Genomic DNA, 72,089 nt, shown 5'->3' with positions numbered 1-72,089 from the left:
TGGGATACATTATTGATGAACAATGGGTGCATGTGGATCTAGCCAAGATCTAAGTCATTCGGGATTGGCCAGCCCCAACCACTCTGACAGAGCTTCGTAGCTTTCTGGGTCTTGCCAACTTCTACCATAGGTTCGTGTTGGGATTCTCTCATATCACTTGGCCCTTGAGTCAAGTCACCAAGGGAGGAGCGAAATCAAAATTCTTTTGGTTTGAATCTCAACAGAAGGTATTTGAAAGGTTGAAACATCACCTCTGCTTAGCACCAGTGCTCACTTTACCAGACTTGCAATAGCTATTTGAGATCAAGATAGATGCCTCTGACTATGCTATTGGGGAAGTCCTTACTCAACAGGGCCATCCAGTGGCATATCATAGTGAGACACTTCTAGACACAGTTTAGAAGTATCCCACTTATGAAAAAGAGATGTATTCCATTGTGCAGGCCTTCCGACAATGGAAGCATTAAATTTTGGGGAAGGAAATGGTCATCCACACAGACAACCAACCCCTGTAGTTCATACAGATGCAAGGGAATTTGAAAAATGATCACCATCAGAAGGGGTCCACATACTTGCAATAGTTCCATTTGAATATCAAGTATAAGAAGGGTAGCACCAATAATTTTGCAGACTGCCTCAGCCGACCACCGATCATGGCATTAACCACTATGCTCAACTCTTGTGGGCATGAGACTTCTGATTGGCCACTTCACTACAAAAGTGACCCAGAATTTGGCCACACATACCAAACTCTCTTGGAGGGTCAGCAAGTTCTAGATTTTCACCTTCAAGATGCCCTGCTATGCCACCTAGGACACCTTTGTGTTCCTTCAAGTGAGTGAGCCAAGATGATTTGGGAAGCACACTACTGTCAGGCTGATGGGAATTTTGGGGTCGAGAAAATAATGGCAGTATTATAGAATTATTTCTATTGGTTGAATCTTCGATAGGATTTTGGGAAGTACATCAGATCCTACATTACTCGTGTCATTGCCAAACCGACCATCAAGAAGCAAGGCCTCTATACTCCGTTTCCTACTCCTTGTCAACTTTGGGAATCCATCTCTAAAGATTACATGTCAGGCCGTCCTTCTACTAAGCATGGAAATGACTGTGTTTTTTTGGTTGTCGACAGATTCTCGAGGATGGCCATTATGGCAGCCTACAAGAAGAATATCATAGTAGAAGCCATTATTGAACTATTCTTTAAATGAGTGTGGGTACACTTTGCGATCCCACAGTCTATCATCTCAAATCAGGACAACAGGTTCCTTAATACATTTTGGTCCAGTCTCTAGTTGATGTTGGACACTAAGCTCACTAAGTCCACAACTTTCCATCCCCAAATTGATGACCAGACAAAGGTCGTCAACAGGATGACCGTACACATTCTGCACATGTAAAACTCAAAGCATCCACGCACATGGGATGAGAGCCTCCCCTATGTCTAGCAAAACTATAACTGGGCTCTCCACAGCTTGATTGGCCAAAAAACTTTTCGGGTGGGCTTGGGATTCCAGCCACTATGTCCCAGTGATGTGGCCATACCATTTGTAGCTACTCAGGCAGATTTCGCTAATGTCCAGTCGGAAGCCAATAATGAAAAAAAATTCATTGAGCACATCCAACATATCCGCCAGTAGGCCCATGAAATTTTGGAGAAATCAAATGCCAAGTACAAGCAACGACATGATCAACATCGGGTGCCACACAAGTTTCAGGCGGGCGACAAAGTCTGGTTGCATTTGCAGAAGGAACGCCTTACCGTAGCCTATCGGGAACTCATACCACTCCGATATGGTCCTTACACCATTACCAAGGTTGTGGGAGATAATGCTTTTGAGCTCAACATTCCCCCATTCCTTGGCTTGCACCCAGTGTTCAAAGTGGACCGCCTTCGACCATACTTCCCACTATTGTTGGACACATCAGACATTGCAGAACAACTCACATCTACAACATTAAATTCAGATTGCATGGAGTAAGCTACAACTTATCGGATCATGGACACACAGATCGAGAATTCTTGACAACAAAGGATCCAACTATATCGAGTTGTCAAAGCAGACCAACTCCTTCACTAGGGCAAGTGGCTCACCAGGGATCAAGTTCAACAGAAGTTTCCTCATCTCCTGGAGGAACTCAATGCAATGGGGACCATTGTTTCATAAGGGGGAAGGAATGATCCAAGTGGATATTGGTGGCCACCCACCTATTCCACTTGGACACCCACCATTGTTTCTTTCAGTTTTTCAGGTTCCTTATTTGTAGCACAATTTACTATTTTTGGTAGTTTTTCAGGTTCTAAACTTCCAGAGCCGTTTTGAGGCCCTAAATGAAATTTTTTGGGAAAACAGGGACCAGAAAGGGTCGCTGATTAGTGTTGTTCATGCAAACATTGTAGTCCTTGGATATATCTTTCTAACGAGGCATTGTGCACGTCAAACGAAGATCGAATGCCAAAGTTACGACCCCAAGAAGTTGATGTACCAATTTACCCAAACGGGGCCAATAGTTTTGCGCTTCATCTCCTAGGGTTAGGTTTTTGGATGTTTAGGGTTTTCCATTATTTCTCAATAATAAATATGCCTTTGAGCCTCATTGTAACACAGTTCAAAGGCATGTAGTTGCCACATCTCTTCTCAGAGATAAGCTACCATCACCCAAGCTAGTCTTATTTCCATTATGTTTGTAAGAATATTTCAATATTTTACATTAATGAAATGAAGTATTATTTCTGCTGCATCTATATATTTATGGTTATCTCTGTAATTTGTTGTGTTCCTATCTAAATCTTGATCAGAGAAGAAAATTTTAAGTGATTTTTTTAAAATAATAATTCACACCCCCCCAAGTATATTTCCCAACAATTGGTATCAAAGCAAGTCCTTCAGAATAAGCTTAATAGCTTGAATGAGATTTGTAAAGATGATAGGAAAGAAGAAGATAAATTGAAGGATGAATTTAGAAAATTGTGACAGTGATATATCATATGTAGTGACAATTACAAATGTCAACAACTATTTAGGTTTGGGAGCACACTGATTTCTATTAATCAAGAATGAAGAAGACGGTAACAATGAATTATCAAGTATGGCCTTTTGTTCTAACTATGGTCCATTTCCTTCTGTATGCAATAATGATAGTGATGATGACAATTAAACAACTAAACTTGCACTCATGGGTAAAATTGAAAGTAAGAATTTTAAAGAGAAAATATATTAAAAAATGATGGCCCTAGAAGTAGAAGAACAAGGCAAGTCATAAACAATCGATAGTGAAGGGGTACCTATGCTAATAAATGATGCTTATCACTAATGGAAAGAAAAGATGAAGTCTAATATAATCAACCATGATGTTTAGTATCTATTATGCAATGGCTACACCAAAATTCCTCCATCAGATGAGGAAGTGAAAAAGAAAAGTAAGGTATTAAATGACATCATTAATAGCATACCTGATTCAACATTAAATAGGGTTATGCATTATACAACTGCAAGGAAAGTGTGGTACACGCTACAAGAAATCCATGAAGAAATCCTAAAGGAAGATTCCTCATCAAGGTAACTACTAAGTAATCCTATCAAAGTGTCAAAAAATGAACATGATAACAAAAAAACCTTTGTTGATTTAGAAGAAATTTTTGATCTTAGAACAAAAATTGATCTTGCTTTGAAAAGGATTATTAATCTTAAAGATAAGTTGCAGGCATATGATAACGAGGGTCACATTAAATTAGTAAATGTTGTTGTATAATCTAAACAATATTGTGAAGGTATTGAAGCTGATATTGTCTCTCTAAAAGAAGATCTTGAAAAATAAGATAAGTGAAATGAATAAATACTTCAAGAATTTGAAGAACAAGAAAATGGGTTGAAAGAAGAGATTCTCAAATTAGAGCAAGTGGAAGAAAGAAGAAGGGTTGAATAAGGTATGAAGAAGCAGTATCTTTAAAAGGAAAAGAAATATCAAGAATGGAGGTTGAGGTAAACATTTTAAAAGGTAAATTAAAAGAAAAAGATAAACAATTGAGATTTCAATATAGTACTAAGATTTGGATAATATTCGTAGTAGTCAAATGTCTCCTGCCATCAAATATGGTCTTGGTTTTCATGAAAATATTGAAGGAGAATCTAGTTCACAAGATGATGCAAGGAACTTAAAGATTAACAATGCAAAACCTGAAATGCTCAAGAAAGAGATAAGAAGTCAACCTGATCAACAACCAATGAAAGTGAATCTTCATAAAAAATCATTTACTCCTAACTATATAAATGTTAATCGATTCTCTCCTTCGATCAATAATGTTGAATGTTTTATATGTCATAATTATGGACATGTTGTAGCCAATCGTAGAAGTAGACTATTTCATTCATATATAAATAACCACTTCATAGAAACATCGTCAACTTCCAACTACTCAGGCGTCTTTAAGAGATATTGTTTTTCTTGCAATATATTTGGTCACAAAGCTATTGATTGAAATAGAAGGAATATGAAATAGAAATATTATGATTCCTCTGCTCATATAAGATGTCATGCTTGTAACAAGTTTTGGCATGTAGAAAAAGAATGTAGGAACAAATCTATGGATCGCCTTAGATGACATGGAAAGAAATCAGATAAGAATATTGATGTCAAAAGACCTAAAAAAGATGGATCCACCAACATTTCTCATAATAAGCATAAAGGAGAATAAAAAATAAGGTGTGGTATTTCTCTCTGATCATTTGAAGAAGAAGATGAATGCAACATATACAAATGATGCTCTCATCACATGACTAGAGATAAGAGTAAGATGGAGTCTCTTAAGAAAAACCAATATGGTAAGGTTATTCTTGGAAATAATGCTCCAGAAAATGTTCTAGGAAAAGGTAGATATAGAATTAATAAACATAGAGGAACAATTAATACTTTACTAGTTCAAGGGATAAAGAAGAATATTCTAAGTATAGGTCAAAGAGAGGATAAAGGAAATATAATTGTGTTTACGTCAACCAAGTGAAAGGTTCTGGATGAAGAAACTTGAAATGTCATAGCAAGAGGATACATAAATCTAGACAAATTGTACGCGTCTAAAGAATTGACTTCTCGCATAAATGAGGAGGATTCATACTCAAAGTAAAAGAAAATGATCTCTATTACAGTACATTATTCTTAAAAGAACAATTCTCACAGTGAATGTAGAAGTGACTTGAGGTACATGACCTCATGAGGAGCAGAAGATGATTATCGAGTACTCAGGATTAGTGATGTATGATCTCAGGGGGAGCAATGCATATGTTGATGATGATTCCCATGGTATTTTTAATATTCATGATTACTAACAGTATATCTGATGTACTAACAATGAACAAGTATAGTATAGGCTCAGGGGGAGCTATGGTTATCAAAATTCAACATTTTACTTTTTGTACATAGATCCTATGAAGGAAAGTCACATATATACACAAGTCCAGATCCAGACAGTCGTGTATATTTCTCTATGATGATGAAACTATAGGACTTTGCCAGGGAGAAGTTATGATATGCTTTAGTTAATTATTATTTGGCTTTCTAGTTCTGACTTTGGTTGGTTACAATTAGTGGATGCTACTTAGAAATGGTATTGGCTTATAATGGTTTATGAGATGTTGAAATATGACATGGATTTACTCATTGATGAAATTGATTTGATGACCTTATTGATGGATGAGATAATGTGGTCAGACCTGACAGTGAACAGTTGACACATGTTTAGGGGGAGCATTTGCTCTACTTCTAATAGTGCATTGTTGGCATTATGATTGCTTGAGATTTTCTTGTTACATAATGATACTTATATTAATGATGCTACTAAAGATACTCATGTTTCTAAAGTTTTTGAATGATGACTATATGTTGTGTCATGCTATGCTACTGTCATGGGTTTCCTATGATGAAAAAATGACTTGAGCCATATAGTTGTTATGATGCTACTGATCATATTTATGGTGATAGAAGATTCTTTTGATGATGCATATTGTACATATGTTATATTTCTTCATAATGATCTTCATATTTCAAGGAGATAAATAGAGCTTGATTATACAAACCCATTATTTGATTATTATGAGTGTCACTCATTACTTTTATGTTGTTGTCATTATGCCTTCAAAGATGCATAAGTTGCATATGGTACAGTTATGGATGGTGATGTCTATAGTGCTTGGTTCTCACATGTACATGATATGATGCACATGGTATATTGTTTGAGGATTGTTGCTCTTGATGGTATCAAGGAGATGGGTTACTAACAAAGTTTGATAAATGATGGTGATCTCATGATTTTCTATTTATGACTTTTCTCATTGATGAGAAGATAGATGCATACTACAATCTCTATGTCATGGGATATCATTGATGGATCAATTACAGATAAGGATCTTATGGATGATTACTTAATTTGCATGTTGATGAAGTGGTATTGGTGTGATAGTTCTTCTTACATGAAGAAAATGGGCCAAGAGAATGATGTTACTGCAAGTTTTCATGAATACATGGTTATTAATATACTACTATTACATCTGCTAAATGATACTTAGAGACATGGCATATTTTGTCACATATTGATGTTGTTGAGGAATGATGCTACTTTTCCCTATCTTGATATGCTTGGTTCTCACATATGTTTATTGATGCATAAAACGATATGTTTTTATGCTACAAAATATCCATATGCCTTTTATAAACATGGATTGAGGCTCTTCCTACTAAGGGAAAGAGCAAGTTGACCTTGATGAGGTCAATAGGATGAGTTGAAAGTAGATCTCTACGGAAAATCTTATGTTGTTTATGTTGCATACTTGGTCATAGGTTGATGATATTAAAACATTGCCTTATCTTGCAAATTGATCATGAAAATATGCATGTTGTTGTTCATGTTGCTGCTGATAGATGCTTATGGTGCAGATCCTATATGGTGTATGATGATTGTTGATGACTATCATGGTCCTATTGAGGTCTTTGGACTTGGTTATAATGTGATATATGTCTCTTGATGTAAAGGTCATGTAAATACCTATGTTATAAATCATTGTAAAATTTCGTCATGTATGGACTATTGTGGTCAAGTCATGTAATCCCATCATTTTGGGCATGTGATGTAATGTTGAGTCAAATATGTAACCCCACTATGTTGGGTGATAAATACAATAATGAGTCATTGGTGATAGGAAAGGTCATGTCTAGTTGATTCATAGATTCATGTGCTTCTCTATATATATTCATAAAATTCAGCATGTGCTTAGGGTGAGCATGGTCAGTATTCAATGTTCGTACTCAACAGATCATATCTATAGTGCTCATGTCAACAAAGGGAGAGAATACTTCATTCAACATTTTTCAACCCTTTTTCCTTGATGTTAAAGGGGGAGAGAAGCTTGGTGTTTGGAGAATGCTTGGTGACTTGGGAGAGAAACTTGGTATATCAACAAATGTGTTTACAGATATCTACAGGTGGTGATGACCAAATAACAAAGTGGTTGCAATCAAGTCGAAAGGGGGATATTGTTGCCATTATGAAAAATGTGTTTTCCTTGATGGAAACCTACTTAATAAAGATATCAACATGATTGTAGCAGGATGAGTATTCAGTCCAGTACAAATGTGACAAAAATATTGGGCAAAGGAATATCAGTTTAGAGACAGATGAATGATAAAGGTGAATTTTGAGTAAGTATACATGGGTTCTATGAAGAAAATCCACATACATACGCAGGTATGGTGAAGAAAATTCTCTTACATTTTGCACACCATGGTATTCTAAATACCAAGGGTCTTTACCATGGTATTGGCCCATAATAATGAGTGTGACAATGAATATTTGATCCCATCAAATAATACCATCAACATGCTAAGGGTTTAACCCATGGTATTGGCTAAGGCCTAAGATATATAAGAATATGGAGATCAAAGTGTTTTTGGGTGTGCATCATATGGGTTATTGATGAATTGTTTGATCTAAAATAAGTGTGTACCCTAGAGTTTGACAATGGATCAGATCTTATAGGTTTGAAATGACTACACATTTAATAATATGCTTACGGTTTGATAGATATATGATGATGATGTCATGAGGTGTGTATTTTACAATGTATGCCAATATTTGGGTTTGATTAATGTTATGTTGTGTAGCAAAGGTATGATTCAATAGTTACAGATTTGTATGGGGGTTTTCTTCAAAAAGATCATGTACATACGTGCATCTGCTTCTGGGTAATCTTGTTTTGATTCCACAATATGGACATATATGTACGTGGGTATGCTTCTTAAAAGGCCCGTACATACATGGAAGTTTATTATAAGGACTACATACATATGTTAAGGTTTTGTTGTATATGATGTCTGATCAGTCTTGTTGTGTTTGCTGATGTTTGTTGATGAAGTCTTTCACGATGATTTGTGCTTGATAATATTGGTTGAGGTTGAACTCATTATGTTATGAAATGTTGAATATTAATGACACTGCTATGAGATTATTTGTATTTGGTTTAGAGATCTGTGACAAGGTTAATATGTGTTTCAGTGATTGATTTCAATAGTGTAGTGATTCAGTTTCAGGGTTTAGTATTTTGAGATTTGTATGCGGGTTATCTGAAGGGAAACAATGTATATACGTGGGTATGTCTCATAATAGTAGCTTATATATTCTAATTCACTAGGGTTTGTAGTGGCAGGATCTAGTTTCATTGATGAACAATAAGTGGTCTGACATTCTAATGAAGAGTATACATTGATTTGAGATGATATAGTTGCTTTGGTTGTTTGAGATTCGGTAATTAGTTTATTCAATTATTTGATGATTAAGTTGGTTCAGTGATTTGATACAGTGATTGGTTTCAGTTTGTTATTTGATATTGGGCTTAAATGATGGTAGTGGGTCAAGTCTGAAAATTTGATGAAAGGTGGCCTACAAGTTGTGATGTTTTGAGTCAGGTGGATCTAGTATGAAAATTATGAAATGTGGTCCACAAAAGTGTTGAGGGTTGGATCCTTTAGTAAGGGAGTCAAAGCTTCCTTCCAGTGGTAGCTGGTAAAACAAATCACGGCGTAGGAGATCCCTCCTGGTGGGTGCTGATAAATGAGATCAGGGGGTTGGAGCTCCCTTCCAATGGGTGTTGGATAATGCCAGAAGGTTGTAGCCTTCTATGGGTGGATGGCTACATTCGGGTATGAGTCTGTGCTAATACAAGATTGTAAGAGGTTTTTCATTATAATAAAAGATGAAGACAAAGACGACAACAATGGTGGTTTTCTCCCATATTGGGTTTCCACCTAAAAATCATGGTGTTCATGTGTGTTGATGTGTTTCTTATTTGTGATGGTTTATTCCTTTCTTACTTCCCATTGTTACTGTTTAATTAATAATGAAATAATGATACACTAGTTCAAGTTAAAAAGATAATGAGTTAACTGAAAATTTAGTTAACTGGATAGAAGTTAATTGTCTGCATAACAGTCACGTACATATGTAGTTTACTTCATTATAGTCACATACATAAATATGAATAAGAAAAGAAAAGTTTAAGTAAGTTTTTTAAAATACTGATTCACACCCCCCCCCCCCCCCCAGTATTTTTCCGGACAATATACCTTAGCTCTGTGCAAAAGCCAACCAAGTAAGGTACTTCCACGTACCACCTGATGATAGATTAGGTTGAACCAAATATTTATTTCAACCAATAATTCCCATTCCATATTCCAAGCATGAATGTGGGATCTCATGGGATAAACCAATCCATTAACAACCAAAGGAATCCAAAGGTTGAACCACCTCCACCCTCACTCTACCATGTGTTGAGCCCTAAAATTACATCTCTTCTACACACTTTTCTAGACTTTTTCCCCTCACCAGTGCCCCACAAGCTATCAAAAATCATTACATATTGATTCTAAAAGAGCATTTAAGTGGTTTTATAACTATATTTTTTTTTTGCTATTTGACTTAGATTTTGCTCATCAGTTGCGGAATGTAGCCACTTTCCGTAGCTGACTCGACTTTTCGCCACTGTTTTTGTTGATCTATAAGTTACATGTGTCATCAAGCAAAACGAGGCACCTGGGTAGTTTAGAAATGATCTGGACATGGATCAGGTCCTATTGGTTCAGCTAAATTCGTAGAGGAAAGCCTTGGTCAAACAATAGTCAAACGAGGAGTTCTACAACAAACAGGTCTTTGTTTTCAACACGTGAAGGGTCTGAGGCCATTCCTAGATCCATGGCTACATTTTGACAGTTGTAGACTGCCCCCACGACGTAAATCCAACAGCCACCTTTTGGTAGATTGAATGATCTTGGCAACCATCATGCTAAGCTCACGGATGTTGTCTTTTTACGTGTCCTCTGCTGAAGGTGTTTCATAGGAAAACTGTTATGTAATTTCCTTTATAAATAACGTGTTTGCAAACGCATGTAGCTAGTTAGTTTTTGATGTAATCTTGTTGTTAGTTCATGTATTGTGCCGTGACATTGGCCCTGCTATTGTAACGAGAGGATCCTTCCTCTGTTTTGCAATATAACAAGACTCTATTTTACATGACTGTGTGAGCATAATTGCAGACTGACAGCATGTTAACCAAGGCCGTGCAGAGGGCCCCTACTGGCTGAGGTTTTGTTTCTTTATTTCTGTAAAGTTTTTATATGTTGTTGTCTTATTTCCATTGTAGATATTTCATAGTTTATTCACCTGTGTATATTTCATAAGTTAGTTATGATGTTAATGTTTCATTCCTGTACATGATTTTTCAAGCATTGTATATTTTTGCTAACACTGATCAGTGTGTGTTTCAGGATAGGCTAGGCCCAGGCATTTTCATACAATTTTTGCAATAACTAGTGACATGAGATTAGCCTCTTTGCTGACTTTGTTTTCTTAGCTTTTCAATTCCAGTTATGCTTTGATCTCAGTCTTATTCAATTGCTTTGTTAGTTAGTTTAAATATCAAATTCTTCATGTCATTGACGTTATCTCCAGAGCCATAGCTTAACCCCAAAAAGACTACTTGGCGAGCTATCGGACTATGAGTGATGTGATTTGATGTTACTTTTATTTTTCTGCAATTAGATATCAGGTTCTTCATGTTATTGACGTTATCTCCAGAGCCATAGCTTAACCCCGAAAAGACTACTTGGCGAGCTATCAGACTATAAGTGAAGTGACTTGATTTTATTTTCATTTGCTTTGTTAGTTAGTTTAGATATCAATTCCTCATGTTATTGACGTTATCTCCAGAGCCATAGCTTAACCCCGAAAAGACTACTTGGCGAGCTATCGGACTATAAGTGAAGTGAATTGATTTTACTTTTACTAGTTTGCAGTTTTTGATTTGTTTGAGTGCAGTAGCTTAACTTATTTTTCTGTATTTAGATGAGCAACAGAGATAGTGATTTCATGATCAGTAGTTCATTATTCGTTTGATTTGAATAGCTACACATTTACATTCTTTTCCAAGTATTAATTTCATCACTAATATGTTTTGAGATCCTCTGAAGTGTTAAGCTCTGGAAATCATCATAAAGGACATAATTGCCTTAAGATATACATCCATACTTGCCTTCTAAAGTATTCTCAAAACTCAGGAATAGGATTTCCCATTCACATTAGGAGATAAACAAAGATAAAAACCCTAAAACAAAATAAAAATTGAAAACAATAAAAATTAAGAAGGAGGTTGTCTTGCACATATAGTGCGCCACACTTCATCAGTTTACGACTCCCGAATTGATAATTAATGTAGCAATTTAGGACATACTAAATTGACTAAACACCATGATCTCACCTAAAGCTGTCTCGAGATCACAAAACTAAATTGAACTTGGATTCCTCAAAATTCCTTCACTATCAGTTGAGGAATTTTCTTGTCCTCAACCACCTATTTAGGGCATCCCAGAGAAAACCATCTCCACCCCCAACCCTTGGGATTTTCCTAAGACCACCTCACCCAGATCCAAAACCTTTTGGAAATCCAAAGCTAAACCAAGAATGAATCCCATCACACCATGGCTATTTGAAAATGGAAAGGCAAGGCTAAAACCACTATCAAAACCGACAAAACCCATTCCAATGATGAAAAATAAACGAAATACACACATGCATGTACTATGCATGCCAAAACTAGCTAGAAAATCATACATGCAACCTATTACCTGCAAGTATTCCCTATGAAGCCACTTGATCCAACTCTTCCTTGCTTCATCCTTGCTTTCCTTTGCCTTCCTTTTCATTCCTTTGCTTCCTTTCTTTTCATCTCCTCTTTGTGCTCTTATCCTCTCTGAAACCAATTCCAACACTAAGCTAAAAAAAAAGGCCCAAAAACTGAAGCTTTGATTTATTTTATTATTTATGCCTCTAATTTCATCATTTTTCTTCTATTTTCCTTCAATTTTCTCCTCACATGAAACATTTGACCTTTCACCTTCCTTTTCTCCTAATGTCATTTATTTTCATAAATAAAATTCCAATATTTACCTTTTTCCCTTTTAAAGCCTTTTCCAATGACTTTTCCAATTTCCCCTTAGCCATAATAAACAAAAAATGATTCTCATTGTGATGTGTTGCCCAACATTTAGCTTGGAATACGAGTCCCATGACCTTGGTTTTATTTTTCCTATATTAAATTTATTACATGAACTTTTAACTCGGGGTTCTTATAGCGGGTGTCATGGTTTTGTCTAAAGATTTCCATCTAAATGGATTTTATTTTCCATTGAGACAACATTGACCTTTAAGATATCAAACCAAGACAAATAAGAAGGACCGAAAGCTAACCATGTGTTTTTATATGTCATAGAGTCCTTTTAAACATTTGCCACATCCATTGAAACATGACATAACACTTTCACACAACAGTTTTATTCATAGAAGCAAAAAAAGTAAAATACAACTGAAAGGACACAACATAACATAATGAATAAACAAACAAAATACAAGGAAAAAAATATTTACATAGGTAAGGACATAAATCTAGGCTTCTATTGAAAGTAATTTTTAAGATCTTGGCCATTAACAAGAAGAGAGCCCATCTTCCCATCTAAGGATTGAAGACGATAAGTGTGGTGGCCAATCTTGTCATGCACAATATAGGGTCTAATCCATGGGGATTGGAATTTAGAGTGTTTACATTTCTCCTCCGAGGCTTTATCCCACTTAAATACTAGGTCTCCCACACTGAACTTCTTGTTCCCCGCATACTTCTTTCAAACCAGCACTTGATACAACTCTGCTTGATAGAAAAATTTTCTTTTGTTTTCTGCCTTTCTTCCTCTAACTTCAAAGGGGTATCTATCCTAGTCTAAACCACAAGACATGGTTTACCTTGAGATTCTTTTGAAAGTTGAAGGTCTGAGAGGTATATTTTTGAAGGAAGGATAACTTCTTTTCCATATACGAGAAAGTAAGGCGAAGTCTTCAGAAAGAGTTTTGGCATAACACGGTCAACTCAAAAAGCATTCACCAAAGCATTATGCTAGTTCCTTTTTCTCGGAGTACACAATTTTCTTGATGATACAAATTAAATTCTTGTTAGTAACATAGAAAAACCATATCCATGTGGGTAATATTTAGATGAATGATTTAAAACAATACCATTTTTTAATGAAAATTCATAAATTTTTAGAAATGAAAAAAAAAAATTCATTATCGAAAACAAGAGGCGTAGGAACTCCAAACCTAGCGATGATATTCTACTCAATGAAGTTGATGACCTCTTTCTCATTCACTTGTTTCAATGAAACTGCTTCACCCCACTAAGTAAAATAGTCTCTACTAGTTAATATATATCGGTGCTACTTTGATGAATGTGGTAAAATTTCTCCGATAACATTTAATCCCCATTGTTGAGAAGGTTCTTCAACAACATTGGGTTGCAATGGGGTGGCTGAATTTCTATCATGACTTGTGCATATTTGACAAACTGAAACATTAAGAGCATAAGTGGGTGAATATTTGAATAATTTAGGCTAATAACAACCAACCCACATGACTTTGTGTTCATTAGTATCACCCATGTAGTGTCCACTAGTTGGCCCATCATGAAGATATTTCAAAATACTTTTTGAATATTGTGCTTCCAAACACCTGAGCAAGACACCATTGTGATCCTTCAGAAAAAGAACACAATATACAAGCTCATATGATAGAACTTTAAGTCAAATATCTCTCTTCTATTTAGCTTATAAATTCATGGGAAAGGTACCATGCTCTAGATATTATCACACATCAATGTACCAAGATGTGGTTACATTTGTGGGAGTAGCTTGTTCAATATTGTACATTTTTATTTCTTATTCCCATCCAAAAGATTCCTCTTCTGAAGAATTAATTGTTTCTACTATGAGTCGACAAAGACCATGGCCTTTTATCATATGAAGCGGCTTAAATTCAAGATCATACTCCTAAAGGCTTTTCATCCAATTCACCCTCCTCTCACCCACTTGTTGTTGTAAAAAAAAAATATAAATGTTGGGCGAGGCACAAAGATAATAACATGACTCTTCAGGAGGTAAGGCCTAAAGTGCTTTATTGCCTTGTATACTTCATAAGCTTTCTTATTAGAGGAGGGGTATTTTAATTCATATCCGTGTAATCCATCTCTCATAAATGATATTGACCACTTGTTTTCTTGATCATCCTTTTGACTAAGCGATGAGGGTCATCAGTAGGTAAATTATATGGACCTTAATGCCACTCTCCAACTTATTAAAATCAACTTTTCTCACATTTATTTACATATTTTGTTATACTTTTCTTAGTGAGAAGGGTAAATATTAGATGTTATGTCATGTGGCCTAATGTGCATTAATTTCAGGATTTGGAGCAGTTTTGGCTAGTTTAAGTGTAGTAACTTGAAGTAGACAAGAAAGAGGGATTTCAGGAGATTGGATATCCCTTATTAACTCCTAAATCACTCAAAGATTCCTCCACCGGATCTCGTCAGCTCGAAGTTACAAGCAGCCAAGCTAGTGATAGTTGAAGACAAGTTGATATCGAGTTGGGAGCCAAGCCTACCTAAATTTAAGGAAGTTATTGGTAGGTTTAGTTGTATAAATAAGAATTCCTAGGGCCTCAATAGGATTCAACTTTTTTTGTTGTAGCCAAGAGGCATTTTTGAGCTAAGACATTGTGACTGATAACTCTTATATATTTTTTCCATTTTGATAAAAATGAAAATCATTCCCTTGATCTAGCACTGCGTTGACTCAGAGAGCTAAAGCTCTTAGGTTAGGGTCCAACCCTAGTAGCAGAGATTCTTATTTATGTACATGTATGCTTAAATTACATTCATAGTTAGTTGTTGAAGTGATTTTGGTTTTGTTTAATCTACAAGTATTTGGATGATTACTTAGTTTGATTCCATTTGTGGATAGATAGATCAGTGGTACAATGGTGACAGTAAAAACTTCAAAAAAGCTTGTGGTAGTGGCTTTAGCCTCATATCCCTTATGGGATCATGGTTTGAGGGTTCCATTCACACAACCCAAAAATATATTTATTGTTTGATGACTACATAACCTAGGGTTTCTTGTTGCATAGATCATTGTTTCTAAATTTATTAGAAGTAACTACAATTTTCATTTTGGTCTCTTGAGTGTGCTATGGTTTAGAAGCACTTCCATTCATAAACTTAGCCATTAGCTAGTAATAACTATGTTTTTCCTAAATTCAACTGATCTTTTCCATATATAAATGAAGTTGTGCGTAAATGAAGGAAAGAATGTATGTTGTTGCAGGAGTTTCTGATCTGCAGTGAGACCTCATCCAAGTCTTCTCCACCTACGCTACCAAAGCCCACCAAAACCTAATCTATATTTCTGGTTTGGAGCAAAGTGGACGTTTTCCTTGACCAAGTCCAACCATGTTGAAGCCTTGGACTGAGCCTTGGGTAGTGTGCACCTCCTCTATTCCTTAGTTTCACATCAGACACCTTTCCCACACTTCATCCTACATTTCCTATCTCCCTACAAGCTTTCAGCCTGTTTCCTGTAGTAAAATATGGCATCCTATAGTAGAACTAGGACATCCTATAGTACTAAAGGAAACCTTGTAGCAACCTGTTTTAAGTCCGAATTGAGAAAAAATGGTCATCTAAGCTTAGATTAGGCCTCCACTTGGCTTCCATACCCTCGACACCATTTCAGACCTATTTCCCCATACCTGTCTCCCCTGCCAAAGAGAAAATTGGTTAAATTGACATTTTCATTCATAAAATTGAAAATCAAAAAGGCTTTTTCTGCAAATTCTTGTTAGCACATGTAGCAGTCACAATAGTTTTTAGATAAATTTCCATGCTTGTTTAGTCTAGATAACTAGATGTTATATGCAAGTTTAAGTTAGGTCTCTTGTGCAAGCAATATGTGTAGACGCTTAGCTAGATGATTTCATGTCACTTTATAGCACCTTCCAATTCAACACTTTCATTTCCTAGAGTAGGAAACATTTCATCTCTGCATTAAGATTAATTTTCCCTTTTCTATTTGGTATTCAAACTCCTTCTAGTCAAGAGAAGAATGGTTTGAAAAACCCTAGTGGTCTATCACCGCAGTTGAAAAGTGACAAGAGTAGACCATTGCATCTACTGTGTATACGAAACTCTCACCTCCAAGTTTGTACGAACCCTGGGTTGATGAGGTAAAGTTGGTAGCCCTAGGAGTTGCATCATTCTTGCTACAATACTAGAGCTCATCACTAAGAATGACTGCAAGAGATGGGTCATTAGAAAAAGTATATAACAGGAAATCCTTGCCAAAATCTGGACTATACAATGTTGGGGCTTTGGCAATTTCTTATTTGATTTGGGCGAAGGCATATTTATAAATTTTCTCCCACTTATAAACTACATCCTTATGAATTATCTCTTGTAATGGCTTAACAATATGTGCATAAACTGAGATGAATTGCGGAGGAATTTTATTTTACCCGAAAAGGATTGCATGGCTTTTTGATTCACAGGGAAGGAGATCTGGGCAATAGTCTTGACTTATCTCTGGTCCACTTTAATCTCATCCTTAGCTATAATGTGGCCTAAGAGATTACCCTCAGACACTCTAATGATTCTTTTCTTCGGATTTAAAGATATGCCATATTTTCGACATCGCTCAAAAAAAATTCGTAGATGACAAAAGTGATCACATCTTCTCTTCGAAAATATTGTAACATCATCCAAGTACACCACTACATTTTGTCCAATAAAACCAAAAAATGTGATGGCCATAACCTGCTTAAAGGTAGCACACACATTAATAAGTGCAAAAGGCATCCACTTAAATGCAAGGGTATTCCACTAAGTCTTGAATGCGGTTGTACGTCTGTCGCATTTTGCTACTAGAAATTGGTTGTATCCAAAAACTCCATCTAGTAATGAGAACATCTATGACCCAGATAGTGTTTGAAGTGGTTGCTCCATAGATGACACATGCTAGTTGTCATTTTCCAAAGCCCAGTTCAAATTGCATAAATCAACACATAGGCATATCTCTTCAGAATTCTTTCTTATGGGGATCAAGTTAGAGACTCGCATAGAATGATGAACTTTGAATATGATCCGAGCATCCAATAATTTTCTTAGTTCTTTCTAAATGAGGGGCTCCAGCGAAGGATGGAAATTTCTTAATTTATGTTGAAAAGTATTTACCCCTTCTTTTATATTTATTACATGCTAGATAATTCATGTATCATAAGTTTTAAGGTCATCATATATCCATGTGCACACATCTTGATACTGCTTAAAAAGATAGATAAAATCTTGTCACCCTTTAGGTGTACAACATGTACTGGTATTCACATATTTTGGATCTTCTTTGGTACTCAAATTCACTTTTTCATGTGAGAGCATGGAACTATGAGACTTCACATTAGTTGGTCCCTTGAAACGATTATGCAAGGCATACTAATTTTCTAAAGATATTATTCCCTTGAGCATGAGGTCTCATTTATTTGCCTAAGATGGTCCCTGTTAGGCTTTCTCGTACTCATATTCATTAATTGTTGCATCCTTAAACGCGTCAAATTTTTTCATGAAGTCCATTATTTGTTGCTCATCATTGAAAACATGAAAATTAGTAACATTATCAGGAATAGATGGATGATAAATAAACTCAAGTAAAAATCCATCTCTCAAAGGTGAGAACCTAGTAGCAGCGTTAGATAATGTATCTTTGGCTACATTATGAATCTGAGGAACAAAATTAATATTAAAATATTGGAAATATGAAATAATATGCCATGCCTCTTGTTGCAAATTTCTAAGATTAGGTGCCACACAATGAACTATATTTCATACATCCCATGTAACAATGTTTTAGTCACATCCACCTTGAGGTCAATGGATTTCTTCAAACACAAAATGAGTGCTTCATATTCGGAAACATTATTTTTTCACTAAAATTACAAGAAACATGAGATCATATGTTTGTTCTTTCACGGGTCTATCAAAATACAACCAGCTCTAGAACCCTCTTGTGTTTTCGAACCATCAAAATATAGAGTCCAAATGTTAGCAGCAACATGGTTAGTTCCTACACTAGTAATATTTACATCTATATTACAAAAATCATTAGCACCATTTGGATTTCAAGGAAGGAGTTCCAACTGTGTATCTAGTGGTACAAGGGATAGTTGCACAAGATAACATCCGTGATCAACCTCTAGAAAACAATTTCCAAAAATAGTTTGTGCATAATTAATAGGCTTATTAGGAGCTTCAAGTGCCATCATGGTATGTTTCACAAAAGGTTCAGTATAAAATTAGATTTTATTGTTCTTTCCCTTATACGGAAGCCACAAATGCAACCATTCTATAGAAAAGTATCCTTGCAACTTGCTAGACTAATCTCTACTCAACAATAAGTCATAACATTTTGGAATGTCCACAATGACAGTATCAATTGGTGAACTTTGTGGTCTAATGATAAGTGGATTATAAAATTATTAAGCTCACCAAATTCCTATACTAAATATATATCTAATTAAATTATTCTAGCATCATTATTTTCCCATTTAGCATTAATTTTCTTTGAAACGGATAGAGGCATGACATTTGCAGATGCACTAGAATCAACTAGGAAATTATGGACATTATAGTTCAATATCTCAAAAGTGAAAAGAAAAGGGGTGCAAGAGGACCTAGCATTTATGTTAGTTGCATTAAAAATTTATTTGAGAATGGTTGGGATCTTACCAGACAAATCTTGAGAAGTAGGAACTATTCTACCTGATGGAGGCTAAGATGCAAATACTTGGATGATTAATTCTTGTTTCCCTGCTATCTTGGCTAGTTCATATATGAAAATATTTGCACGAGCCTTCTTCATATCTTTAATAATACAATAAATATCTTCATCTTAATCAGGGTGTGTTGAAGTGGTAGGTGGTGTGAATTTGTTCGATACCTTAGCGGTGGCAAAATTATTCTTATTGTTTCTGGAAGAATTCTTCTATGATTGTGTACTCCTAAACTTGTTCTGAGTGCCTTGAGTAGGATTACTAGGAGGTAATATATTTCTTAACAATTGTTTTATCATGTTTTTCTTAGGCACTAGTCCTTTTCTCCTCAAGTTATATTGATTAGTAGGTTGTTAAGGAAGAGCATCACCAACTGGGGGCTCACTAGCACCTTGTCGATCATTTTGGAATATGAGATCAAAAGTGAAAGTTGCATCACCAACATTTGATTTTTCCTCTATCGAGGTAGGTTCATTAGTCTCTTGTGTCTACTGAGAATCCTCCTCTATTGCCAAACATTCTATAACATTTGCAACTACAACATTCATGTTGTGTTTCCATTGGGGGCATGTTTTCTCTTAATGAGATTCTTGATGAAAGTTAGAATAGTTGTCCATGCCCAAGTTTTCAACATCAAACAAAACATTAGAGTTTTGTGCAGATTTAGATGATTGATTGTAGTTATTTTTAAGAAATGAGGTAAAAGAATTATTACTGTTAGAAGCCTCACTTGAATTCCTCTTGAGTTTCGATACTTCATTGGTTAACAACTTCAAGGATTTACTCAAGCTGTCCATGTCAAAAATATCTTCATCTTTAGCTTTGGTGGAAGAGACTTGGTATTTTTTGGAAGTTCTTTTGGAGTCTTTTGAATCTCCCTGATTAGAAATAACCCCAATGGACCTTAAGTCCTTCTCAACAACAATTTCTTCTGCAAAGTTAAGAGCCAAAGTATCTTTTGCAGGGCACTTGATAAAAATCGAAATGTTAGTAGGCAAGATAACAATATAATAATCATTAATATTCTAATCATGTGCTTGTACATTAGTGGGGAATTTGTTCAAAATACATGTAGATCTTTGCTTGAAATCCTTAACTTTTTTCCTTCGCCCCCATCTTAAGGTTTGTAAGTTCTTTCAATAATATGGCTGGAGTTTTATCATCAACAAACTTTTCTAAGAATAATTGTTTGAACTCCCTCCAATTATGGATGAATTAGTCGAAAATCTATGGTACCAAACTGATGCTCTACCTTCTATAGTATATGAAAATAATCTACTAGCAACATATCAAAAAATACCTCTAACATCCATAGATGAAAGTAGAAGTCATCAATATGATCCCCAACCTTTTCTTTCTTATGAGGATCATACTTTGTAAGAATCTTTTCTGGGTTTTTGGGTAAGTGGTGGAGATTTCCTAAAATAGAAAGGGGCCCTTGGGCCATCCAATCCAATTGGGAATTGGCCATGTATTCATTCTCCTCCTCATCTTCACTCTCTGATTTTGAAGAGTCTTATCCTTCACCATTCAAATCCTCGTTATTATCAAATTTTTCTTCTTCCCTCAGTTGTTCCTCATTAGAAAAATGAAAATCCTCCCCATCTTCGGCCAAGTTTTCCTCAATAGGTGGTGGAAGATCCCCTTGTTGATGTATAACTTTAGTAGGTTTAGCTAAAACTTCAAGGGTTGGGATAACCAACTCTTGCATTGAAGAAACTAGCATACCATAGTGGGTTGTCTCTTTCTTTGTTTGTTTATGAGGAAGAAAGGATAAGACAGGAAGCTACCCAATAGCTCTAGAAAAATGATGAGTGATAAGCCAAAGTGTCTAGAGTTGATCATAAGTGACTTTGTATATAATCTCTGGACCTTGGCGAGATGACTCCCCTTTCTCGAAAATGTGAGTTGGAGTTGGGCTCAGACAATTATTGCCTTGTACAGAAGGTTCTTTATGAGAATTTGGTAAATTGTCAACCATAAAAGGGTTACCTCCCTTCTAGTTCTAGAATTGTTGATAGTGTTGGTTGTTTCCAACAGTAAGGGGGTATCCCCAATATGAAGTCCCAATTAGACCTCACATCATTTGGAGTAGTAGCCCCAATCAAAAGGTATGGACCATTTCCATTATCTTAAATATTTACCTTGGCCGTAACAAATGACACAAGAGAAATGCATTTATGTTTGAGATAAACAAGTCTGTTAGCCTTGTTTTGTATTCAATTGTAAAGTGTATAATGGTTCTTTCACAAAGCGGAAAAGAAAGTGAGTCATTAAGATAAGATTAATTTTATTATCCTAATAAATACACATGCATATATCTGAAAGAATCATTAGTCATCTTGCGAAATAGTTCACAAAGAAACCACGATCATGGAAGAAAAATACATATGATTCAAATATGCATACTAAAGCCAAATGATAGTTCATTTTCATTAGTATGTATTAACATAAACATATACCATAAACAATGAAAGAATAGTATCATAATCATTCACAATATATGAATGAAGAGTGTGTCGGCTCCAAGAGCTTGAAATTATTGAGTGAAAGATCCAAGACACTCCATTACAATGACAAAACACTTGTTCTACTAGTGGAATGTTAAGCAACTACTTGCTTCTCAAAATCCTAATCTTCTCTCCTATGCATAGATTGAGAATCCAAGGTGAAAAGTTATTTCCTTGATCTATGACGGTGTATATATAATAAATGTGGTGACTCTCCACCTTCCTTGTGAATCTTGAGCTCCCATCATGACTTTTGGACTTCCACGTCACTTTTCGAAACTCCTATGAGACCTTTGGACTTATACATGATTTTTCACATTCTATGTGTGACCTCTGGACTTCCACACACTTTACATTTTCTCATTTTTGAAAATTACATAATTACATCCACAATAATGTGCAAAATACAATGACACACATGGCTCTTGAAGTGATAATTGGATAATCCATGACTTAGCAATAATGGCATGGACTTTAGAGTGCTTATGCCAAACTTCTCTTCGGTTTCCAAATTTGTATCTTCATGATAAGTCTTGCATGCACTTCATCTTCCTCCTCTAAAAGGGCTAGATGATATGGAGTCTTCCATGTGATATCTGTTTTCAATCTTATGTCATGATCTAATGTCCCTTCATCTTCTTACTTGATGATCTCTTTTTATTTCCATCTTCCCAAGTGTCTTCTTGCATGACCTCCTTAGTATCCTCCTTGAGCATCATCCTGTCATGTCAAGATACAATACTTACAAATGAAATTCACTCATGACAAGACAACATCAATCTGGAAAGCTCCTAGTCTAACTTATTCATGCAATTCACTGATTGAACTTGAGAAAGAGTGTAGGATTAAGGAGGAGGCTCAAGGATTGCATAGTGTGTAGTTCTAGAAGGCAGTGATGGAGGTCTAATCACTCTGACTATGCACTGCATAGTGGTTGAGGGACTTGAAGACACAATTATGCAGTTAAGGGAGGCAACAACACCATAAGGTAGGATTTATCACTTTGATTACGCAATTCATAGTTCAAGGAAGATTGAGACATATAATTGTGTAGTTGTGCAAGTCAAGGAGGTAGTGATGCCTAACTGTTGACTGAGACTGTGCAGTGTGCAGTGGAAGGTTGACTGGGAGAGAAAATTATGCATTTTTGAGGGACAAAAGGTAGAGATTAATCAATGTGATTGTGAAACATGTAGTCCTTAGAGGTAGTGACTACATAGTGCATAGTTCAAGGAGACAAGGGTGGCTAATTGGGGCCTAAGACCATGCAATGTATAGTTCATGGAGGAAAGTTGAAAAGTGGTTAGTCGGGCAAGGAACACTTCAAAAATTGACTGTGGGATTAGTGAGGTGCAAGATGAAACCAACACGTGACTTGAACATGGTCACACAACTCACAAATGATCAACCATACAAAAATGAAACACTTAAAACCTAAAATCAGCATGTACCCATTTAAATGATAGAAAAATGACACTTACCCCCAAGTGTGACACTTAAAATACACTTTGCTACACAAGTTATGATGACAACAAAATAGTGCATATAATTTTGGTAATGAATATAGTACATATATCTATGATAGATAGGACCCATTAGTACAATAGATATCACCAACGATTCCTCCTAAATATGCACTATAACTGTCTTTCACAAGGTGTGACACTTCCCTTATCAAAAGACAACACTTGGATTTTCTTCACAAAGGGACTTGGAAACCTAAAGAACAAGCATGGAATGTCTTCAATTACTAGAAAAGACATCTCGTATGGTTAAAGGAAGCTCCAAAGTTTGAATATAGTCCAAAATTTGGATGGTGTTGTAACAAGGACAACAGATATATGCCTAAAAAATCTTGTTTTTTGTTGTCTAGTTTGGAGTCCCTCTAGCAAAATTTGTAGTTCTTCTACATAAGAGGGCTTAGGAAACTAAATCGAAGATACAACTATGTAGTACATGATGTATTATGTATGCGAATAGGATGGAATAGGGGTCATTTTAACCCATTGCAAATGATTTCCCCCACATCACCATTGATTCCCCCTATGACACCAATCAGATTTTGTCATAAAAGTTAAATGGCTCTTCTCAACATATTGTATTCTACCTAGCAGTTTCTCTAAGTATTTCTTGTGAACACCTAGGTTTCCTCCATTGAGAAGCTACGGGTTTCTCAAGATCTCTTATGACATGGTTATGGTATGGTGTCCTAAGCACCATCATAAAAAGTAAGAAGATTGATTAATCTAAAGGTTTTTGACTAATGTAGGATATCTGGTACTTTTCACTCTATAGATGAAAGTTTAGTTGATTTTACTAAGAACCATCAGGAGGGTTTATCCATTTTTACAACACTAGTTACTAGTCCATGAAATGGTAAGGTAAACCACCATGATATGGGAGGAATGGACCCAAAGGAACTACACTCCCCTATGGATGATGCGAAATGGAAGGCCAATAATGGATGCCACCAGCATCAGTGGATGTGGTGGGCCCTCTAGCCAGCTTGAGCGACACTACAGGGAGAACCTACCCCAAGTCTAGACCTATTAAAGATATACAGTTGGGATTCTATTTTGGTCAAATTCCCTGCAAACCCCCCCCCGCACCCCACCATCTCTCTTGCTGGATGGACATTCAAATTTGTTTCATAATTTTTTCCCTACCAACTCTCAACCTATCCCTGGTATCCAAACTAGGGAAGAAATAATTTTCAATTTCAGAAGTTTCTCATCGGACTGGACTCAACAGGAGGAGAAACTCCCTCTATGCTTATCATCCCCCCTTCCATAGGGATCCCTCTCAAACTTAGCTATCATTTTCAGCCCTTCTCAAACTCTTAAAGCCCTCACCTCGATTAGCCTCCTCCCAGTGATCCAAAATGGATCTTGAATAAATCCTATAAAAGTCTTCAAATAGATATTTAAACTATGAAGACAGAGTAAGTCCATCAAAGAAATCGCAAGAAAGTCAGCGGTGTGTTCGTACCTTGGCCTTAAGGGAATTGCGAATGCGATCAAGTGAATTAACATGGGCCTTTGAATCAAGTGCATAGATCAACTGTGGAGATAACTAATTAATATTGCGTCGCAATAAACCAAAGGGAGGACTTAACACAAGCGAGAAGGCTTTGCGATGAGCAGACCCGAAGGATTTATGAATTAAACAGTGAAGGATTTGAGTTCTGTGGTAAAAGGTATTTCGTGCAGGCTTTAGGTGGTAAGTGGTATTGGAAGGGCTTCACCCGATTCCATACACTGGCCGACACATAGCACGGCGCAGGAGAGAGAAAACCACCTATATCAGATGGGTAATCCCCGTGCAAGTGGGCTACCTGAAATGGCCGTTAGTTGTTGATTTGACGAGCGTAGATCATCGGTGGAGCTTGTAAGTTCAATATCGCATCGCAACAATACAAAAGATTGGGGCCATGCAACATATGATAAAACCAGACCTAAAAGGATTATATACATAGTTTCATATTATTTGAGTTTCGATAATAAGCTTTTTGTTGTGATTTCTATGTTTTCGATATATTTCTTTGTATTCCAAGTAATGTTGTATATGGACCAAACATGTGTATTTCGGGGATTTGTGCTAGAGGAAGGCCGGATGGTTGGTTTCACCCGCGCCCACTAGTCCTTCTGTTTGTAAACAATTTCTTTATGTCTTAAGCGTTGTTTTTAACAAAACGTGTCCAACGCCAAGAAGGGAGGTGAACGGATAGAGGTCGGGAGCTAGAGAGCCCGAAAAGGGAGGTGAACAGATAGAGCCGAGAGGTTTAAGAACCATCCAATGGCAGAACAAAAGGGGGGACGAAGAGGAAGAGAAAGGGGAAGAGAGAGAGGCTGCGAACTCTTTTAGACTCGAGGATTTCGAGTGAATCCCTATTTTAATGTCACTGTTGTGTGGAGACTCTATTTGAGCTCACACTTGTAATAACCCCCTCTTGAAGACATAATATAGAGGTCAACACTGAAAGCTTGGACCAGGAGACGTAGCCAGGAAGTCTGGTGAACTCCTTCATTATTTTGACTGTGCTGATGTGTGTCTGTTATGTTTTCTAACTATTCATTGTCTATATTATTATCAATCTTTTTGATCCATTACACTTAGTAATATAGGCATTTTTCCTGCACATGAGTCTATAAGACCTTTTCCTAGATTTAAGATCTCATTCTAGATCAAGTGGTATCAGAGCATTTGGTTTTGTTAAGGTTAGACAAGATTGTGTTGGAATTTGAATGTTAACTAGATTAAAGCTCAGGCTAGGAGAAGGAGAACTTGTTGAAACCAACCCAAATATTGGAAGAGTCTTTTCTCAGAGGAGAATGGTAGAAGAAGCTCCATTGGGATCAGAATCTCAGTTTATAGATAGTTTTATGACAATACGAGCCATGGTGGAAGAGATGTATCTAGAGTTCAAGAAGGGTCGAGGTGAAGGCACTTCAACACCCAAATTAGACAAAGGAGTAGAGGAACCTTTTTTAATCACCCATCCAGAAGACAAAGGAAAAGGTACAAGTTATCAGCTTTAGAGAATGTAGAGATGAAGAAGCAGGTATAAGAGTTGCTCAATAATGGGTTTGTACGACCAAGCACATCACCATGTAGATTGCCAATCGTGCTGGCGAGAAATAAATGTGGGTCGTGGAGAATGTGTATTGATTATAGAGCACTAAATAAAATAACGATCAAGAATCGTTATCCTCTTCCTCGTATAGATGACTTGTTAGATCAATTAAAAGAAGCAGTTTAATTTTCTAAGTTAGATTTACAAAGTGGCTATCATCAGGTCAGAGTTGCAGAACAGGATGCATGGAAGACTGATTTCAAGACAAAGCAAGGACTTTATGAATGGTTGGTTATGCCTTTTGGCTTAACTAATGCTCCTGCTACATTTATGTGAGTTATGAATGATGTACTCAAACCATTTATTGATGACTTTGTAATTGTTTATTTAGATGACATTCTTGTTTTTAGTAAGACATGGGAAGACCATGTAAAGTAGACTTTAGATGTTTTGAAAAGAGAGAATCTCTATGTAGAACTGTCGACATGTGAATTTGGCAGAACATCTTTAAATTATTTGGGTTATATTGTAGGGTTGGTGAAATGAAGATAGATCCCTCTAAGGTTGAAGTCATTGTGAATTGGCCTAAACCCAAATTTGCTACTGAGGTTAGGAGTTTCCTAGGGGTAGCACAATACTGGAGAAAGTTTATTAATAACTTTTCATTGATTTCAGCTCCATTACATGCTTTAACAAGTTTGAAACAGGTGTTTTAGTGGGGAGGCAAACATCAGAAAGCCTATGACACCTTGAAAAATAAAATCAGTATAGCACCAGTACTAGCACTGCTAGATCTTCAACATCTATTTGAGATTAAGACAGATGCCAGTGACTATGGCATGGGAGCAGCGTTGATGAAACACATAAAACCTATATGCTATCATTCTGAGACATTTACTTCTGCAGTAGCTAATTATCCTACATATGATAAAGAATTATATGCATTAGTACAAAGTGTGAAAAAGTGGAAACATTATATAATGGGTAAGGAAACAATCATACATACAGATCATCAACCACTTCAATATTTGCACTCACAAACTAAATTGCAGAAATCAAGAGATTATAGGTGGATGGGTTTTCTACATCAATTTCATCTTGTCATCAAATATAAGAAGGACATACACAATAAGGTTGTAGATATGTTATCAAGACCAATCATAAATCCATCTACTATACTTAATCAAAACTCAGTAATTCATGAAAGTTACATTGAACAATATGCTCAAGATGTAGATTTTAAAGATGTATATGCAACTTTAAGTCATGGCAAGCAGGTAGAAGAATTGGATTATTATGTAAAGGACCAACTCTTATATCATTTGGGAAATTTATGCATTCCACAAACTGACAGAGTTAACCTAATTCGAGAAGCACATACTTCTCTCATATCAGGTCATTTTGGTGTAAGTAAAATAGTTGCACAACTGCAAAGGTTCTGTTATTGGCGAAGAATGCATGAGACAATTTCTAGATATATCAAAGGATGTAAAATGTGTGCTACAAGCAAACCAAGTAATAGGATATTAGGCTTGTACACTCCACTTCCAATTCCTTCTCATCCTTGGGAAAGTATTTCCATGGATTTTCTTGGGGGATTGCCAAAGTCTAGGAAAGGTCATGATTATTTGTATGTTGTTGTGGATAGGTTCAGTAAAATGTGTATTCTGATACCATGTAACAAGCAAGTTACAGCTGAACAAACAACAAAGTTTTTCTTTCAGAATGTATGGGTTCATTTTGGGTTACCCACTTCTATTGTATCTGATCGAGATTCTCGATTTATTGGGAAGTTTTGGTCAAGTCTATGGGATTTAATGTACACCAGATTGAAGAAAAGCACAACATTTCATCCACAAATAGATGGTCAGACAGAAGTGGTCAATAGGATAGTGATCCAATTGCTCTGAGGTTATTGCAGCAAGCATCCCAAACTTTAGGATGAGCATTTGTGTTATGTGCATCATGCTTACAACCATGTCAAGCACTCTTCTACTTAGATATCTCCATTTGAGACTTGTTTTGGTTTTATACCAAAGTCTCCCTTGGATTTTGTCTTTGGTAAAGACATAGCAGTTGATGGACACAGTGATGTGGACAAAGCAACCAAGTTCATTGAACAAATCTAGGAAATTCACTAGGCAGTATAGGAACAGTTGGAAAGAAGTCAAGCCAAGTATAAGGCAAGACATGACAAGCATTGAGTTGAGCATAGTTTTCAAGTTGGTGATCAAGTCTAGCTATACATCAGCAAAGATAGAATGCAGGGTGAAGGTAAGAAGCTAAAACCAATAAGGTATGGACCTTTCAAGATACTTGATCAAATTGGTGAAAATGCCTTTCACCTTGATTTACCAGCTTATATGTAGATCTATTCAGTCATTAATGCAGAAAACTTGAGATTGTATGAACCTTCAATGATTGAGAATCCTGAAGAGCAAAGTTAGTTACCTTCTATTGAGGATTTGTTGCCTGAGTATCTCAATGAGTTACAAGAGAACATAGTTCTGGATAGGAAGGTAAGAACTTCGCATTGAGGGGATGTTGAGTACTTAAGAGTAGGGCTCAAAGGTTCAAATCCAAGCAAGGCATGATGGATAGAAATTGGACAAGTGAAAGAATTGTATCCTCACTTGCTCGATGCCTAAAAACCAAATTTTGGTGGTCCAAAAGCTTTTTAGTGGGGAGGTGTGATCCAAAATGGTTCTTGAATAAATCCTCTAAAAGTATTCAAATAGATATTTAAACTTTGAAGACAGAGTAAGTCCATCAAAGAAATCACATTGGAGAAAGCCAGCAGTGTGTTCGGACCTTGGCCTTAAGGGAATTGCGATTGTGATCAAGTGAATTAACGTGGGCCATTGAATCGAGCGCACAGATCAACGGTGGAGATAACTGATTAATATCACATCCCAATAAACCAAATGGAGGACTTAACATAGGCGAGAAGGCTTTGTGATGAGCAGACCCAAAGGATTTATGAATTAAATAGTGAAGGATTTGAGTTCTGTGGTAAAAGGTATTTCAAGCAGGCTTCAAGTGGTAAGTGGTATTGGAAGGGCTTCACCCGATTCCATACACTGGTCGACACTTAGCGTTGCATAGGAGAGAGAAAACCACCTATATCGGGTGGGTAATCCCTGTGCAAGTGGGCTACCCGAAATGGCCATCAACCATTGATTTGACGAGCATAGATCAATGGTGGAGCTTGCAAGTTCAAATCGCATCACAATATCACATTGCAAAAATACAAAGGAGTGGGGCCATGCGACATACGATAAAACTAGACTCGAAAGGATTATATACGTAGTTTCATATTATTTGAGTTTCGATAATAAGCTTTTTGTCAGGATTTCTATGTTTTCGATATATTTCTTTGTATTCCGAGTAATTTTGTATATGGACCAAACATGTGTATTTCAGGGATTTGTACCAGAGGAAGGCCGGATAGTCGGTTTCACCCACGCCCATTGGTCCTTCCATTTGTAAACAATTTCTTTGTGCCTTAAGCATTTTTTTTAACAAAACATGTCCAATGCCAAGAAGGGAGGTGAAAGGATAGAGGTCGGAAGATAGAGAGCCCGAAAAGGGAGGTGAATAGATAGAGCCGACAGGTTTTAAGAACCATCCAATGGTAGAACAAAAGGGGGGATGAAGAGGAAGAGAAAGGGGAAGAGAGAGAGTCCGCGAACTATTTTAGACTCGAGGATTTCGAGTGAATCCATGTTTTAATGTCACTGTTGTGTGGAGACTCTATTTGAGCTCACACTTGTAATAACCCCCTCTTGAAGACATAATATAGAGGTTGACACTAAAAGCTTGGACCATGAGATGTAGCCAGGAACTCTAGTGAACTCCTTCATTATTTTAACTGTGTTGATGTGTGTCTGTTATGTTTTCTAACGATTCATTGTCTATATTATTCGCAATCTTTTCGATCCATTGCACTAAATAATATAGGCATTTTTCCTGCACATGAGTCTGTAAGACCTTTTCCTAGATTTAAGATCTCATTCCAGATCACCCAACTAGTGTTTCCAAGTCTTTTCACCTCCACCCATTTGTCATATCTTTGGGGGGTTTACAAGCCACTATGTTTCCTTTTCCTTCCTCCTTTATATTTTTAGCATGTAGGACACATGTATCTTTTGGTCATTATGTCCATTTTTTCCACAAGATCTCGCTTTGGCAGTCCTTCCTAACCTTATTGTTTCCTTCCTAGACTCTGGGTACCAAGGCATAATTACTCTATAATACTTCTAGGGTGTCAATCTAGTACTGGGCCCACCCTCAAAATATCCACCTATCCTTTCACCCTCTCGGAAAACTGAAGGAGGCTAGTTTTGGGAGATGATGTTGAAATCCACTAGGTAATGCATATGGTTGAAAAATATTTGGTGGGTTGAGTGATAGTGCGTCACTTCACCTGAAAAAATCTTGAAGAATGGATTAACATGGAATGGAAGAACCACTTGAAAAATCTATTGGTTGTACATTCTCTGGTTAAAGGATGGTTTGCATTGATTTTCCCAAACAAGGAGGAGGCCTCATGGGTCCTCCAAATAATTTTGAATGTTGATTCTACTCCTCTCCCCCTCAAATGATGGAATCCTATGTTCAATCCAAATAAGGAGAGGGTGGATAAAATCCCCATTTGGGTCTGCTTTCCTGGGATCCTTTATAAGTTTTGGACGTGGGGTGCCCTCACCGCAATCAGCAATAATTTGGGTCAACTATTCAAATTTGACATGTCCTTTCTAGAATTCAGGGAACTAAAAGTTGTGAGGATTCTAGTCCTTCTATACTTTCATGGAGGACTCTGGAGCGGAAAGGAGATTATTTATATGGGAGAGTCACACATTCAAACCCTAGGTTATCAAGGAATACATTTCAAGTGAAGACAATGTCACAAGCATGGACACAATATGATTCAATGTTGGCTTCCATTCAAAGGAAAAAAGAGAGCAAAAAGGGTTCATGCCCCCACATAGAGTGGACTTGATATTTTGGTTCAAGACAATAGGATGTATTCTTCTCTACCAGCAAAGGACAAAGGGGCAGGCCTGATGGACACATCTCTGACTTCTTCTTACGGAACCTTCTCATAGACTTCATTCCAAGCACATCGATCCAAGTTCATGCATCTTCCTCTAGGAAAAGTCTCAGTCCTACGACCATCGGGATCAACTGTAACTCGGGTACTAATTCTTTCCCCCCCCCCCCCGCTATCTACCTTTTTGGTCAATAATAATTATTTTTTGGGCTTGGATTCTCTTCCCCATGGGTCATCCTTGGTTAAGACATATGTTGAACCACCTCCCCTTCATCCATTTTTTAGTTATGTTGATTGTCCCTTCCCTCCCCATATAACATCCAACTCCCCTCTACCGATTACATCCCATGACAAATACTCCTCCCTCTCAGGGTCCTTTACACCTCATTACTTCTTCCTCCCATGACCCACCAACCATTCTCCCATGCTATAGGACTCAAACTAAATCCCGTTTATATCACCATAAGCAAAGGTAGGGGTAATCGATCAAAATTTGTTCTAGCCTAGAATAAGGCTCTCATCAACATGGCCTATAGTAGACAACTCTCTATAGACATGGTTCTTAGAGAAGTGACAACCCACAAAGGTGTTAACTCATGACTATTATTCCCTAAATTTCAGGGGTTTGGCATACCATCCAAAAGAATTATCCCTCCACTGCTTGGTTGAGCTTGAGGATGTTGTTTTTCTCCTCCACCAAGAGACCATGTGAGTGGGGGATTCTATATCTAGATTATTGAAAATATTAATACTTAAATGGAATTTCACATGTACTAATGCTCAGGGTATATCAAGAGGTCAAGCAATAGGATGGAACCCTCATTTCATGAAAGCCCTAAATGTCTGGGGGATAGAATTAATTCTTGGCTTAAATTTTTTATCTGTGAAAATTAATTCTGATTTTCTAATCCTCAATATATATGGACCACCCTCGGATAAGATCCCTTTTGGGAATATTTAGCCCAAAAATCTAGCTTTTCTTAAGACAACCTTATCACCAGTGGGGACCTAAATTTCTCTCTAAGTGTCGTGGAGAGCTAGGGTCCTTGAGCATAGGTCGACCCTAACATGACCTTCCTCACTAGGTTGTTGTTTAATCATAACCTTATCTACATAGATCTAGTAAATTTCAGACCTAAATGGTGGAATAAGAGAACATGAGAGGATCGAGTTCCTAAGTGGATGGATCACTTCTTACTCATTGAACAATTGGTGGACCAAATGCCACTAATCAGAAAATGGACTAGGAATGGTGGGGGATCGGGTCACTCCCCAATCGTGTTAGAGATTAATACAATGGGTCACAAGCCTCCCAACCTTTTCAAACTCAACTCCACCTAGCTAAAATATGAGATCTTTGTGGAGCTTGTGAGAAAAACCTGGAAACCCTTCAATCCACTATCGAACGTCTCTCCAGAGGCCAATTTACTCAAAACCTAAAATATATTAAAGAGGCAATGTTATGAAACCAGCTCACAAAAAAATAGAAAAGATAGATCAACACCTTAGAATTCAGCCTCTTCGAGGGGGCAACCTCCTTTACATTACATAAATGAACAATTCGTTAATGATACAAATGACAAGACCTCCTTTCTATATATAGGAGTCTAAGGGGTAATAATATAATCAAAGCTGACATAACAACAATAATGTAAGGGCACAATAATAACAATAGTGGGCTTCTATGGGGCACAATAATAACAATATAGGGACTACATGGGCACAACAATATAATAAGGGGGTTTTACTAATAACAATAAGGGGTTACACTAGTAATATAGGAACCTAACATGCCTCTCTCCTTCAAAAAGTGTTGTCCTCAACTCTTGAGTAGTTCTTGATGCTTCTGTATAAATTCTTGTCCTCCCATGTGGAATCTTCAGTGGGTAAGTTCTTCCACTTAATGAGATACTCTAAAATTGATCTATTTCGTAGCTGTTGATTTCTCGGTTCTGTGACTGCTTCAAGTTCCAATATGATTTTTCCTTCCTTGCCAAGTTCTCGCAATATTGTTTGAACTGGGATCTTCTGCAACTTTTGAATGAGTTCCCACTCCTTTGGGAATATGCATATCTTTAAGGCCTAATGTTTGGAGGAACACTTCCTGGAATCAAATGAATAACATTATCATGATCATGAATAGGAAGGATGCCTTTGGGAGTCTCCAATACCTTGGAATGATTGTCCAAAATGTTTTGGAGATATGGAGAAATACATGATTTTGATGTGGGATCCTCTAGTGAGCATAATTGTGCAATTATGCCTCGTTGTTCTTTATTTAGAAGCTATGATACCAAATGTTATGAAACCAGCTCACAAAAAGATAGAAAATATAGATCAACACCTTAGAATTTAGCCTCTTCGAGGGGGCAACCTCCTTTACATTACATAAATGAACAATTCTTCGATGATATAAATGACAAGACCTCCTTTCTATATATAGGAGTCTAAGGGTTCATAATATAATCAAAGCTGACATAACAATAATAATGTAAGGGCACAATAATAACAATAGTGGGCTTCTATGGGGCACAAAAATAACAATATGGGAACTACATGGGCACAACAATATAATAAGGGGGTTGTACTAATAAAAATAATGGGTTACACTAGTAGTATAGGGACCTAACAGGAAACCATAAAGTGGTTGGTTAACAAAAGGGTGAGAAACTCATAGGACCTTAGATATGAGCAAGTAGACCTAAAGGGTATATTGAAGGAAGCAACAAAAGGTTTTGAATCAGAGGAATCTAAGGAGAGACTATTACGATTGGAAGGGAGAATCAAAATCTTATTGGAAAAAGCTGAAGCCATTTGGAGGCTCAAAAGTAGGGCTATTTGGCTAGAAGCCTGAGAAAAACACTAAATTCTTCCAAAATTACACAAAAGGGATAAAAATGTGCAATACAATATGAAATCTAAAGGGCTTTGATGGGAACAATGTCTCATCTTATGAGGACCATGTATATCTTAGGAAAAATCACTTCGGTGACCTTTTCAAAGGACCACAGGGAACCTCCATAACCGAGGTGGTTTGACTGACCCATTATTTCCCTAGATTTTCTAAAAATGCAAATAATGACCACCTCATGGAAGTTGTATCTATGGATGAGCTCAAGAAGGTTTTGGGAAGTTTTCAAAGGGATAAAATTTCGGGTCCTAACAAGTGGTTTGTTGATTTTTTTGGGGGGCTAATCAACATCCTAGTTGAAGACCTCCTTCAATTTATTGAAGAATCGACAATGACATGCCATACAAAACATTCTTTAACCCCACATTCATTTCTTTAATCCCCAAGACAAAAAACCCCTCAACCATCGACGACTTCCTCCCTATCTCACTTCACAATTTCATCTACAAAGTCATTGCAAAAATCATTTCCCAAAGACTCAAACCCATCCTCTCCAACTTTATCTCAAAGGAACATTTCTCCTTTCTAGAAGGGAGAAAAATACATGAATCCATTAGGGTGGCCTAAGAAGGTCTTCGTAGCCTAACGAAGCATCGATTGAAGGGTACAATCCTCAAAATCGATCTATCCAAAGCCTTCGATTATGTCGATTGGCTCTATATTTATATTCTACTCACCCATCTGGGATTTAGGATGTATTTCATTAAATGGATCATGAGTTTCACTTCTTTTATCTCCTTTCGAGTACTCATCAATGACTTAGCCTCTCTTTTCTTTTAGTAAGAGTGAGGACTAAGGCAAGGTTTCCTACCCTCGTCTCTTATTTTCCTACAGATTTCAAAGGGACTCGGTAGATGCCTAGATGAAGCCCACATAAGGAATGGCCTATAAGGAATCAAGGTAGACCCCACCCTCCATTTCACTCACCTTATTTTTCTTGATTATGTCCCCATTTTAAGAAATGGTTCATGAAGGGATGCAAGAGATATTAAGGACGTTAATACTCTCTTTTAAGTTTCTATAGGCATGCTCACTAATCATCTCAAATCATATGTAACTCCCTTTGGGCTCACTAATGGTGAGCTAAGGTTTCATCAACACCTTTTTCCTTTTGATATATCTAATATGGAGGACGGTTTCAAGTATCTAGGCTTCCTCCTTAAACCAAACTCCTACACAAGTGCTAACTGGTAATGGATCCTAGCCAAAATCAAAAAGCAGCTAAAGTCATGGAGCATGCACTAGATATCTAGAGGTCGCTTAGCGATTATTAAACCTATTCCTGAAGTCGTACTAGTCTAATGGATGTCCCTCTCCTAGATACCAAAAGGGACTCTCAAAAGAATCACAGGGGCTTCACTGGGGGAGAAATACCATAGCACATGCATTCATATTGGGGGATATACATTGAGGAAAAATGACATAATATATTGAGAATATAATAAGGGGTAAATGGTTTTTATATTGGCAAGTATAAAAAATGGAGCTCAAATTTAATGAAAAAATATAAAGGGGTGTAAAACATGTTAATGAAAAAATGGATACGTACAATATCTAGTGAAAGAAAGGATTTTTTAAATTGGGAAGGTGTATTGGGTTCATATTAGTAGGGGGTTAAATAATGTGATTTTTAGAGGTATTTTCCAATATGTAGTCACATTAAGAGTGTTGTTAAGAATGTCATGAATACATGTGATATGTTAGAGGTTCATTAAATGAAGCCCCTGTGAAAATAATTAAAAAATTCTACTACAATTCTTATGGTCAGGTTCTTCAGAGTAGTATGCCCTTCCTTGGGTTAAGTGGGACATATTTGCTACGCCTAAGAGCTGGGGGGGCTAGGTTCTAAAACGCATTCCTTTTTTTTCCCAAGCGTTAGCAAAAAATTTGGATGGTTGTTACTCCCCACTCAAATCTTATGGACCTATGTGGTTTACAGGAAATACATCTTCCCTATTATGAAACCAGCTCACAAAAGATAGAAAAGATAGATAAACGCCTTCAAAATAAGCCTCTTTGAGGGGGAAACCTCCTTTACATTATGCAAATGAACAATTCTTGGATGATACAAATGACAAGACCTCCTTTCTATATATAGGAGTCTAAGGGGTCATAATATAATCAGAGCCACCATAACAATAATAATGTGAGGGCACAATAATAACAATAGTGGGCTTCTATGGGGCACAATAATAACAATATGGGGAGTACATGGTCAGAATAATATAATAAGGGGGTTGTACTAATAATAATAAGGGGTTACACTAGTAGTATAGGGACCTAACATGCCCCTCTCCTTCAAAAAGTGTTGTCCTCAACGCTTGAGTAGTTTTCGATGCTTTTGTATAAATTCTTGTCCTCCCATGTGGAATCTTCAGCAGGTAAGTTCTTCCACTTGATGAGATACTCTGAAATTGATCTATTTCGTAGCTATCAATTTCTCAGTTCTGTGACTGCTTCAGGTTCCAATATGATTTTTCCTTCCTTGTCAAGTTCTCGTAATACTGTTTGAACTGGGACCTTCTGCAACTTTTGAATGAGTTCCCACTCCTTTGGGCATATGGATATCTGTAAGGCCTGATGTTTGGAGGAACACTTCCTGGAATCAAATGAATAGCATGATCATGATCATGAATAGGTGGGAGGCCTTTGGGAGTCTCAAATACCTTGGAATGATTGTCCAAAACGTTTTGAAGAATGGAGAAATACATGATTTCGATGTGGGATCCTCTAGTGAGAATAATTGTGCAATTACACCTCATTGTTCTTTATTTAGAAGCTTTTTCATGCTATTAGAGTTGATTATCTTTCCAGGTTTCCCTTCGATACCCCTCAATTCAAATTCCTTTCCTTCCAAAAAAAAAATTCAAGAAAAGTTCTTGAAAATTAAAAGCTATCATACCCAAAGATTGTAGCCATTGGACTCCTAGTAAAACATCAGCACCACCCATTGGAATGGAAAGCATTGGGCTATTCAATACATATTCTCCCATGGATAGCTTGATATTATGGAACTTTTCAGAGAAATTTATGGTTCCTCCAGTTGCAACCATCACTTGACACTCTGGTGCTGGATATAGGAAGCAATTCAATTCCTTGGCTATCTTACAATGAATAAAATTATGGATACTTCTCGAATCAATCAATACTATTACCTTTTCCTTCTTGATATGTCCTTCTATCTTGATGGTTTGAGGAGTGGTAATTTCTTCCAATGCATTACAAGATATGGTTGGATTCATTTCTTGATGCTCCATGTGATCTTTCAATTCTTAAACATTTTTCTTCTTGATATGTCCTTCTATATTGATAGTTTGAGGAGTGGTAATTCTAGCCAATGCATTACAAGGTATGGTTGGATTCATTTCTTCTTTCTCGATGTGATCTTTCACTTCTTGAACCTTTTTCTCCTTGATATGTCCTTCTATATTGAGAGTTTGAGGAGTGGTAATTCTTTCCAATGCTTTAAAAGATATGGTCGGATTCATTTCTTCTTTCTCTGGGGTGGGTTCCTGGTGTATATCCTCTTATTTTGATGTTTCCTGATCCTTTTCTTCCTCATTTTCATAATCTATGTAAAATAATTTCTTCTCAGCACACTTATGACCTTTAGTGTATTTGCTATCACAATTGTAATGAAGCCCTTTTTCTCTTTTTTCTTCCAATTGTTGTGGTGTAAACCTTGTAGGTTGTGGAAGGCTAGGAGAAAAAACACTTCCATATTTATAGTCATGAGTGGTGGGGTTCCTTGTTTCCATAATTTCACTTTCAATTTTTCTTGCCAACTTGAATGCCTTCTCCAATGAATCATGTTCCTAAAGATGAACCTCGTGTTGAATATTATCCTTTAAAGTCTGTATGAAGACATCAACCATTTTCTTCTCTGGAATATCATTTACCCTTATATTCAATTTTTGGAAGTCCTCAATGTTCTCTTCCATTGAACCCTTTTTTTTGAGATTTATCAATTGACTAAAGAAGTTGTTTCTCTTTGGATCCTCATAATGTGTTATCATTTCCTCTGTGAAAATTGACCACGTGACAAGTGGCTTACGAGAACAAAGCCCTTTATACCATAAAAATTGATTCGATTTTAAATAATTAGATGCAATACATACCTTTTGTGATAGTGGTACATGGTGGGCTCCAGTATTGTAGCAATAATGCTACAACTCCTGGAGCTTCCTATCTCTAATTTTATCAACCCGGTAGTTCGTAACAAACTTGGAAGCGACGGTGCTATATGCACAAGTACTAGCTCTTGTCGCAGCTGTCACTTGGTCAGCTGGCACAAGTCCGCTAGGGCTCAAGCCAACTTCTATATATTCTCAGAAGAATCTTTCTAAATGATGGACGAAGGCTATCTCAAAGGAAATTAATCTACTTTGCAAGAATAAACTGAAAGCCAACCAAAACATGGAAACCCTAGTAAACCCTAATCTGACTAGCTTAATCTCTATGATGCAATGGTGGGAGTGCAAATGTCTAAAAATGATGCCATTACTTCTAGTTAGATGAGATGCATGAATTTAAACTACTTTCATTGAAAAGAATTCATTTTTGTATTTTTGCCCAAGTGGGTGGAGTTATTGTGATTGTGCTTCTTACTAGGTCTTGACTGTGCAGGGGTAGTTCAAAGGGAGGAAGGCTTGGAAAAGGTCAGGAGGGCTGAGAGAGGTCCCAGGGGATCCCTAACATCATTCAATAGAAGTCTAAAACGTTCAGGTGCTTGGCAACCGAGCTTGCAGGCCTCTACAGGATGTCTGCAGGGGATCCTACAGGAAACTCGGGATTTCTACAGGAAGTCTGCTAACCTCTACAGGATGTCCTACAGTCAGAGTTTTAGGTAATGGAGGAGTGAAGGAACTATATGGATGGATGGGTAAGGTGAAGGAGGAGTTTGAGATGGCTCAGGGACAGAGAGATAAGATGGGGAAAGAGTGGGTACAGTTGGTTGGTGGATAGAAGGGTGGAAGCAATGGAAAGTTGAAAAGGTGGAGCTACGTGAGAAGTAGAAGGGTTGGAAGGCTAACGAGCTGGACAGAGGATGAGTAGGTGGCTTTAGGCGCGGTTGAGAAGAAGAAGAACACAATCAAGTGATGCTTTGCAGTGTAAAAGAAACAAATCCTCTATGTCTTGCACAAAACCAAGAATTCCATCAACCTATTCTAACTGTGTTATTAAATCAATGAACAGCAATGTAAATTGTGGAGAGAAATCGTGCATGGTGTTGGAACGAAGAAGTATTGCTCAAGATCAGAATGCATGGAAGGTTTTATAACTGAAATGATTGTGTTGCAGCTTGCATGAATGTATAAGACTGCGTTTTTTGGTGGTTGGTACAACCCACACCCCCAATCTCTAAACAGAGATGGCAGCGAGTGCACTATCAACCTTTTTTGGAGCTCTGATGAATTACAATCCTCCTACTCTAATCTAAGCTGCTGAAAGCACTTTAACCATAAACTAATCCTACTCAATCACATTAAAGAAATTAAATCAGCAGACTGTGTTTTCCAAATGCATGTCAAAACAAAGAAATGAAGTGCTGAAAGGAAAGACAAGTAACAATACAAGGAAAAGGAGGTCTATTGCTCTCAGGTTGGGCCCTAACCTGAGAGCTATAGCTCCCTTAAAAACTCAGAATTGAATCCAAAGCTGCCTGCCTTTATTGAATAATCATGAGTCTAACATCATGCCAAAACTGGCTTACACAAAGCAAAAACCAAGCTGTAGCTCGTGCTTAGAAATTGCAACAATAGTTCAAGGGTTCAAAAAGCTCCTATCAAAGGCTACGGCGTCCATATTTATACATGATGAGGGCCAAGCTGGCTTCCTCAATTAGTGGAGCTTGGCTGTCCAACTAAAAGTAAACTGCTGTAAACTGTTGTTCCTGTAGAATCCGTTGGCTGCATTTTAGCTTGGTGGGGAGAGCTGTTGGAGCTCGGAGTTAAGGTGGAAATCATGAGGAAGGTCATCAAGACTGTGGACAACCTCCCTATAAACCCGCAATGCCACCTTGGCTGTCTCCTTGTCTCCATTTGCGTGTTCTTTGCTCCCTTTAATGCCAAAAACCTGAAATCATCATGTATTAGCCACATAGATATAATGCCTGCCCTTCTTCCTACAAATAACACGAATATACTAAGAAATGAATGCATAAGTGATAAAAGATGAAGGGTTGAGCAAGGTAAGTAGGCCAAATGAGCCCAAATTGTTACCAAAAATTGGGGCTCATCATCACCCCCCAGCTAAAATATTTGCTCATCCTTGAGCAATTTTGCCCTGGCTCCTTGTCCTTGGCCGAGAACTAGGCTCCAGAATACGCTCTTTCTTTCCTACCCTTGGTGGCTCTGCCTGTTCTGCCCTTGATGGTGATGAGGGTGCCGTTCCTTTCCCCTTCTCTGTTTCCTTGACCTTGAGCCGGGCTTTTGAAACCGATTGGTCCAACCTTCCTTTCCAAGTAGTTGTTTTTGGGCTCCCCCTCTCGTAGGTGACCGATATCTTCGAGGGGGACCTCTCACTGGGTGAAGTAGGGGCATCCCCTGTAGTGATTTGGCTGCTGGATGGAGGTTGTGGCTTACCCGTCTTTATTCTGACACTTCTTCGAGCTTTAAAGTATAGAGGGGTCTCCCTCTTTCTCTTCTCCTTTGGCTTAGGAGGCGTGCTGTGGGCGGCCAGCACAGCTGCTACCTCCCTTGCTAGAATGTCCGCCTTCTTCTCCTTGGGCTTCACTTTTTCAGGGCTTCCTGTGGAAGACCCTGTTTTAGTCAATTTCGGGCTTCCTGTAGAAGACCCTTTTTCTGCTTTCAGGCTTCCTGTAGAAGCCTGTTTCTGCTTTCCTGTAGACACAGGTGTCACCACCTTGGCTTGCTTTGCTGCATGAGTTTTGCTTTTTGGTTTGGTTGCGGGTGCTGATGAGCTACTTTTGCTGATGTGGACCTCCTCAGCTTTGTCCGTTCTGCCTTGCAACATTTTTTCTCTTGCTGTCAAGATGGGTGTGTCAACTTTTCCTTTGTCATCCTTTTTCTCATTCTTCCTCCTTTGTTCTTTCTTCTGCACTGTGGTCAGGGTCTTCTGGCCTGTTTCTTTCTTTCCCGCGGCCGCTGATTCTTTTTCCTCACTGCTGGAGGAACCACTTTCTTCAGTCAACATCCTTATGTCTCCATCTCTTGTCAAATTTCTGAATGCTTCCCATGAGAGAGGAACCTTGTATGAATGAAGCGCATCCTCCACGAGAAGTTTGATCGATCCATGGTGGGCTACCTGATCTGGTATGCCTTCTTTTAACTTTGTGGCACACTCAATTAGAGACTGTAGCAGGAAATAAGGGATGCTCAGTTTGTTTTCTACAGGGAGATCAATCTGGTGCCTCAATTCAGTGAGCAACCTAAAGTGATACCCGTACACAATGCTAAAACGGCCTTCACAGGTTATATACTTCATGATCTGCAGGCTAACTTCATTCCATGGTGGCAGCAAGCTGGTTCTACGCACACCATTTTTGTCCTCCGAGAATTCCTCCTCTGGGGGAAAGAATTCTTTCTTGGCCTGTTGGCTTAACTTCCTTTCTTCCTTATCCCATGGCAAACCCATTGGAAGTTCAGTAATTCGACTGATATATTGCGGGGTGAGCTTGAGGCTTAGGCCCCTGAAGTTCACAGTGGCCACTGTTTTGGATTTCGGCCTCAGAGCTTGTAAAAATTCTTCTGCCACTTCGTCGTCATAACCCTGCAACTTGTCACAAAAGGATATCCATTGCACCCGTGTGAAGAGCTCCACCACCTCCTGGTTTTCCCTTAACTTTGATGAATCAGTGGGTTCCCTTCTAATGAACCCGCCCGGCATGATAAAAACTGTGGTTTTAACTAGAGGTGGCGAATGCGAAGGAAATTTGGCTTATTGGGACAGAGCGTAGAATTACGCTTCTGTCGTGCAGATAATCCACGAACCTTATCTCTGAGGACCTTAACACAGTTTAATTACAATGACATCCTGTAGAATGACAGTTTATGCACAGCAGACAACAATTGCAACAATTTTCTACGACCAGACTGTAGACGACGATTCTGCCACCTTCACAAGCCAATTGCATGGAGAGTTCAGGGTTACCTTTTTATCTGCCACCTTTTGACATGAGGAACCCGCCTTCCTGTAGAAACAGCGTTCCTGTAGGAGCAGCTTTCCTGTAGGAGCAGCGCGCGATTTCCGGGGAATACTGCAGTTGGTCTGCGCTCTTGCTGTAGCTTCACAGGCATTCTGATGGCCAAAGGCTCGGAGTTTCGAACTGCAGAGGGATTTGAATGTTCACTTGAGTTTCAAACGGTGAAGGATAAATGCATGCGGGCAATCTAGCCGATTAGATTTGAATCGGCGGAATTCGTGGCGTGGGGGTGAGTTGTCCCCGCCGGACCGTTGGACGATGTCATCCCATCATTTGCCTGCGAGTTCCCTTACTGCGCATCATCTCCCGCAGATCCGCCGCCGCCATTCTCGTTAGACTCGTTTTTCCCCACGGGATTTCTCTCACGTGTGTGCTTCCCATTCCTTTTGTCATGGCCGCCACCCAAACATCCGACTAGACCATTAACTGGTCGACGTGGCCATTCAAATGACCATACCACCGCTCAACCCATTCACCTCACACTTTGCAAACAATTCAAAGTAAAATTCATGCAATCTGATGGAAGGAAGGGTCGAGACACTTACCTGCGCGGCTGCAACACAGTTTTTTGGCTTTTGGACGATGATGAGTGGATCTATCTGCCGCTAATGAATTTGCACAGGCCCGGAGGTTCATGTTTACAGGCTGCCGACGATGGATTGGATGCTTTGGCTACATGCGCCCGCGTTTCATTGCATATGGCCAGCGCTGTGAATGGTATCCACTCTAGCGGGCTTAACTATTACAGGACTCCCGCGGGATGTCTTGTAACAGTTCTTCCTCCTTGGGTGCATGCTGCACGACGAAGGATCTGGCCTCACGATCACGCTCCCGGAGCTTCTGGATGACTGGGATGGATATGGTATGAGATCTCAGCATTTGTTTATCTTAAAAATTTCTTTCTCCTTGATAACTCATCAATCTGCTTTGCTGGTGTAGGTAACTTCGTTGCATGTCGACAAGGATGGTGGAACAAGGTGACAACAGTGTGCAAGGGTGACAACAGTAGCTTGCATGCGTCCAAACTGATCCTTAGCCATTAGATCTCCTCATAAAATGAATTCTGGGCCGTCCCGAACTTCTACAGGAAGTTTCCTGTAGAAATACAGAGCTTCCTGTAGAAAGTTTGCGTTTCCTGTAGAAAGTCTGCACCTTCCTGTAGAAAGTCTGCATCTTCCTGTAGAAGGTCTGCATCTTCCTGTAGAAGACTCAAGCCATGATGAAATTGTGCACATACCTTGGAGGAACTGAATATTCTTGGAGGAGGTGCTGGTGAGGTCTCCTGGCAGTATGATAAGGATCCTTGGCTCTGAGTTGAGAGGCTTCCTCTCCTCCATAGAACACCTGCAATCTGCATGCAATTTCACATTATAAACTTGTTGTCTTTGTCTTTTTTGCTTATTGTTCTTTCTCTTTTTTTTTTCTTTTTTCTTTCTTTTTTTTGAAAGATAACAGGGGCACCTCAATGAGGTTTTCACCCTTGCCATCTGCCCTGAGCGCCTCAGAGAGGTTTTCACTCAAGGATCTTTTTCAAATTTCTTTTTTTTTTTTTTTTTTTGAAAGACAATAGGGGCGCCTCAGTGAGGTTTTCACCCCTACCACCTGCCTTGGGCGCCTCAGAAAGGTTTTCACCCAAGGATCTTTATTATTTATTATTATTATTATTATTATTATTATTATTATTATTATTTTTAGATTTTTCAGGGTATGCCCAAAGCAGAGGCAGAACCCTTCTCTATGACCAACACTGACTTCTCCATAGTTTTGATGAACTCTTGTCTTGAGAGAGGCTTCCTGTAGATCTTCAATCGGTGACCATTGACAAGCATGGGGATGGCTTCCTCATCAATGGTCCGAATAAGAACAGATCCATTGTCATGACATTTTTCCACTGCATATGGCCCCAGCCATCTGGTTCTCAGCTTCCCCTTGAAATCTTTGTATCTGGAGTCATACAACAGTGCCCAATCTCCTGGCTGGAATTGCTTGTCATTGAGGTGTTGGTCATGCCACACCTTTCTCTGAAGTTGAACCACTTCCGAGTGAAGGAGGGCCTGCATTCGGTGCTCATCCAGTCCATTCAGCTGCAATAACCTTTCTTGTTGTGCATGGCTGAGATCTAGGTCCAGCTGAGCTGCCATCCTCAAAGTGTTGTATTCAAATTCAATGGACAGCAAAGCTTTCTTCCCATAGACCAGCTCATAAGGTGTGAAGCCGGTGGTGGTCTTCCAGGTGGTGTTGTAAGCCCATGTGGCCTCAACCAGGTGATCTGCCCAGGCCTTTCTGTTGCTGCTCACCACCTTAGTCAAGATCCCTTCCAATGCTCTATTGGTGACTTCCACCTGCCCATTTGCTTGAGGGTGATAGGGGGTGGAAGTCCTATGCTTGATCTTGTGATGAGCTAGTAAGTCTTCAACCAAGTTGGATGTGAATTGGCTCCCTTGATCGGTGACCAGCTCTCTTGGGTAGCCAAACTTGTAGAAGATGTTTTCTCTTAAGAACTCAGCCACCTTTTCTTCTGTTGCTGCTTTGATTGCTTTGGTCTCTGCCCACTTTGTCAGGTAGTCAGTACACACAATGATGTAAGACCTTTGCCTCGAAGGAGGGTTGATTGGACCCACAAAGTCCATACCCCACTTCGCAAATGGCTCAAGAGTCACTTGAGGTTGGAGAGGCATCTCATCCCTTTGAGTTGGTTTCCCCATTCTTTGGCATTGGTCACATTGGCTGATATATCTTCTGACATCTTGATGAAGCGTGGGCCAATAGTAGCCTGCCTGCAGGATTTTGAAGGCAGTCCTCTTCGCTGCAAAATGTCCTCCACAAGGCCCATCATGACAGGTGAGGAGGATATCAAAGACTTCCTCCTCCCTTACACAACGCCTTAAGATCTGATCAGGGCCAAGCTTGAACAGGTTGCCCTCGATCCAAGTAAATCAGGCACTTTTTCTGATGATTCTGCTCTTCTCTCTTGAAGATAGGTGCGGAGGGAACTGTGCTGAAACAAGGTAGTTTGCTATATCAGCAAACCATGGAGAGAGTACTGAAATAGCAAACAGATGTTCATCGGGCATCTGGTCATCCACTGTTCCATCCTCATCTGCAGACAAATCCAATCTAGATAAAAAGTCAGCAACAACATTTTCTTTACCTGGTTTGTCAACAATGGTCAAATCAAACTGCTGCAATAAAAGTAACCATCTAATAATACGAGCATTCACATCTGGTTTATTCATTAAATATCTAATTGCAGCATGGTCTATATGTACAAATGTTTGATAGCCAGTGATATAATGTCGGAACTTGTTCAGTGCATGGACCACAGCCAAAAACTCTTTCTCAGTTACAGTGTAATTCAGCTCAGCTTTGGACAAGTTTTTACTAACAAAGTAAATGGCATATGGAAGTTTTTGTTCAACTTGTCCTAAAGCTGCACCTATGGCTTTGTTCGAGGCATCAGTGTGGATGTGGAAAGGTAGGGCCCAGTTTGGACCTCTCAGGATTGGGGCTGACACTAACTTGTCCTTCAATTCATTCAAAGCCCTCTGACAATCGTCAGTCCATTTAAACTCCACATCTTTTTCCAACAGGCCAAACAATGGCGAGGCTAGCTTGCTGAAGTCTTTAATGAATCTCCGGTAATACCCTGCTAATCCTAAGAAACTCTGAACATCCCTTACCTTTTGAGGAGGTGGAACCTTCTTGATGAGAGAAATTTTGTTAGGATCCACCTGTAACCCTTGACAAGAAATGGTATGGCCTAGCACGGTCCCTTCAGTCATTAGGAATTCACATTTTTCAGGACTAAGGGACAGGTTCATCTCAATGCATTTGGTTAGGACCTTTCCCAGATTGGACAATGCTTCCTGGAAGTTGGCCCCATAAGGAGTGAAGTCATCCATATAGATTTCCACTGCATCATGGACCAGCTCCGAGAAGATGCTCAAGACAGCTCTTTGGAAGGTAGCAAGAGCATTGCATAGCCCAAAGGGAAGAACACGGTAGGCAAAGGTACCCCAAGGACAAGTGAAGGTGGTCTTATCTTGGTCTTCCGGGCTGATTTGGATCTGGTTGTACCCGCTAAACCCATCTAGGAAAGAGAAGAACTTCTTTCCTGCGAGTCCATCCAACACTTGATCTATGAAAGGTAGAGGGAAATGGTCTTTCTTGGTAGCTTTGTTCAGTTCTCGGTAGTCCACACAGATTCTCCACTTCCCATTTTTCTTGGGAACCAACACCAGAGGGGACACCCATTCACTATCTGAGATGGGGTAAATGAATCCGGCATCCAACAGTTTTTGCAATTCTTCCTTGACAATGTCCTTAAGGGCTGGATTCATTCTCCTCTGAGGTTGCCTAACCGGCTTACAATCCTCTTTTATGTATATGTGATGGGTACAGACTGAAGGATGGACTCCTTTCATCTCCTTATAGCTCCAAGCAAAAACATCTAGGTGACTAGCCAACAGGCTACACAGCTCCTTTTCCTGCGAAGGAGATAGGGAGGAGCTGATCTTTAACGTTCTCTCAGGGCCGAACTCCACATTCTTGACTCTGGGAGTGACAGGGTTGGTTGTACAAAGATCCACTAAGGTGCTGGCTTGGGCATCCTCCACCAATTTCTCTAAGGATAGTGCACTGGAAGGTGGATTCTGGATCAAGGTCTCAATCAAGTCATCCTCGGTTGGGGGGTCTCTTCTAGTGGTATCTAGGGTGCACAAAGGTGCTGAGTACACCTCATCCTCTTCCCCTTCCTCCAACCACAATGGTAAGTCATGCTCTAAGGAGGGTTGGGCAGGAGGGTATAGGACTAGCTGCTTGGACATAGGACCATTTTTGATGGTCATGTTTCCTGCACGACAACTTATGTAAGCATCTGCAGTGGCTAACCAAGGCCTTCCCAAAATGAGAGGATATCCAGTAAGCTTTGCCTTGGGTTGCAGAACCAAGAAATCTACAGGGTATTCCCAAGAGTCGATAGAGACCAAGACATCCTCCACAATCCCTTCGGGAGTCACAGGGGAGCGATCTGCTAGTTGCAGTACTGTCGAGGTCTTTCTCAAGGAACCCTGAAGATTGAGTTTGAGCATGGTATCCTTGGTCATCACATTAATGGCAGCCCCCAGATCAATCAAGGTGTGTGGTATGATGGTGCCATTGATGTGGACATCTACTACAGGACTCCCAGGATCTAGATACTTTGGGCAGATGACTTGTCCTAACATAAGGTCAGACAGTTGTCCCAAGACATTGATGGTTGAAGCATCTCTCTTTCGCCTGCCTGGGTGTTTGAAACACTTTTCCTTAACCAGTTTGTTGTATATTGGCACATCCTTGATGGCTTGGAGAAGTGGTATTTTCACACACAACTGCTTGAGCTCTCCCAGAAGCTCATCCTCCTCTGGGTTGGGTTGTGTGGTGGCTGTTAGTCTCTCAGGAAAGGGTGGAATAGCCTTTGGTTCACTTTCCTGTTTATCTTCCTCATCCTCTGGGGGAGGAGGTTGGCGATCTGGAAGAGTCTTTCCAGATCGAAGATTGATCTCCTGGATCTCCACAGCATAGGTAGGGCATGAGGTTTCCCCAGTGTATACCTGCTGGGCCTGTCTATTGTTGGGGTTCGGGTTCGGTTGAGCAGGCATTTGAGGTTGCCTTGGAGGAGCAGGAGGTAATGGCTGAGGTTGAACTGGTGGTGGAGGCAAAATGGCGGGAGGAGTGTTGTACTGGGGCCTCCACCTTGACTGAGGTGCATTCCACTGAGGCTGTGGCTGGGCATGTGAGTGATATGAATGAGTAGTGGGTTGAGTAGGGTACTGAGGTGGATAAGACCATGGAGGAGGCATGGACCAGGAAGGATGAGCAGGGGGACCCCAGGAAGGCATAGGAGTCGATTGGTTGGGGCTGTAATAAGCTTGAGGTGCCCCTTGCATCCCCTGCTGGTAAGGTCTAGGTCCTTGTGGCCTCCTTTGGTTGAGGTAATAGAGAGGTTCAGTGGGAGCTTCTGTCCCTTGGTACATAGCTTTAAATCCAGGTAAGGTTGGACATTGGTTTGTGGGATGGTCCTCCTCACAAACGAAACACACTTCAACCGAATGCAATGGACATTCGTTCTTAGGGTGTCTCCTTGTACATCTAGGGCAGAAGATAGCCAAGGCTCTCTCAGCTTCTTCCTTCTTCTGCTGGATCCTGAATGTGTCCAGTTGCATGGCAATGGTCTATCTCACCTCACTCTTAAGATCTTCTAATTGATTTGCAAACTCATGCTTGGAGAAAGGAACACCAGCTGAGAGGAGATTTCCTCTACCTCGTTTCCGAGCTGCCCTGGAGTGGTTTCTAAACACAGTCTTGATGTCCTCATAAGGCAGTTGGTAAATATCCCCCCCAGCTAACATGTGAAGGGTATCTAAGAGCTCTTCAGGGACTCCTCGGAGCAGAACCAACTTGAGGGATTCAGGGTCAAGTGTGCACCTGGCCCGCTTATAGCTAAGTTGGAACCTCTCCTCATAATCCTCTAAGGACTCATCATTTCCCATAGTCATCCAAAAGATTTCTCCCTTGGTTTCCTTGGACCTACAGTAATCCCGGTATTTGGTATTGAAAGCTTGCTGCATCTGAGCCCAAGTGGTGATACTATTCCCAGGTAAGCCCATGAACCGGCGTAATGCTGCATCCTTAAGAGTGGAAGGGAAGAGTTTCAGCTTCTGCTCATCTTCAGTATAGTCATAGGTTCTACAAAGGATAGCAAACTCAAACAGGAAGGTATCAGGATCTTCAGTAGTCAATCCATGGAAGTGAGGTAGAGTGGAGGGGCTAATGTTCTTCATTTTCATCTCTCCATTGGTCTCTCGGATGGGGAAGGCACCTTCTATTCTCTCATCTTCTCTTCTATTGTCAGCCATAGCTTTAGATGGGATGGTCTCTAATTCTTCTTCTGCTATAGGATCTTCGTATATCTCAGGAGGTTCACCTATAGGTTCTTCTGGATCACTGTCACCGAAGAAGAGAGAAGGGTGACTCAGTGATGTGGTGGGGGTGTTGGGTAGGAATTTGCCTGTTTTATCTCGGTTCCTACGAGGCATGAAATGGAAAGACTTTTTGATTGCTTTTGTTGTTTTTTCTCTGGTACCTGCAAAACTGAAACAGATTGATCTACAACTAACTACCTTGCTGAAATAAAAATGTAGAATTGAAATGAAAGCAGGAAAGGACTAATCTATTTTGCTCAAATGAAATTGTAGGAATGGAAATGCTAATCTACGCTTGCAGAATTGAAAGGCTAATCTATGCTTGCAAAATTGAAATTGCGGAATTGAAATGTTAATCTATGAAAGCAGGAAATGTCTATGCTACCTTTGCAGAATGGAAATGAAATAAACTACTTGGCAGAAGGCAAGAGTAAGAAAATAGAAGAAAAGTAACAATTACTAATACTCTGACGCTTCCCCGGCAACGGCGCCAAAAAGATGGTGGGCTCCAGTATTGTAGCAATAATGCTACAACTCCTGGAGCTTCCTATCTCTAATTTTATCAACCCGGTAGTTCGTAACAAACTTGAAAGCGACGGTGCTGTATGCACAAGTACTAGCTCTTGTCGCAGCTGTCACTTGGTCAGCTGGCACAAGTCCACTAGGGCTCAAGCCAACTTCTATATATTCTCAGAAGAAGCTTTCTAAATGATGGATCCTTGCCATCAAACTTCCTCATCTCGCTTTTTCTTGATTTTAGGAGCTCAATCTTGAAATGAATGTAACTCTATACTTTCGGATCTTTAAGTTATGAAATTTCGGTCTATAATAGAACTCTGAGTCTTCTTTCTAACTCCACAAGTCTGATCAAGATTGGATTCCCAATGAAGAGTTATGCCAAATATCCTATGATGACCTGAGTATAGACTTGTTCAATAGAGCAAAATTGTACGACATGCCGCGAGTCATTGTTTCAACCTTAGGTTCTGAAAATGGTACCCAGAAAACTATAGTCCATCCTCTTTCTGTAACTTCTTACGAAAATTCAATTTGATGCTCAGAGCGAAAGTTATGATTATTTTCCCAAGGTGACTTGTTTGGAATGTAATTCGGGGGTCTGCAACAACCCTAACTTCCTCAGATTATATCTCTGAAAATATAGTGATACAGGATTTGAAATTTGGAGCCAAGGTTCAGACTGATTTCTTCTCAAATGGGTTTTTTTTTTAGCTTCTGAAACTTCCTAGAGAAATCATTATAGCGACAATTCCACGATGACCTGTTTGAGATGAAATTCTTTAGCATGAAAAAACCCTAACTTCCTCAAATCATATCTCTGAAAATATAGTGAGACAAGATATAAATGTTGGACCCAAGGTTTAGAGAGATTTAACCTCAAATGGTTTTTTTTTTAGCTTCTGCAACATCGCAGAAAAAAAGTTATAGCGAAAATTCCATGATGACCTGTTTGGAGCTGCGAAACCCTAGAATCCAAAGCTCTGATACCAAATGTTATGAAACTAGCTCACAAAAGATAGAAAAGATAGATAAACACCTTCAAAATAAACCTCTTCGAGTGGGCAACCTCCTTTACATTACAGAAAACAAGACCTCCTTTCTATATATAGGAGTCTAAGGGATCAAATATAATCAAAGCCGACATAACAATAATAATGTGAGGGCACAATAATAACAATAGTGGGCTTCTATGAGGCACAATAATAACAAAATGGGGACTACATGGGCACAAAAATATAATAAAGAGGTTGTACTAATAATAATAAGGGGTTACACTAGTAGCATAGGGACCTAACATTCCCCCTATCCATTGAAAACTAGATAAGAAGCAACAACAAGAACATAAATAATGCTTATATCATCTTGCGAGTTGTCACCATTTCCTTCCCCCTTATTGAAAATGGATTAGCTTGGAAGGAATGGGATGGCTCTTGTCTCCACTTGGAAGTGGATCCATGGAATAAAAGTAGTAATGCACATCATCTCCCTAAGGACCTCATCATCTTCCTTCACAACAAAGGGATCTTTACCCCTAATCATGTAGCAATGCCTCTTCAAAACTTGCTCAGATAACCACAATGGATCAGAAAGCACCAATTGAACCTCCCTCAGGGCTTCAAAGTATATTGGTATACTTATATCCATGCCTTAATGGAGGCCCACATATTCCTTCCTAATGAACCACACAAATTGGTGTCGATGCATTCCCCCCTCGAGAACTACACTCCCAAAGAAGGCTATCTCACCCTTATTATTAATAAATTACCAGAAGTACAAATGGCTTACTCGAGGCATAGTTGGAAGCTCAAATGCCTAGCCAAATCTATATTATCCATCTAGTGCATGATGGAAAAAAAAATACCCACCTAGTATTTCCTTTGTATAAGGCTAAAAAAAGAAGGGTTTGGCTAGTGCAGTCTATGTAAATCATCTGAGGAATCTATTCCCCATCTCTTGATTGAGTTCTCATATACACCGATCCTATGGTGCTTCCTCTCATCCAAACATGGTCGAGCATGCACATGGTCAAGGTAGAACCTCATGGTACAACAACCAATCATATCTATAAGGAGCATAATGCCACAACAACCAACCTCTCTAAGGAGGGTATTCTAATGGCTCATAGGACGTGGTTGATCACATAATTCCAAAATGGCCATGCGTATGAGTTCTATCATCATCCTTTCAATGAAAAAGACAAATTTTATTAGACATTTCTTCTCATCACACTATTTTTGTTCTCATAATCAACTCATCCACAGTGGAATGTCCATATTTTTTTATGTTTATTGCTCCAACACATGCATGCACATTTACAGGTTTTTATGACAATTTTTTCTATCAGTAGACACACTTTTTGACATTTTTGTATAATAGGCTCTCACATGGAAGCACTTATCAACCCATTTCTTCATCACATTTATACATGCATGACATGTATAAACATAATGTATTCCAAGGAAAAACTTACATATAAATACAAAATTTTCATATATCTATATATATATATATATATATATATATATATATATATATATATATATATATATGTATGTATGTATGTATGTTATATCAAGAATTGAATCATTTTTTCCTTAGAAAAAAACCGTAATTTTTATTAATGGTATAAAAATTACATTTTGTAGACACACATAGTGTGTATGCATATAGGATTAGAAAGTATAATACAAAGCTAGAAAGCGCTTGAAGACAAACATAAGCATTATTTTAATGACTAAGAACCACAAAGCATAAGCCAGTAAACAACATAAAAGGAGAAAAGAAAATTAAGGCTCACAACTAGTGCTAATCTTTTCCTTTTTCTTTTTTCTTTTTTGCACTTTTTTCCAATCATCAGGATTTGGTTCCACATGAACCAGGGCCAATTCTCGTCCCATATGTTGGAATTATTTATCCAAGTCTAAGCTCTGTGAGACATGAGCTATTTTTGAATGCCCAATTCTATCTAATGTCAAAGAGACCTTGGGGTCCATAATATTCTATTGCATGGAGACTCTACTTGGCTGAATCATAGCATCTGCATTAGGTTTATCTCCCTATTGAGCTGTAACTTTCATTTCTTATTTTTCTAGATGTATTTCCTTGATATATTCTTATTCATCCTCAAAATGATATTTCTCCATGAACTTCCATCCTTTTGTTCTATTAGACAATCTCTTGTTCTTCTTAGGATTCTTCTTTACTTGTGGACATGTCCTCTGTAAGTGTCCTATCTAAAACCAGGCACAACATCAGAATCTCATGTTCTCATAATCAAGAACTTGTGACTACTAGAAGCTTTTATGTTTCATAATTATGTGATCTAGGAGCCCTTTGCTCGAATCAATCACCATACAAATTCTAGAAAATGTGAAGTTGCCATTTTCTGTCCTTTCCATATCCATTTTTTTAAATCTACCTAGAATTTTTCCTATATTCTCAAGGACTTTATGATTCTAAAAAGGAAGAGGTATGTTTGGAAGCCTCACCAAAATCAGCATAGAATAAACAACCATAGTGTTGGCATCAAACTCAAGAAACCATGGTGTGATGAATAACTCAACTCTATCTTAGAACCAAGGCCCTTCATTGAGAGTGTAATCTAGATCCATCTGTGTTTCAAACTGAACTATGAAAAAACATTTTGAGAAAAGATATATGTCACAATTTGGAGTCCATTAGGAGAAAATCCATCGAATTAAAGCTTCACGCTTTGGACATAAGCCATTAAATCTACAAATTACTACTTTAGATTGAATAATGGAGAAAAGAGAGGAAACTTTAGGGAGATTTACCTCCATAGTTATAAATTTCTCTATTTTCTCTACAATTTAAAGGCCTGAAATATATTTATTATGATATGTTGGGGCATAGGATTTACCGGATACAGACACCCTCCCTTGAATTGCATATTTGAATGAGACAGTTGGTACAATTTTTATCCTATCACTAGGAGCACCTCCACATAGTCTAGAGTTCAATATTATTGAAGAGTTCCTAGTTATATGGGTATCTTTGAGAAATGAGAAGTCAGGGAGGATTTTCCCATCATATTCCAAACATTGGTATTTTTTGGGTATGCTCCATTTTTCTTCAATGGTCGTTTTGAGGAATAAAATTGAATCTGTATTTTTCCCCAAATAACAACATATTTCCCCCCATATTCCTGATAAAAATCTAGAATTTTGTTTCCTTCTCCAACTCTATCTGGAAAGAGGGGGTTTCAGGTGCAATGGGCAGAGCATGGGAGATACCTTGTCTTGGCACCAGTGAAATTTGTGCAACCTCATGGGTAGAAAGAACTGATAAACTCCATGAATAAAGATGGTGTAGAAGGAATAAAACATGGGGAAAAGGGGATAATATATGTGGTAATCGATATTTTCTTGTCCCACCACCGAGGCGATAGAGAAATACCTCTAATAGTGCAATCAATGGGAGATCTAGAAACAAACATGAGGCACCGTGCAAGCCACAATATGGTCATAAGGTTGAGGCCATCCATTGAACTGACTCTACTAATTCCACTATCCAAAAACTCTGTACATTTTGGCAGCAACTTAAACTCATCCAAAAGGGACCAGTCTCGATCACACCTCACAGCAAATACAGATATACACAAAGAATCCAGGTCCAAAGATGGTGACAACTGTATGGATAAGCATAACAAAGAAACCCTAGAGTGACACTCCATTGCTCTCGCATCAACCTATTATTCATATCTTAAAAATTGAATCATTTAAACATTGCCTACAAGTAATTGTTTTTTTTAATTAGTTATCCTTTTTGTAGAATTATTTATGTATGATCAACATTAAAATATTTTTGCACCCTCTTTATATATATAGAGAGAGAGAGAGAGAGAGTTAATCTTGAAAATATTGACTTTTTTTAGTTTTAATTACTTTATCTCTATTTAAAGTTGATATAAAATTATGCTATTTAACATGGACATAGAAAAACGTTATTTGTGATTGAGTGTTAGAGTGAAATTTGTTACCACATCTCCTTAGCACTAATTGTAAAGTCAGCATAGAATAGAGCCAACACATTGAGAGTGAGATTATTGTTACTTTATAATGCTCTTAAATCAAACTAATTAAATATATATATATATATTCATTTATGTTATAGTTAGTTGTACTATCAATATCAAATAGAATGGAGTGAGCACATTAATATTAAGATTATTAATGTTTTATAGTGCTTTTGATTAAAACTAGCTATATTTATATTCATTTTCGTTTTTTAATTATAATTAATATTATTTTTTATTAAAATATTTCATTTTTAATTTAGAAAAAATATGGGTCGATGCCAAATTAAACGCAATTTTTATATTTTATTTTTTTTATATATCTCTTTCATTCTGAATGGTAAAAATATAAACAACCCTATGACAAAATGACAAAATTTAATTGTAGAAATATGCTTTTCAATGACAAAATATTAAATTTATATTTTTATAATATTCATATTTATAAAACAAAAATCGTATTCCATTGTGAGGTGTTAATTTTAAATTATAATAAGTGGCTTTTTTTATTTAATTAATTATTATGAACATGGTAAAAGCCTATTCGATGGGAGGTTGTTATTTGGGCACTGATCAATAGCAAGTTGTTATTCACGAACTGAATGTGTTAAAAGTTCCTATAAAAGGTAGAAATATATTTGTATATTAATGTGTGTAGAGAGGTTATATATTAAAATTATTTGTAAAGACTTTATATTTTTAAATAAAATTATTTTAATATTAAAATTTGTTGAAATTAATAAAAGAAGTGTAATTAAAGATAAAAGTATGAAATTGTTTTTTATTTAAATGAATATATTTACATGTCATAAATATTTATATAAAGTTGTTAAAGGATATTATCTAGAGTGGTTTGGTGAACAATTTGTTTTTTAATTATGTCAATTCAATTTTTTGATTACAAGCTGTAATTGGTTTGTTCATGACATTTACAAAATAATTGTATATGGTGTAATAATGATAGACATTCTTTAGAATTTATTATTACTTTACCAATTATATCTATATCTAGATATATATATATATATATATATATATATATATATATATATATATATATATATATATATATATAAAACTAACTAATTAAAAAATTACATAAAATATATGAATTTCTCACTATTTATACAATTTTAAATAATAAACAAAAATGTATAAAATATCTAACAAGTGTGTGTGTGTAATTCGGGTGGTTGGGAGAAATGTTTTTATCCTAACACAATATTAGGCTAAGCTCTAAAATAACCCACAAACTATACTAGGTTATTTAGCCAGGATTCAAACCTAAGTGAGTGACATTAACACCACATTAGCACCATATTGGACTAAGCCCTCATGGAAATTGAACCTTGTCCAACCATTAGATTCAACCCCTTTGAGCCTACCCTCATTATAAAGAATATGTATAAAGACACATGAAATACCCAATATAATCTGCGTCTATATATATATGTGTGTGTGTGTGTGTGTGTGAAATACCCAATTGGCATAGTCTAAGGAGGTTGTTTTGTTAGGTCCCTATACTACTAGTGTAACCCCTTATTGTTATTAGTACAACCCCCTTATTATATTGTTGTGCCCATGTAGTCCCCATATTGTTATTATTATGCCCCATAGAAGCCCACTATTGTTATTATTGTGCCTTACATTATTATTGTTGTGTCGGCTCTAATTATATTATGACCCCTTAGACTCCTATATATAGAAAGGAAGTCTTTTCATTTGTATCATCTAAAAATTGTTCATTTGTGTAATGTAAAGGAGGTTTCCCCCTCAAAGAGGCTTATTTTTAAGGTATTGATCTATCTTTTCTATCTCTTTGTGAGTTGGTTTCATAACATTTGGTATCAGAGCTTTGGATTCTAGGGTTTCACTGCTCCAAACGGGTCATCATGGAATTTTCGCTATAACTTTTGTTTTGCGACATTTTAGAAGCTACAAGAAAAACCCATTTGAGACAAAATCATTCTAAACTTCGGGTCCAAATGTCAAAGCTTGTCTCGCTATATTTGTGGAGATATGATCTGAGGAAATTATGGTTTTTGTAGACTCCCGGATTAAATTCCAAACAGGTGACCTGGGGAAAATTGTCATAACTTTTGTTTTGAGCATTAGATTGAAATTTCGTAGGAAGTTTCAAAAAGAAGACGGCCTGTAGTTTTCGGTATATCAGTTTTAGGTACTAAGGTCGAAACAGTGAGATGTGTCACATCGTACCATTTCGCTCTACTGAGCTAGTCTATAATCAGGTCACCGTGGGAGATTTGGCATAAATCTTTCTTGGATAATCAAATTTTGATTAGACTTGCGGGGTTGTAAAGAGAGCTCAAAGATCTACCACAGGAAGAAATTTCAAAACTTAGAGATCTGAAATTACATAGTTACAGTCGTTTCAATTTGGAGCTACTAAAATCAAGAAAAATTGAGATGAGGAAGTTTGATGACAAGGATCTGGGAAATTGGATACTACAAATGTAGAAATATTTTGATCTACATGGTGTACCACTATTACAAACGGTATGTATTACATCTTCATATTTAGAACAAGATCAAATTTTATGGTATAAAGGGCTTTGCTCTCGTAAACCACTTGTTACGTGGTCAATTTTCACGGAGGAAATTATAGCACATTATGAGGATACAAAGAGCAACACCTTCTTTAGAGAAACACCACAACAATTGGAAGAAAAAATAGCAAAAGGGCTTTGTTACAAAGTGGAAAGAAAAATTATGGCAACAAGGAAGTCTACCCCTCACAACTATAAATATGGAAGTGTTGTTTCTCCTAGACTTCCACAACCTACAAGGGTTACACCACAACAATTGGAAGAAAAAAGAGAAAAAGGGCTTCGTTACAATTGTGATAAAAAATACATTAAAGGTCATAAGTGTGCTAAGAAGAAATTATTTTACATTGATTGTGGAGAGGAGGAAGAAAAGTATCAAGAAACATCAAAATAAGAGTATATACACCAGGAGCCAACCCTAGAGAAAGAATAAATGAATCTGACCACATCTTGTAAAGCATTGGAAATAATTACTACTCCTCAAACTCTTAAGATAGAAAGACATATCAAGAAGAAAAAGGTTCAATAAGTGAAAGACCACATCAAGAAAGAAGAAATGACTCCGACCATATCTTGTAATGCAATGGCCAGAATTACCACTCCTCAAACTATCAAGATAGGACATATCAACATGAAAAATGTTGAAGAAGTGAAAGATCACATAGAGCATCAAGAAATGAATCCAAACATATCTTGTAATGCATTGGAAGAAATTGCCACTCCTCAAACTCTCAATATAGAAGGACATATAAAGAAGAAAAAGATTCAAGCAGTGAAATATCACATCAAGTATCAACAACAAGTTCTCCAACTTTTAAAGGATAACACCACTTTGGTGCAGAATCGAATGAAACAACAGGCAGATCAACATTACAATGAAAGAAGTTTTGATGTAGGTGATTGGGTATTTTTATGGTTACATACATACAAACAAATGTCCCTCAAGAAAGCTACTTATGAGAAGGAAATGTTGGAAATACTACATGCACTTAAGAAATGGTGACCTTACCTAATGGGAAGACACTTCAAGGTAAAAACAGATCATGATAGTATTAAATACTTTTTAGAACAAAGATTATCCTCTAAAGAGCAACAAAAATGGGTCACAAAGATGTTGGATTATGACTTTGAAATCATCTACAAAAAAGGGAATCCAAATGTTATGGCAGATGCACTCTCAAGAAAGGATGAGGATGTGGAAGCATTATTATGTGCCATTTCTATTATCCAACTAGATTGGATAAATGAAACAAGGTATGAATGGAAGAAGGACAAAGAAGTGTGGCCACTCATTCAAAAGTTGCAGAAGGTCCCAGTTCAAACAATATTTCCAGAACTTGACGAGGAAGGAAAAATCATATTGGAGCCTGGAGCAGTCACAGAAACAAGAACCCGACAGCTACGAAATCGATCAATTTCAAAGTATCTCATCAAGTGGAAGAAATTACCCCCTGAAGATTCCACATGGGAGGACAAATTTTTTTTACAGGAGCATCAATAACTACTAAAGCGTTGAGGACAACACTTTTTGAAGGAGAGGGGCATATTAGGTCCCTATACTACTAGTGTAACCCCTTATTGTTATTAGTACTACCCCCTTATTATATTGTTGTGCCCATGTAGTCCCCATATTATTATTATTGTGCCCCATAGAAGCCCACTATTGTTATTATTGTGCCCTTACATTATTATTGTTATGTCAGCTCTAATTATATTATGACCCCTTAGACTCCTATATATAGAAAGGAAGTCTTTTCATTTGTATCATATAAGAATTGTTCATTTGTGTAATGTAAAGGAGGTTGCCCCCCTCGAAGAGGCTTATTTCTAACGCGTTGATCTATCTTTTCTATCTTTTTGTGAGCTTCTTTCATAACATTTTTTTTGGCCTTTTTCATTGGACTTGAGTGAAACAATTCTTAGTAATATTGTGATGTTGCATCCTTTAAATTTCGTTTTTTTTATTTTTTTAATTTAGAAATAAAGTCAACACCTTTGAAAACCCTTAATACATTAAAATAATATAAAATCAATAACTTCAAACTACCATTTTTTAATTTCTAATTAATATACTAAAAACTTAACCCAAAAGGCCTAAATATTGCCTCATTAATCTGCTACATACCCAATATATCAATCATGCCAACCATAATTCACAAAGATAGAAACCAACGAAGTACTCAACAATTCTTAATCATTAATAAACTAGCAATTTCCCCTAAAGGTGCAAAGGTACACTGAAGGAATATAAGATTTGGGAAGATCATCTTGATAAATTAAATCAATAAATATAAACACCCTTATTTGTAAGCCTTTGTTCAAACTATTCCTTTGTTTTTCTTCACATGGATTTTACAAGCTGAAAGTGTAATTAGAAATTTATGAAGACATACACAAATGAGCAGTTTCACAAACCCATGACAAAGGCAATTCCTACTTAAAAAGTTGATTAACATATAAGAAGCACTTTGTGAGATAAGGCAATTTTTCTACTATGAAGTTTCGGTAGCTTATATTAAGAATGATGAATGGGATCAAGGGCTCACCATTAGCACTTGTTCAGCCTTTTTGTTAGAAATAATTGCAAGAAGACTTTTCTCATCACTTGTGATCAATTTTTATACTTTTACAAACATCACTTATTATCTGAAATAAGAGCATCAACGTAAAATATCTTCTGAAATTCACATTCTGGTAGAAAAAATAAAGTTTAAATGAAAAACAATAAAAAACTATCATAGTCTATGTACTGTTTCGTTGCAGTTCAAGGAGAAATCTTTATTTGTATACTCAGCTAAGAGAGCCTCAAGAAATTTCATACTGAGATACTCTAACAGAGCACTTATGTCAATGTTTCCAAGAAGATCATTTTTTTTAGTTGATCCTAATCGTTCTTCACTGGTGAACTATTGACAGAATCAGAGGCTTTCCTAGAACCTTTGATAGGAAGCTTTATTCCATCAAGAAACTTCACATTAACTCCATATTTCACAAGTCCCTATCCTCCAGTGTGCTTCCAATCATAGTATAATTTCAGGGCTAGAACACAATATACCACCTTTGTTGATGAACCTCCTTGAAACAATCACCAGAAGGTAAAGTGAGATAAACCTACAATAAGTATTCCTCCAAAAATTTCTTCAACAAACCAAACATTGTAAATTTTGCTAATCTATTTTCAATGAGATATAGAAGTTTTGGCTTCATTTCACATAACAAATTTCTCTTTCACAAAAGCCACAATTTTGGGTACAATATGCAATGGCATGATTTATTTTTCTTTCAAACTGTATGCAACGGATGTTTTAATTGTTAAGGCGCAACGACTAAGAAACTTGATACAGCCCCTTCTTCTGGGTGGATATGTGGGCCTCATGCCTATAGTAAAAAAATATTCCTACATATGTGCTATGCAGTTATTCTACTTACATGGATCTATATAAAGTTTACCAGGAAATCAATTCTGGGAAATATTGTTTCTGCTTTTCATTGCTCCAACTTGGAGATGCAAGTGAGTTTCAAAACTTGCTATTATAAACCTTTAATTAGTTAAAAGCATCAATCTAATCCATAGTTACCCAATTTTTAGGATGCTTTATCAAAAGCAGAAAGAGCAAGATGTTCCTCATTAAAGTAGTTGGAATTAGCAATCCAAGAATGAACAGGAAAAATTTCTTATTGATGTAAAGAAAACAATATCCTAAAGTGAATTTGGAAGACTTATTTATATGCAAAGTGTTAAAAAGTGATGTTTGAATTAATAAAAAAACACCCACTGGTTAGCTCTACGATAGAGAGTTTGAACCAGGAGAGTCTGGCTCTGAAGAACACTCTACATTGTCCATGTACATCACACATTATATAGTAAACATAGTTTTAGGGAAGTTAGAACCATACCCTAAGAAATAGAAACTAATTCCTATCCTGAGGTACTGTGAACCAATTCACTATTCTATGATATTCTCCATTATCTCTAACACTCCCCCTTAATGGAGAAGGGGTTCACAAATATGCCTAACATCTCCCTAAACATTTCAAACTTAATTTTTCCTAGAGGCTTAGTGAAAATGTCTACAATATTATCACATGTATTACAATATACAATATGGATTTCTTTTGATTGCACTTTCTCCTTGACAAAGTGGAATTGTGTATCAATGTGTTTAGTGTTCTTGTGAAACACCGGATTATTAGCAAGTTTGATTGAACTCTGATTGTCGCATCTGATTGTTGGTGCATCTTTCTATTCTTCCCCAACATCCTAGATAAGTCTCGGCAACCAAACTGCCTCACATGTTGCTGCACACATAGATTGATACTCTGCTTCTGCTGAAGAAAAGAAAATTGTGTTCTAATTCTCACTGCTCCATGTAATCACCCTGGATCCAATGTTGAATGCATAGCCTGTTATGGATTTGCGGTTGTCTACATTTCCAGCCCAGTCGGAATCTATAAATCCTGTCAATCTAACATAAAAGGAATCAGTATAAATAATACCATAGTGTATAGTTCCTTGTAGATGCCTTAAAACACATTTTACTGCATTACAATGAATCTCAAGTGGATTGGACATGTATTGACTTAGCACATTGACTGCATAAGCCAAATCTGGTCTAGTAGTGGTCAAGTAGATTAAACTTCCAACCAGTTGTCTATAAAGTGTCGCATTTTCCTCTTTAGAGCCATCCTCACTCTGAAGTTTAATGTTCTGCTGTAATGGTATTGCTGCAGCCTTAAACTGATCCATTTCGAATCTGTCCAGTAGACCTTTGACATACTTACCCTGGGACAGAAAAGTTTGTCCTGAATCTCTCCAGATCTTAAGACCCAAATAATATCTTAATTCACCAAGGTTTTTCATTTAGAACACCTATGACATTTGTTTCTTGATTTCTTTGATTAGTGCAATAACATCACCTGTAATAATTAAATCATCTACATACAAAGAATTCAACACTATGCGCCCTTTTTCATCTTTCATGGTATACAAATTAAGGTCGTTTTTACTTCTGTTGTAGCCAAGTTGCAAAAAAAATGAATCAATCTTTTCATACTAGGACCTAGGTGCTTGCTTTAGTCCATAAAGAGCTTTCTTTAATCTACAGACTAAATGTTCTTTCCCTTTCTGGACAAACCCCTTAGGTTTCTCTAAATAAATCTCCTCTTTCAATTCTCCATTTAAAAATGCAGACTTTACATCTAGTTGGTGAATCATCCAATGTTTCTTAGTAGCTAAAGCAATTAATGTTATGATAGTATTTAGTTTAGCTACAGGGGCAAAGGTTTCTTCATAGTCAATGCCTTCTTTTTGTGAATACCCCTTTGCTACCAATATAGCTTTTAATTTATCTATGGTTCCATCTATATTAATCTTTGGTTTATACAACCATTTACAACCTATGGTTTTTTTCCCTTTAGGAAGTTCAACCAGCTCCCAAGTGTTGTTCCTAATTATAAATTCATATTCCCGTTCCATAGTTTTTTTCCACTCACGACATTCATTCGCTTCCTTATAACTAGAAGGTTCAACAACATTCATCATACTAGTTATAAAAGCATTTTCCCTGTATCTAGCAGGCAATTGAGTCTGCCTACCTGATCTTCTAAGCATTGGTGTAGCTTCTAACCCATTCTGAGTTCCCTTTGTTGGACTCAACTTAATTTTTGCATCTAATTTCTCTTCTTCCGCCTTTGTCTGTTGATCTTGGTTGTTTCTTGTTTCTTCGCTTTCTTCTACCAAGAATAGAATATCACATTCCTCATTGTGCTTATGAGATTCTTCATGATCCTGCTCATGGAATATGACATCTCTACTAACAAAAATCTTGTGAGTAGAGGGATTAAATAATATATAAGCTTTATATTGTGAACAATACCCTACAAAGGTACATCTGATGGCTTTTGAATCTAGTTTTCTTTTGTCTTCCTTTGGAATATGGGAAAATTCTTTAGACCCAAACACTCTTAAATGTTTTACTGTAGGTTTAAATCCATATAATGCTTCATAGGGAGTTTTAAACTCAAGACTCTTTGTAGGACTCCTATTTTTCAAATAAACTGCAGTATTCAATGCTTCAGCCAAAAACCATTCGAAAGATCCTTACCTTTCAACATGCTCCTAGCACATTCCACCAATGTTCTGTTCTTTCTTTCCGTTACTCCATTCTGTTGAGGAGTATGGGGTACTATGAATTGTTGTAATATCCCATGGTCTTTACAATACTTGATAAGTTCATCCTTCCTATATTATCCCCCTTGATTGGAGTGGAGAATTTTTATATGCTTCCCTGTTCACTTTTCAATCATGTTTATGAACTGATTAAAGTATTCATATGTGTGACTTTTCTTACTCAAAAAATATATCCAAGAAAACTTTGTGCAGTCATCAATAAATAGTGAAAAATACAGTGCACCTCCTAATGATTTTGTTTGCATGGGTCCACAAAGATCTGTGTGCACTAATTCAAGTATGTCTCTCTATTTCTTTTCTACTTGAACATGGAATTCCTCTCTATGCATCTTTCCTAATGTACAAGCATCACAATCATTATGCACTTGTTTTAACATAGGAAGATCTCTTACCATTTCCTTTTTCTAAAGAAACAACAAATCATTGTAGTTGATATGACCAAATCTCTGATGCCACAGCTCTTTTGTAGTCAAAATCGCTGTTGTTAGAGATCGAACTGGTGCTACTCTTACATCCAATTTGTACAGACCTCCTGTTCGAATTCCTGTAGCAATAGTCTTCATGCCATCTAACATATATTTAATATAACAGTTAGATTTAAAAAATTCAACTTTAAGATATTGATCTGTAATCATGGATACATAAGTCAAGTTCTTTGTTACAACGAGCACATACATGAAATTATGGATTTGTCATACAGTACCATTAGGTAAAATGACAGAAATTTTCCCACACCCTTTGATCTGATGACTTTTATCATCACCTAGGTAGATTTGTGCTCCGTCGTTGATTTCTTTAAAATCTTTGAACCATTGCTTGTTCCTCGTCATATGTATTGATGCTCCTGAATCTACATACCAGATGTCTGCATCAACATTCTCATCAAAGTCTGCCATGAACAATCTGAAGTTCTGCTCATGATTATCATTTGCGAGATGAACTACATGTTGTTTCTGCTTCTGCTGTTGTTCATGATGTTTTTTCTTCCTACACTCCTTAGCTATATGACCAAGTTTTCCGAAATAAAAACATTTAATTACATAGTTGTTTCTATTCAAATGCATACCTTGAGTCTGATTTGGTATTTTCTGTGAGTTTCCTCCGTTTTTCTATTGCAGATTTCCTTTTCCTTTGAAGAAGTTATTTTTCGCCATCAATGCAAGATCGACATTCTGGGCTTTAGAGTCAATCTTCTTTCTTCTTCTTGCATTAATATTCCTGTCAGTTCTTCAAACTTTTGGATCTTCTCCCTTGCATTTATCCCAGTGATAAACATTTGGTAGTCATCAATTACACCATTCATGGTAATGGTTACTAGATATGTATCTGCAAATGTATCACCAATGTCTGCCAATTTGTTCTTCAGATCTTTCCTCATTACGAAGAAAGCAACTATTTCATTTTCCTCCATCTTCAGGGACAAGATCTTTCTCTTCAGGAATAGAAGACGATTTGTATTCCTGATCTCATACAAATCCTTCAAAATTCCCCAGATTTTGCTTGCTGATTTACATTCTCTGATATGTGGTATGATACAGTCTTTTACTAATATATTTAGTAGCATCCTTGCTTTACCTTCTCTCTTCTCCCAATTTGGGATTGATGTTGATCCAGTTGCTGCCTTCTTCTCATCCCCATTTGCAATCATCCAAGCACTCTGCACTTCTAGCAGAGTTTGCATCTTGAATTTCCAATTCGCATAATTGGAGCCATTGAGCTTGTTATGCTCATTCAAGTATGCTTCTATCATTTGATTATTCATCTTGGATGAATAAAAAACTCCAATAAATTAAAACCAACCTGAGATCTTCTAAAAAAACTGATCATTCCCAGAAATGCCCCCTTTTATGAAGTAATAAGCCCCTTTCTTTATATCAAATAAAGAGCCTATTCATATTTTTAATTAAAGAATTGACAAAAAAACTTTAATTAAAAAAAATATATATATCAAAATGCCAGATGAAAGGCAATCTTGCAAGGGCCACCTCAACAGATTATTAAACAATGGAAGATGGACACAATGTTCCACATATCACCACGCTATGACCAAATCAGGAGCAAATTAATTGAATGGCATTCACCACCACACCACTTCAACACAACAACATTCAATGCTTTGTAGCCTCAATCAGATTTACGTACCAACATTCCATGCTGCTATTGATCTCCTCACAGCCTGCAAACAAAAAATAGAGATACGGCCTCCTCGGCCTCCTCCTCGCGGCCTCCAAGAAAATCTAGCCTCCTGTGGTCTTCTACTCCCTCTTACCATGCACCGACAACAGATCTCAATCGCACCTTGGTGATCTTACAGCGATCCAAATGGATCTTTCACTGCAGTCGACACCACACTCCGACGTCTTCCACGCTAATTCTCCTCGTGCAGCAAGCGCTCCACCGAATCATTGCTTCCTCACAGTCACCGCGCGATCTACAGTCACTGCGCCACTGAATCCTCCTCGACAGCATGCATCCACAACAATATTTTCACCGCAATTCTAGAAAGTGCCTCTGCGCTGTTCTGCCAATCAAAAATTGCGCAAGGCCGATGGTGAAATTAGCACGACTATCTCTTTAGACGATGCGCTAATCTGGCCTCAATTGCGCCGACCTCTCCCACTCAAGTATAGCCTCCCTCAGCCCTGCAACTCTGATACCATGTTAAATAGCGATGTTTGAATTAATAAAAAAACACCTAATGGTCAGATCTATGATAGAGAGTCTGAACAAGGAAAGTCTGGCTCTGTAGAACACTCTACATTGTCCATGTAAATCACACATTATATAGTAATCATAGTTTTAGGGAAGTTAGAACCATACCCTAAGAAATAGAAACTGATTCCTATCCTGAGGTACCGTGAACCAATTCGCTATTCTAGGATATTCCCCATTATCTCTAACACAAAGTTGGGAACATTTCTACACGGAAGCAATATTATAGACACATTTGAAAGGGGTCATCTCATAAAGATTTCTTAATCATGAATTTTGGTTGTCTCAATATGAATTATCAAATGATGTTGAAAAAGGGTGGTCTTGTTCAAATTAAATTGTACCCAAATAGCCCAAGAAGTAGTTTCATGATGTGGGTGTGTGCTTTTGCATATAATTTGAGAAAATAATAATAATAAAATAAATAAAAATAAAAAATGGTAGAAAGTGCTGAAGAAATAATTACTTTAGTTGGAAAATTTTGGGTGAAGTGGGGTGAATATGTAGAAAAAAGGCATGAACTACATCAAATGGTGGAATGAACTATAATATGCAATGACATTAATTATTTTTATTTGAAATTGTATGCAATGGATGTTTTAATTGTTAAGGAGCAACAACTAAGCAACTTGATGCAATCCCTTCTTTTGGGTGGATCTGTGGATCTCATGCCTATAATAAAAAATATTCCTACATTTGTGCTATGGGGTTATTGTACTTACAATGATATAGAAAGTTTACCAGGAAATCAACTTTGGGAAAAATTGTTTCTTCTTTTCATTGCTCCAACTTGGAGATACAAGTGAGTTCCAAAACATACTATTCTAAACCTTTAATTAGTTAAAAGTATCAATCTAAGCCATAGTTACCCAATTTTTAGGATGCTTTACAAAAATGGGAAAGAGAAAGATGCTCTTCATTAAAATAGTTGGAATTAACAATCCAAGAATGAATAGGAAAGCTTTATGATTGATGCAAAGAAAACAATATCCTAACGTGCATTTGGAAGGCTTATTTATATGCAAAGTTGGGAACATTTCTACATCGGAGCAATATTATTGACACCTTTGAAAGGGGTCATCTCATAAATATTCTAATCAAGATTTTTGGTTGTCTTAGTCTGAAGTATCAAATGATATTTAAAAAGGGTGGTCCTGTTCAGATTAGAATATACCCAAATATCCATAGCCCAAGAAGCACTCCAGATTAAAGTCTTTAAGCAGTTGCCTGATGTGGGTGTGTGCTTTTGTAGATAATTTGAAAAAAATAACTACCTCAAATTCAATTGTGCTGCAAATGTAGGCTTGTTGGGGTAAAATTGCTTGACTGGGGAAAAGATCATAAATTTGGCACCAATTAAACCTTTTGAATCTTCAAATAGAAGAAACCTGACCCCAACATGAACTTTATGTCACAAGCTACAATATAGGATACATAATTTATGCTCCACAGAGTGTAGAAGTTTTTTGAATTTTGAAATTAAATCTTTTAGACATAAAATATGGCTATCATTAGATTGTTACACAATTAATGTTTTGAAAATTGTGATGGGAACATCTAGAAGAAAGATGCCCCAAGTTATTTGTTCTTAGGTTCCACTTGAAATGAAAAATCTATATATATTTCATCTAGATAATCAATTAACAAAATAAATTTCACATGACAAATCAATTGATAGAAAATTCCAAGGAACATGTACCTCAAAGGAATTCTAAATGAACAAATTATTTTGAGATAGATCACTACCATAAAAATGAGAGTAAAGAATTTCTCTCAAAGGGAAACAAAAGAGGCATTGAGCAATGTCAAAGAGCAGAGCTAGGAGGCCATTAAATTCACTATCAAAATAATTCAAAAAAGAGATAGATTTAATTAAGGGATAAATGTATTATTCAAAAGCAAAAATAAAATAGATTTGAGTCATTCAAGTCAATAATTTGGGCATTCTACTCCCCTCCCACCTCTTCTTATTAAGATGTATACTCAGTATCTCCACCCATAGAATCCATAATTTAAACATTCTCTCCCCACCCACCTCTATAATTTGAACATTCTCTCCCCTCCCACCTCTATCTATCTATTTAGGTTTCAAATTAAAATTTTCTTTTTTTTCCTCTATTGTTTTGTCCCTTACCTATTTGAATCAATTGAAATTTATTATTTTCATTTTTTTTCACCTCTACCTATCTGAATTTCGATTGATAATTGTCATTTTATTTAATTGAACCAACTTTAATTCAATTAAACCAAATTTTACAAATTTACCTTTCTAACTCAATTAAACCAATTTATACAGATGAAAATGAAATAAAAAACCATATGATTTCTCTTCACCAAACTATTTTTTTTAAATACATTATTTCTAACCTTTTTTTAAATCATCTTATTTAATAATTTCTAAAATAACAATGATATTCTTGTTTTTATGATATAATATTCTCAATTTCGGATAAAAATAATAAGAATATGTTATGAAACACATTTAATTTCCTATCAAGAAATTATAAAACGATAAAAATAATATGAATATGCTCTGAAACACATTTCATTTCCTATCACTGAAAGAAATTCTTCGAAAACAAAACGAAAATTGCAAGGATTTTAGGGTTTTCTTTCAATCTAATATATATTAAATTTTACATATTTTAATATACTAAATTTGCAAAGAAAAATTACTTTTAAATTTGTAAAAAAAAATTACTTCTGCTTGGCAAAAAGCTTTTTTTTTGGGACATAATGAAACATGTTAATGACCCAAGATCCAGAGGCATGTGACAGGAGAGAAAGCATGCCCCTTAGGGACCACCAACGATTTATTCCAAGTGGCATGGTTTTCCTTAAATAACAATAATGAGTCAACATGCATTTGCAAATAACAACTAGAGATGGTTGTTCTCACTGTTGGTTTGACAACTAAATAATCATAAGTTTTCCCACCTATGTAAAAAAAAAAAAAAAAATCTATAAAATGAAATATGAAATTATCCTTAAAAACATTCTTATGCCACCCGTTTCGTTTCAATGGAAAGAATTTGGCTTACGGATTTTTTTTAATTTAATATACAGTCATCTTTGCACACCATAATATAACAAATTTGTAAAGAAAAATTTTAAAATGTGGAAAACTATTATTTTATTATTCTAGTAATAGAGATAACAATTGAGTTGGATGTTTCCTCCTAAATGTATGCCCTTCTTTCCACGTAGAGCTGATTCTTACATTTTTTAAGTTGTGCTTTCAGATTATGTAAAATATGAATCAGTGACACTCGCACTACTTACAAATATGTCAGTAGCAGCATCAATTGCATCTCAACCGTATTAAAACCTACAAGTCTTCTACTGTAGCAGTTCCTTTTTCATCTGCATCAAAATTAATCCAAAACCATCAAATTTTCAATTCTAACAATATAGGAAGAAGGTGAAATATCCCAAAAATTGACATCATATTATATTCCGTAAGTAAATTACTTCGGCTACAATCCTACATTATTATTTTTATTGAGCTGAGTAGCTTACGCTACAACCCATGTAAGGATGTTTGTTGTTATCAAAACTGAAATTTTACACATGTCGGTCAAAACAAAAAATTTTAAAAATCTAAAAATAAAAAATATCAAATAACTATACAAAACATTTAAATAATGTCTCCTCATAAAAAAATTGCATCTGAAGAAATTGGATCCCTCTCGGCTATTATTACATTCGTATTTAAGATGGATCTTTATAGAATATGTAAAGGCAATATTTCATATATATATATTTCATATTATGTTGAGCTTCTACAGTGAGAAGCCTTGTAGAACGAAAAGGGTTTGCTGTGAAGAATGATTATTTGATATAATTTTATGGCTAATGCCTTCTTTTTTTACTTGATCGAACCCTTGCCCTGGCGATAACAACTAACCAATCAACCGAAAGCCTAGAAATCCTTCACCCTCATTCCAAAATTCATTTTTTAGTGCAAACTACATGACATGAAACAAATCAATCTTTAAAGCTTTGGTAAGAATATGTTTATAAATAAAAATGTTGGAATGCTCAAGTGCTTAAATTTTCTTTCATGGAGGAGACAAAATTACATTAAAAACTTTAAAACTCTAGCAAACAGGTATTTATAAATCAAATCATTTATTGGGCTTGGAGTATGAACTAAAACTATTTCTTCTTGGCTAAGAGGTCGTATTCTTGGGACTTAAGGAAATAGGTTAACGACCCAAGACCTAAAGGCATTTGGCAGGAGTGAAAGTTTGCCCCCTTACAGACCACCAACAGGTTATTCCAGGTGGCCTAGTTTTCCTTGAATACTGGTGATGATTCAACTTTCGCAGTTAGCAGCAAGAGATGGTTGTCCTCACTACTGGTTTGACAACTGAGTTATGATAGGTTTTCCTACTTGTAAAAAAAAATTCAAATCATTTGAAATACTTAAAAGGTTTGGGTTTCTTTCACATATTCACATAAATTGTTGAAATTGAGTATTTAATGCTCCAACAGAAATATCCAAATTAAAGGGATAAAAAAAACTAGAGATGGCCTGAAATGCTTTAAATGTTTGAGCTCTTTTAAAGATTTCATTGAAATTTTTTTGTCATTCATTTTCTTTCGCCTACTCTGCATTTTGTCGTCACAATTCACGGGTTCTGGACAGTTCAATCTCTTCGAATTTGTACAATCCTTTGAAAAAACCCGGTTCTGAACATATTTTTTTTTCTCAAGGCAACTCTTATTGAGAGTAAAGCTTGCGATTCAGGCTACTCCATCACGAAATGGAACAGAGGACCTACACAATCTATTACCTGGGGTAACCTCAAGTGGGTGGGACTACTTGCAAATCAATTATGAACACCAAAATTCTAGAGGCTAAAATTGGTGATGGGACTTGCTTTCTCATTGCTTGTATCCTCCTACACTATGGCATATGGGTGATGCCTCCAAAGAGGGTGGGACTACATGAAAATTGATTCCAAAAACCAAAACTCCAAAGGCTAGACTTGGTGATGGGACTTGCTTTCCTATTGCTTGTATCCTCCTACACAAAAGGCATATGGGTGATGCCTCCAGAGATTTCAAAGTCGGTGGGACTACATGCAAATCGATTCCAAACACCAAAATTCCAGAGGCCGGAGTTTGCCTTGATGGTCCGATGGCTTGATGGGGCCTAAGCCAGGTTTGGAGTTATTTATCCAAAAAAATCCCTACACTACCGGCACTTTCAGCATTAGCCTGTGAGGCGCAGACTGAAGTCTCACTCGATGCAGTATGGGGGGATGCTGGAACCAAGTTTCTGCACCCTTGAGATGCCTGAGGTGTCGATTTAGTCCAATTGTGCCTACCTTCGTGCAGGTCACTTTGCGCACTGGTCTGACTTGAGAGACCTTTGTGATTTGTTATAATCACCTTTCACGCAGCCCTAATTAGGGGTTAAGGTACTCTTGCACTGCTATGGCAGCGAGTTTTGCTATTTTCCCAAACTAGACGACGTATCTTACTTATCTTCTTAAAGATGTTAGTTAACTTCGCGTAAACAGATATTCTATCTCACATTCACTTAATCAACACAGATATATATATTCATGCAACATATAAATAGTAGAAATGTAATTCATACCCAATATATTCAATGCAGTAAACAGGAAACAAATACATAGAATTG

The sequence above is a fragment of the Pinus tabuliformis genome, chromosome X (assembly GCF_031772625.1).
Source record: "Pinus tabuliformis cultivar Carrire ecotype Pingquan chromosome X, CPIR1, whole genome shotgun sequence".
NCBI lineage: Eukaryota > Viridiplantae > Streptophyta > Pinopsida > Pinales > Pinaceae > Pinus > Pinus tabuliformis.
This window is presented reverse-complemented; position numbering follows the sequence as displayed.